The following is a 70,823-nucleotide window of genomic DNA, read 5'->3' on the forward strand; positions in this document are numbered from 1 at the left end:
TTTGGAGGACCACCCACATCAAACATGCACTCACTGCACTGTTTGGTGGCTTGGATAAAAGATAATATTTGCTTTATAAAACATTAAGTTGTGACTTCAGAGCAAATTTCTAAATTCATCTCTTTTCATTTTTCGAAATGTGCTCATCCATTTTCTTGCTGTGTGTTAGATAAGAAATAGATGCTAGTCTCATATCTGGACATCAAATACGAAGATACCACCAGCAGTGGTGGTTCGTTTTGGGCAGAGCCCGGCTAGGTGTTTCCTCTTGTTTTCAGTCTTTATGCTAAGCTAAGCTAACTGACTGCTGATTTGATATAGTGTCACAGGGATGAGGTATTTTTGTAGGGAAACCTGGAAGTTAGCATCATTCCGGTGCCCTCCACAAAAGCCCAATGAGATTCTTCCACTTGATTTTGGACTCAACAAGTTTTGTTCAACAAGATAATCTTCACAAATCGAACACCACTGTTATGATATTTGAAGTGCAACTGCAATCACCAAAAACAAAACGCTATAAACGAACTTCACCACAGTTAAGACACTTGAATGCTTCAAAATTCACAAGTGGGGTATTTAATGACATATTTTATGTTGTAGAACAAAATGTGTTCTATTAAGCTTGTGTCATCACATACCTTACCTTTCAGGCATCTAACCAAAACCCACTGAATTTGAGACGAGGGAATCAGAAGTGCTATTATGCCAACTCACTATCTGGTTTTTGGGTTGCAGCACTTTTATACAATGGGTCCTGATGCTGTGTGCAGTGACCCATGCAGTCTCCCCTGCAGGTGTGTGTGTGTACACTGTCTACAATGGCAGGGTGCCTCATTATGTCACTTGTCAAACTCATTTAGTTAAGAAAATGCTGTAAAAAGCAGCACTAAAAATGTCAGAACACAGGTTTTTACACCAGGTAATGCTAAAATACTGCTTTTTACAACATAAAATGGCAGTAAAAAGCATAGATTTAGGCACATAATCACATAATTTGTGTGACGTAATTTGGTTTCTTGGGCTCGCCAAAAATTATTATATACATACTCTCCACCTCTGTAGTGGGTGCTGTGGACCAGTCAATAGCAAGCACATGGGAAGGCTACTTTGGAAGAGGAAGGTAGGAAAAGATGATGTGACAGTTTTTAGTTACACAAAGACTTTAATACTAGCTGCATGTTGCCACTTTATGGTCCATGTGGTGGTGTGGTGTCTTCTACCTGATTTTATGTTCTGCTCTTTACAAATATGTTGCTTGTTAGCTTGTTTTAGAAGGAGACAGAATAGGAAGAGATTGGGTCAGAGTTCCCACAGACCAATGAATTTCGAGAGGCATGCACTGGTCAGTGCTCAGCATAGGGCTAAGTAACATCTCAATAAGTTCAGGCTATCCCATGATATACTATATATATCCCGATACATACATTTTCTTTCAAACAACATAAATTTGACACTATATGATTGTAGATGACTATTGGTGCTTTTTTGATAATAATCAGTCATGTAGAACTAATAACTAAGTGAACAAATGCAAATACTAGAAGAACTAGAACTGTCTGGTAAGTTCAGAATTTATGTCATATAACGATATTCAAAATCTACGCCAATATCTAGTTTCATATCACAGTGTCAATATAATATCAATATACTGCCCAACCCTAAGTCAGTAAGAAATTCAATTTTATTTGTATAGTGCCAGCTCATAACAAACTTATCTCAGGGCACCGTTCAAACAGATATTAAATAACCATATTCTCCAAAATGTTGACTGTGTCTTCAGTTTCCTTCTCTAAATTGACACTTCTAATTTATAATCCAACTACAGTTATTATAAAAAGATATAACAGGATTTCAGAGGTAAGACATTTCTGTAATACAGCCCCACATTTCCCAATAATACTGTATTTTAACCATAAGACTTCAATTCCAGTCTGCAGAATGGACCACAGCACATGCACTACAGTAACCTTTTCCCATCTCCCTCTGAATTCACGATACCAACACCCCAGCCTGCTACAGCAACCCCAGCCAGTTTCCCATTGGTTAGCCCCAAGGCACAGAGGAGCATATCTGTAGCCAACCTTGACGTGCTAAACTAGGACGCTGAAGGGGACAGAAATGGGAGGAGAGAAGAGGAGAGGCAAGGGAGCGAGCGAAAGGAAGGGGGGGGTAATGAAAGACTGCTGGAGGAGTGGCAGAAATACGGAAGTGAGGATGGAGAGCTGAGAGGGTGATGGAAAAGAGGGGTTAGAGAAAGGAGCGGCGGTGGAGAGGGAAGGGAGTGAAGGTGGAGAGTGTAAGTAAAAGGAGGGAGAGAATAGAGTGGGTTTTTGGTGATTTGTACTCCGACTGCATATGCGCCTGGTCTCCATCTCCTCCATTCTCTGCTTGAAAACTGGAAAAATCAATACACCCACAGTCTAGTGTATCCCCACATGAACTGGATCATTAAAAATATATAATCAAACACCCCACCGTCATTTTTCATCACTATTACCATCATCACATATATGAACAGGCACAGATATCAGTATATCACAAATGTGGCTGTAACAATGTAATAACCCAATCAATGGCCTTCTAATTATTTCATTGCCTCAGTTAATCGTCCAGTTAAAGCAGTCTTTCAGCCTTGACTCTCAGAATGGCACGCGGAGACAGGCTGCTTGTTAACAGATGCACACAGCAGAACCGAAGCGGGGCTGTTGTAATAAGAATATCTGACTTCTCAGCTTCACAACTCAATCCAACTCAGGGTCGCAGTGTTGCCTAGTAACGATGGCACACTACTGACCTTATCTATGTGGTCATAAAAATGTATGAAGAAGCCCCCCCTCCTCGCCTTCCAGCCTCCTCCCCGCCTTCGTTCCGTCCTTCCTGCAACCACACTACCACCCTCACAGCCCTTATCTCCCCCTCTGTGAGTAGCATCTTGCCAGGGGGCAAGCACCCTCCATGCTCTCCTACCCCTGCCAGGGCAGCTCTGCAGTGGGTGTTATCTGCCTGGGAGCTCCCCTCTCTTTTATAGCGGAGGGGGCCAGAAACATATACACACTTGAGCCTTTTGCAAAAAAAAACACAATGCGCTTGTGTGCACTGTATGTGCGCACAGAACACAACAGATACAGCACTGGTGGGCGGGTAGTGGGAGGCTGGAAGGATGCAGATTGCATGCTATGAAACTGATAGATAGCTGTAAGAACAGAGGGACACAGTCAAGCGCAAAGGAGACTCAATACCACACCGCAAGGTGAGTCGGTGCACCAGCCTTCATGAGAATATTACTTCAGAGTGGAATTTCTGCTCTGCCTGCTGTGGGAGAAAAGAAACATGGCAGAGTGTGAGAAGATGTGCTTGTTTGTGTGAGAAAACAACAGAAGGGGGCTTGCTTCTGCAATGAGCATCATCATAAATATGCTCTATTTGTGAAAGCAATTTGTTTGTGAGAAATGAGATGTATCTGATCTCTATCCACTCATGAGTACCAAGAGCCAGGTTCAGCTTTTCTAATTGGCTATCACCTTGGAGATGCCCATCCTAATGAGGAAACAAACTCCAGGTGTTGCACCTGATATAACCTCTGGGAGTCACAGGGGGACTGTGACACATACTGTATACACACACACACCTGCTCCATCTGTCTGCTGTAAAGTTAACACCATCAGGCCATAATATGTCAGGATTTTCATCACAAAGTCAAAGCAAGGATCTACAAACTGCCTCAGAGGTGTCAAACATACAGTCTGCCAACTAGAACCGGCCCACCAGAAGGTCCAATCTGGTCCATGACTTTGCAAAGAAAAGAAAATTGTAGAGCAGTCATTAATTCCAGACCAGAATATTAAGCATTGTGCAAAATATTGTCAATCAGCAGCTTCAAGTACAACATACTCTGCATCAGACTTTTAATAATATTAATGGAACACTATTGCAAAAAAAAAAATCCTGTTGCAAAAAACAAGTTTTGACAGTGCTTAACACTGCCAAACCTTTATGATCAACAGACCTGCAGCTTGTCTGCACTTAATCTCAAATACTACTGGAGTGATCAGCCTATTTTTTTTGTACACATGCATGACTTTATGCTTCTGTAATTTTACAATTTTTGAAATACAGCTGTGGCCAGACATATTACATTTTTGGGACACCCCATTCTTGTGAACACAATCTCTAAAAAATGTCTTGAGGGGGTTTCTTCAAACTTGGCACACATGACCACTTGGACTTGAGGATGAACTGAACAGATCAAAAAGTCAAAGTCAAAAGTCATAATGATCACACTAAAGACATTTTAGGCCAAAATTACACACAGGATAACAGGATAAAATGAGGAGATGATGATATTTTATACCCAGAAGGTATAGAATATTCACTGTGACATCAGAACATAAACATAAATACTTAAAGCTCTCTATCAGTCCTCTGTTCTCCTCCTCTGTAAACATAATCTCTAAGTGAAGAAGTATGTTTTTCTTACTGCAAATTATTCACAGGAATTGTACATGTATAGGGATTACATCCATTTTGCCAAAAAAATACACTTAATATTATTTTTTATGAATTCTTTCAAAGTTAGAGGTTAATATGATAAGTTCCATCTTGAATTCCTATAAGTCTATATGTTACATCAGTCTGGACAGAGAAGGATGTAAACTTTTCCTTGATTGGTGGAGACACACAACTGTGAGGCGGTAAATCTATTTGTTGACTGCTCTGTTTTATACGACCGCTGACAGCAGACTTCTCTCTCATCTTAACCAGCTGCTAACGGCCACAAGTGATTCACAACAGCTTCATTCTGAAATCTTGTTTCAGCTCGGGACAATGTATGTACGTGTCATGTTAATGCTAATGAAACTTTCCAAATCTCTGCTGGTTGCATCTGGCAGTTGTGGTGGCATTGCAGCAGGTGCTTCTAATTCACCTCCAGTTTGGAAACCAAGAACTAAAGCCAAAAAAAATAGTTTTCACTCATCACTTATTCTTTTGAATCTATGTTTTAAAAAAAGCCTATGCTTTAAAAAAAATCAGACAAATTTCTACACCAAAGTAAATAAACTAAACTTTACAGTGTAACTCTACATCTCATCTGCTTAAGATAATAGCTTTAGATGACCTCATGGACAGTCATGGGCAGTTTTCATGCGGGTCTGAATAATTATAGCACACACTGCAGTAACTGATCCCAGTACAGAGTACCCTAACTATTTTGGCAAACAGTATCTCAATAATGAGCAGGGCTACAGCCCTCAACCGCCCTCCTGCCCACTACTACAGCTACATCTGCTCTGTGGCACCCGATGCATCAGGTGGTATCGGTGGTATTTGAACAAACACAGGCGGCATATGTGTGCGTATGCAAGTGTTAGAGTAACTAGGGAGACTGGTGAGGGTATGAGAAGTGCCTTGAGGCGAGGAGCAGAGGGGTGGCAGGGTTCTTGACTCTCACTGCGGCCTGTTTAGACGCTAGCCTCTGTGACTCATCTACGTGTCACTAATGCTTTTCCTATGAATGAACAAATAGATACAGATACACTGCAGAGAGGCAACGCTACCACCACAGGGGGAACAGTAAGTGTGAATAGCCTGTGAGACTAGCATGAGCCATCCTTAGTCATACTCCCGCCTGTCTAAGCAGTGAGAGTTGCCATACAGTTACAAGTAATTGATCTAAAAAAAAACAAAATAAATCAAAACCAGCTGTCTTTTATATGGCTGGAAACATGCAGTGTGGTAGCTGTGAATGAGCAGTGATGTACCCACGCACCTGTTGTCTGGCTCGTCCCTCTCATCTTATCCAGGCTCTCCTCATTTGGGCTGCTCTCCTGCAGTAGCAGCTGTGAATATGTACACCTTGTTAGGGGGCTGACAGTTCTGGCAGAGGGAGAGACAGGGAAGTAGCTTGTTATGAAGAGCAGGCTAACTATATGTCAATCCCTGCTATGCAGAGAGAGGAGGCACAAAAGACAGACAAAGAATAAACAAGAGATCTTCTTTAAAAGACAAAAGCATGAAAATAATCTTTTCATCTCAGTCTAAATTAATTCATAAGAGCAAGCTACATCGGCTATCAATCTGAATATCTGAATGCACAGAGCTAAAAGCTAATTGACCCTAGCCACTCTACTAATAAAACAGTATGGTAGACTGGATATCAAAATGAGATTTGCCTCAGAAACATGTGGCCAGCCTGATCAGTATGACCTGCCCCCAATGTAATCCCCATTTGCTGCTCATCCAGCTCTGTCATGCCTGTGCTGTAATTACACTGCATCCGATATCACAGGGAAATGCTAACAGATTCAGCAAATCTCTGATCAGCATTATAGACTTACAGTGATTGTGGCTGTCTGTGGGACTGTTATAACAAGCAGAGAGCTGGGTTTACTGAAAAGGCAGTATTGCTAATTCAAGACTTTATAATACTTTTCAACATTGTGTGCAATATTACAGTCAACAGAATGTGCAATATTACTTCAGTTACTTTTCAATATCACTGCCAATATTAGTTTCAATGTCACTGCCAATACTGTGTTTCTATTTGAGTTTATTTCAGTTTACTTTTTCATTCATTTATCTTACTTTTGTTATTCTATTATGCACTCATTTTTGCATTAACTCCCCATACACTTAATTTTTAGCACTCTCTTTACTTATCGTATCATATCGTATCGTATCGTATCGTATCGTATCGTATCGTAATGTATCGTATCATATTGTATCGTATCACTCTAGAAGTCAACACTTTGGGACATTTGCTCATTCACTTTCTTGCTGAGAGTTAGAAGAGAAGACCAATAGGCTAGCACTCTCATATCCATACAGTAAATATAAGCAGCCAGCAGCAGATCAGCTTAACTTAGCATAAACAATGTAAATGGGGATACAGCTAACCTGGCTCTGTCAAAATTTAACAAACCACAACTTGTCACTTTTACACTTTGGTTTTTGTACAAATTCCAAAAACAAGACATAAAGTGTTTGTCGAGCTTTAGAGGTGCTGCTGGGTGGATTTTGTTAGCTGAACTATTCCAGTCTTTATGCTAAGCACGGTAAGCTAACAGACTGCTGGCTGTGTTATCTTACGCTTTGTAAACTACATAAGCTTATTTTCCCAACTATTGTTTTAACTGTTGCATGGCCCTAAAATCTTCGTGACATCACAGGCTTACATTATAACTATCAAGTTTGTTGCTCATGTTCAGACATATGTATCTGTGTGGCCTCGACTGAATAATGTAGGTTGCTGAGTACTGAAGTATCAATAAGCTCCTAGACAAACAATACTGGTACTGGGTTTTATGTTACATAACATTAATGCTATATAAACAGCTGACAGGGCAAAAAATGTGGACTTACTTTACTAAAAAACATGAAAATGCAGCTCAAGAAACAATTTAACTTGTTACTGATGCAAAAAAAAAGTAATAACAAAATAACTGTGTAATTTTTTCACACTGTTTCATGTAATGTCTTTAGTAGTTTATTTATTTATTTTGCAACAATAAGCAGTATCAGTATCAATATCTATGTCAATAAAATCCTAAGAAGATCCATCCTTATTGAAGAGAAAAATACATTTATGTTGCTATTTGATGTTAGTATTGTTTTAATAGTGTGGTAGCATATGTACGGATCTGTACATGTACAGGTGTAATCATCATGCTGATTGTAGATTGTATGATGTGCCATTTAAATCAGAAATCAAACATGATTTATGTCAAAACACATCAGCAGTAATGCTAAAGTGATAAGTCAATCAGCAGACAATCCTACAGTGTGATCTATTATTTGCTTCAGTAAGTTATCAAGAGAAAATACAAAACACTCCCCAGCTACTCAAATGTGAGTATTTTTTGCTTTTTTGTGACTTTTATTGTTATAAACTGAACATTGTTTGGGACTGTTAGTCAAACAAAATAAATATATTTCACCTTGGGCTTTGGGAAATTGTGATGGACATTTGTTAACATTTTATATAAGTTTATGGACCAGAAGATGAATCAATGAATAAAAAAAACTACATATTTATGGCCCTGGTCATCAGCATCAGCACTGATTGTGTTAACATAATTACTGCTGCAAATTTTCCTGTTGTGAATACGATACAACAACAATTATGACATGATGCTCTCATTTCTAATTAAAACAAAACAGATACTGCATCAGGTTGTATAAACTCATGTAGCAGCTTCAAATCAACAAACACTGCTGCTGTTAAGTGACACAAACCAGCTCTAATCCATAATTGTAATAATCAATGACCACAAAACCAAACCCTAAAGATCTACAGTTTATATTTGTGATTAGAGATGCGTGTCAGTCTATTGTTAAGGCAAAGGTGGGTGCAGATGAGATAATGTAGAGCGCTCTCCTTCTCTCTCATCAGCTGTAATGATCAGAGCTGTGAAGATTAAGTACCAATGTCCCAGTAAAGGAGCTTTGCACTGCCAAATGTAGGACCACTGGCTCTCCTAAGCTCCCTAATTTGCTCACACAGAGAAGATACTATGTTGGATTACAGGCACAGGGATGGTGTGGAGTGCCTTGTTGTGGCCAGCAGTGGAACTGCAGGAGGAAGCTTCTCAGACACATTGAATAATACTGAATCAACAGATACAACACAGACACGTTACAAACAAATGCTAAGTAAATGGCATTCATACAGGGCTGATTGTGATCTTTTTTCACATTTCTATGTCACATTTCTTATTTTGGATCAGCTTTAGTAACCCCTTCTACCATTTTGTCTTGGTATCATTATTTTTTCTCTCAGTGTTTACCTCATTCGACAGAGTGGTTTATTTATTTCATTTATCCTGTCATAAATGTGAGGGCTTATGTGCTGTATTTGTTGTTGTTATATGTGTTGAACATTTTGAATGATTCCAAATCATTAATATAAATAAAACACTATTTGACACCAGTCAAATTACACTGATGATAATCTTCCAGACATTTGTTTTAAGTGGATGCTTTAACAACAGGGGGATCAAATGTACGCCTCGTGGGCCAGAACCGGCCCACCAAAGGGTCCGATCCAGCCCCAGTGTAAAAACAACATTTGCCGATCAGATATTGAACCTGGTGTAAAATATTGTTAAGACTCTGCCAAAATGTTTGATTTGTGAATGGTTTGTAAGACAGGGGATACATCGACCTTCTTCCTGATTAGCTTCCACTTCGTGTGGTATTGTGTGGTGATGCCAGCATTACTACACAGGAGTGGAAACATCTGGAAAGAATTTTTAAATCTCAACAAGTTGTTTGAATCATAAAAAATACTATATTGCTGTTGAGTTCCAGAATAAATAAATGTTTTGTGCATTTGTAGATCCACTGTAATCTCTGCGATGCACAAGTAATGACAGTAGACTGAGTGCCTGTGGAAGGACATGAGACAATGTTGAAATTGCACTTGTTTTTCTTATAACATCTCAGACTGTTTAAGATCTGTTTTGTAAATGGATGTTTCATTAACTGTGAATGTTTTCAAGCTATACTTGTACTTCTTTACACACTTGGTATTCATAGGTTTATGCAATGGTTTTACTGGTCCGGCCCACTTGAAATCAAATTTGGCTGTATGTGGCCCATCAACCAAAATGAGTTTGACACCCCTGTTCCACAAGGAGTTAAGGCTATACATGGAACTGTAACAAGATAAGAACTTTTTGGAGTGAGGTGATTTGTATGATTGATAAATTCTGTCTGTAAAGGTGCCCTTGGAACTTACTGTTATTTCTGCGGGACTGTATCCTCCTGATCTTCCTTTGAGAAAGGAAGAATCACAGAGGGACCTTGTGTCACAGCTTGGATACAGAATATGGTTCAATACATGTCCACGTAAAAAATACTCAGAGTGAATTTGTGTGAAAAGATCTGGGGACCTTTCATACATTTTGTGGAACATTTTGACATGTGAATACAGACACATGGAGACCGAGTGAAGACAGAGTGTTAAGTTTGTCCAATTTTTGAAGTGTAGGCACTTCTTTTTGCCTTTTTTTTACTCTGTCATATATTCTTTCATTGTTAAAGTATAGAGTATAAATGTTTACTTTATAATTAACTTAATAAAATAAATTTAACATTCTAAGTTGGGAACCATTCATAAATTTTGTGGAACATTTTAACTTGGGAATACTGACACAGGGAGCCCACGTGGATATGACAGATTGTGAAGTTTGTGACTGACCTTTGGATTCATTGTAGGCACATCTTTCGTTTTCACTGTATAATATATTTTCATTGTTAAAGTAGACAGTATAACTGTTTTTCTATGCTTAGATATTTTCCTCTTTTTGTTTATGTACTTGTTACAACTGTAGAGGTCAGGGAGGTTGAGGGAGGGAAGGTTTAAGAAAAGGTTACATGTTAGTGTTGATGCAGTGCATTTCCTGTATACATCTTATGTGAAAACAATAAACTACTGTTTAGAAAAAAAACAACCCTTTCTTTGAAAATGATCATTTTCACAAACTGTCACATTAAATTTGTTTGATCCATCTTATTAATATGTTTAAATTATTTACATATCTATTGCCTTTGTAATCAGTTTGCAGCTCTGTATGTCCTAGAAGACAGCGAATGTGTTGACAGGCTGCCATTTAATGGATTTATGAGAATTATTTTGAGCCAGGAAAAGATGAAAAACCCTCTAACCCAAGGAGGTCTACTACACATGATCAACCACTGCATTCACTGGGTTTCATGGGTGGTAACAGACAAGTAAATGATGCATTCCTGCTTCCCCTTGTTTGTATACTCTCAGGTCAAGGAAGTAGCTCAAAGTCACAGGGAGGAAGAAACAGGAATTGTGCTTAAATGGGTCACAAGACCCAGTGCATGACAAGCAAGACACCGGAAAGAGAATTTTTTGTGGTCACGGTCTTTCCCCACATTATTCAGGTTATTGTAACTATAGTTCTCAACTTCCATGAGAGAGGGACACAGAGAGAGTCAGAGACAGAGGGAGCTGGGGTGAACATGTGACAGTGTAACTGTGGACTCATGAGGAATTCAGAGCGAGACAGTGGTTGTCTGTGTGAAACAGGCAGCCTGGAGAAGGCCTGTGACATTGATCTTGCCTTACCACTGGGATCTTCTTCCTCTGTCTCTGCACTGTCACTGCAGCAAATGAGACTGTCTCCGCTGAAATATGCAAAGAACAAAAACCTCTGAGTCTCTAACTTCGACAGTTTAATGCTGCGTCTATTTTAGTTTATACAAGAACTGATGTTATTTCTCCTAAAGTCATGAACAATTATTAACCAGCAGACGGGCACTAAATGAACAACAGAGTGTGATTGTTACGTGAAGCTGATTGACATTACTTTTGGATGGCTTAATCACACGCAAACTAACTGACCCTCATATATTCTACATGCAATAGGAGTAAATGGGTGTTTTAAAACACATCTGTATTAGACTTAATTAAATCACAGTTTATGAGTGCACGTCATCAAAATAAGCCTACAGTATGTGCGTGCAAAATAATAATGTGAAATACTGAGCAAAAAAACTGCTCAAAACAAGGTGTGTGGATTATCTAGAGTAACCAGGTCATTATTTCTGGACAGAGGCATTGCTTTTCAGTTTATATATACATATATATATATATATATATATATATATATATATATATATATATATATATATATATATATATTGTGCTTTGAGCACCACAAGCCAAGTGCCATCTTCTTCCATCAGACAGCAGACATCTCTACAGCCAATATCTCTAAAACTCTGCAACTCACTGCAATACCATCTAGAGCAGTCATTCCCAAACACTGGGTCGTGACCCACAGGTGAGTCACAGGAGATTTTATTTGTGTCACCAAATAAATAAAAGACTATGGAAGAAATTCTGCAAATTTGACATTTATATCTGCAGTATGCCTTTTGTAAACCATTTCAAATCTGCACATTGTTTTACTGCTAAGGAAAAAACAAAAGCCTCTTAATTCTGCATGAATGCACTTATTTTGTCTCATTTATGAATGAATGTATTGTTCTCCTAATAAGATGAAAGAAAAACAATAAGCTGGCCTTTTAACTTAATGAAATGCATGTTCTCAGTAACATGGTCAAGATAATAGAAAGCGATGTGGAAATAGCAGTAAAAATCATTAATTTGTGCTCAAAGTAACTCTTCCCAAGAATTATTGATGAGGTCTTTTGTGAATTGGGTCACGGTGGTTTGCCATTTTTAAAAAGTGAGTCCCCAGAAAAAAGACTTAAGAAAGACTGATCTAGATGGATACAGAGCATTACAGGAAAAGTAGAGGAAAAATATGCATTTTTGATTTGGGGTGAACTGTCCCTTTAAATCTATCACATGCATTGAATCAAATAATATCTTCATAGAGTTCTTTTCGAAATCCATGTTGGAAAGTGCTTCACACAGGCAACTAATTAAAACAGACCATGTAGTAAAACAGGTTTTTTGGAAACCTGTAAATCAGGTTTTAAAAGAAACAAAACAGTTAGGTATAGGTAAAATCCAATACAGAAAAAAAGCAACAAAATTTAAAACAAAAAGGAAAACAGCAGAATAGAATCTCACTATCAAGTATTGAGAATGTCTATACAAACGACACGGGACAAAGAAGCACTGCTGAGATACATGTGCAATGCAAGTGAGATAGTATTTACTTATTTATTTAAATATTTAAAGCCTTGTCGGTCTATTATCCTGATTAACACCCCACCACACGTTTCAACTGAGTTGCATTATAGATTTAATAAATTCTTTAGCTGATTGTAGTCTCTGAATTAAGCATGAGCGAATTTCCTTGTCTGTGACTGAACAAATTGAAAGTACTAACCTACCATAAAAAGACAACCAAAGGCTATGGCCAAAGTATAGAAAATTGAATTTGCACTGTAAATGCACACATTAAGCGAAGCAAACACTGTGGAACAATGCGGCATTTTGTCACACTATCAAAAGAATAGACACACACCCTCAAGTGTTGCTCGTCCAGCATATCCACATCAATCCAAGTGGTGGGAAGTCCTTTACGTCTACGGTTGGTTAACGTCTGTCACCAGAGGCATCCAGGAAGTTTCTAACTGCTGCATCAAGCTGGGAAAAATAAGACCAACGGTTAGGTCACTTTGCCTTCAAAATAAAAGAGTGCCGAAACGAGCTGAAGAAGGCGAACTTGTTAACTTACGCATCCTCATACATTTTGCCCTGGTATTGGCTGCGACTGCATTTTCTGATTTTCGTCCCTTTTATGAAATGAAGTGTGTAAAATGACTACTCTGTTTTCAACGTTACAAAAACAATAACGGCTAATGTTTCTTTTAGTTTGAAAGTCTACGTAACAGGAAGTACTGCTTTCTATTTTGGCTAGCTTGATACGCTTGGAGAAGTAGATGGAAGTGAAACAACTTGTTAAACTCCACAGACTGCGGACAAACAGTTGTTTTCTGTGTCAGGTTCGTCGTGTTACCATGTCAGTATGTTGAGCTTCTTTTTGATCGTAGACAGGCAGCGTTTCCATGATGGCGGTTAGCGCGGCACAGGCGTTTCCATGATGGCTAAACTGAAAACTTAGGCAGCAAACTTTGAGCAAGGAGCTGGAGTCTTCTCCCAGACTTTCTCCGATATCACTATAGAAACCAACACCACCAGGATGGCGTACACTACTTCTGTCTCGATATGGGCACTTGCTTTGGGTATGTTCTTCGGTGTGTCCAAGTGTTACTTTTCCATACCATTAAAAATATACCCAGGGAAGTACAATTTCTCCTCGGATGTGGATTTGACTCCTCTTCGGAAAGTCGTGTTAACGTCTGATGGAAATGGCCTCGCCTTGGCCTCTGATCCGACCGGTACAGTGAATTTTCTGGACATGGTCAACAACTTGCAAGGGGACTCTGGACGAGGCTACTACATAGAAATGTTAATTGGTACTCCTGGTCAAAAGGTAATGTAATGTAATGTTATCACAAACGCTGTTATTGTGTGCATATGTCTTGTTTTGGCTTCTAACGTTAATCATTTATACGTGTGGTTTTCAAAGGATTAGGCTTTGTTTTTACCTGTTGCTACATTTAACTATTTTCTGTCGTTTCTCTACTTTCCTGTTACTCTAAGTCACTGGATTTACACAGGGTCATGTGTTATTTTCAGTCACTCGTGGCAGTTACCCGGTAAGCCTGCTGTATGAACAGGGTCGTGGTCGACCGATGTGGGTTTTTCAATGGATGATGCCGATATTTAAAGAGCAGGGCAGCAGATGGATAATATATAATGTGGATATCAAAACAAAGAAAAGTTGTGTATAATTCCATTGTCCAATACACATGACAAGCTAATATAGGCCTACATGACTACATTATGCTTTGAATTCATTGGGCACGTTGCGTCTGCGATGCAGTTTTGATTCGTCCACCGCAGGGCTTTATGCTTCATCTGGAGCATTTCCAGCATTTTACCTGCCTGAATTTTTTTCTTGCTCACATTTTTTTTGACTTGGTCATTTTCATGATATGTATTTAAACAGTTTCTTCTTCGTAGGGCTGCATGATTTGGTAAAAAAAAAAAAAAGGTCATATTGTGATTATTGTGTCTGAAATTGTGATTTATGTTACAATTAGTGGAAATGATAAATTTTGCATTACAATTTTCATGTTCATTGAAAAAAAAACATAAATCCTGATGATTTTATATTTATTGAGGTCTGTTGCACACACACATCTGGAGAACAAAAGTTTTAGGCCAGTTGATTTATGCAGCACTACAGTACCTCATAAAAAATGCTGTCTTCTTATACATTTTTCCTTTTTCAAAAATTTGCGATTTGGTTCTGGTTGTGGAATTTGGACATTGTACTTGACCATTTTGTAATTTCATTGCAATTGCGATTAATTGTGCTGCCCTGCTGTTTTGTCTGTTTTTATGATTGGGATTTTTACTGATGTGAAAGCTGACTGGATCCTCTATGCTGTTCCACTATCTGATTTCCTGCCCCACTCTCTGTGCAACTTGACGCGTTATCCTTCAAAATTAGACTCAGCGCTTATTCTCTATGGAGCAGAGAGCTGCTTCTGGTGAAATTAAAAGCATGGTCTAAAAAGACCACAGTCAGCTTCAGCAGCCACAGCTCAGCCTGAACATGACACAGCCATGCCCACTGGAATCAAGCAGCTAGTAACAGTAACATGTTTTAGATGGAGTTTTTATTAATTTGTGAAATAGAAAAATACATTAGGTTATACTGTTGATTTCAGAACATCTCTGGGATTAAATGGAGAGCCGGGTACAATATGTCAGATGCGACATCATTCAACTGCATTATTCTATACATTATAACAGCAGATATAGAGAAGAAACATAATATTTAGAAAAAGACGCAGGTGACTGAGGAAAGATGTCTGAGAATTATAGTCCGGGTCTCGAAACCAACTTTTTCACAACCTTCCCTAAACTCACAAGGGTGGAGCAATAACATCGTTCCACAGCTGCCGCACTGACAAGACTGCCTGCAGATATGTTTGCAGACATTTTTTGTTTATTGGCCTTGTAAGCACAGGCATTGGCTGATGCCAATTATCTGAAAATCGGCCGAATGATTAATCGGTCTATCACTCAAACAATGGCCCAGACACCGGTCTGCCCACCATGTGATCCACTGAAGGGAACTGAGTGTGAAAGTAGACTGGATGTGTTTGTTTCACCGCAGGGCCTTGGCTACCTCTCTGTGCAAGATTTGATATTTGAATATACTTAACAACTATTTGATATGACACGAACGGCAGAAGAAAGAACTTGGGTCATGCGAAGATGAGCCGTGCGTATTTTACTGGGACTGTCCTTATAAAATAAAATCAGCTGCTTATTTCCAGGCCTGCCTGGGACCATCATGACAGGATAGTATCATGGCTTTGGGGTACAGCAGCTGGCTCAAGTCTTTACAGCCTTGGGGTCCGTAGGTAGACTTAAAACCCCCGCTCACATGCACTCACATGATGCTGCCTGTGAGGACCACTGTTTCTTACCAGGCAGCTGACGAGGATTATGAGGCTCCCAGGGAGCAAAGAGCTGCCCCAGAGTTGTACAAAAACAGTACTAGCCCTGCTTCAGGCATATTTGCTGCTTATTTTCTTTTGGTTGCACAGAAATGTCCCCATGTAATTTTTTCATCTTAGGCTGCATGTCATGTAAAGTGTCTAACAAGATCATATTAATGATTAAGGGAACTAAATGGTCCCGGAAGAGTAAGAGGAGGGATTTTCCTGTCACTATTAAAAATACATGACACCTTAGGGTGTTGTAAGTTTAAGGCTATGCTTTGCCATTGTGTTGTAGCTTAAACTAAAGGTGAATTATCTCATTAGTGATTTGACCTGTTGTTCCTGGGCCTCTCAAGTTAAACAGATCAGTGCCTTTAAGACTCTTGGGTGGCACAGCTCAGTTTCTCAGGCTCACAGAGGCTTATCAGTGCAGCCTGCCATGTCACTGCCCTGTGTCAACCTCTGAAAAGATAATGTCGCAGCGCTTGTCGTAGTACAGTTCCTACACAACTTCATGATCAGTCCGAAGTTGTAAATGTCTTTATTTGCCGTTTTAATGTAAATCCACAATTTGAGATGTTGCCTAAAGAAGATGAAATTCCCTAAACCTAATGTTTTTTCAGACTATAAATTATTCAGAACAACATTTTGTTCCTGTGGACCTTCCTCAGACTTCCTCAGAGAGCAGGTGATACACTAAGCTACACTACCCTATACTTTGTTCTATATGTAAGATATATTTTATTACCTTTATGGAAGGAGCAATAACAGTGTCAGGGGTGTATCACCTGTTGATTTCTAAGAGACCCACAGTCACAGCAGATATTTTGATTTCTCATAGCAAGAAAAGCAACTGATACCAACAATGTCTGTGGCCTGGTAGCACAGTTGGTAGAGTATTTGCCCCATGTACCTCCCCCGTGTCTCACAGCTGCGAGTCCTCTGCATCGGTTGTTGGTTCAACCCTCACCTGTGGCCCTTTGCTGCATCTCACCCCCCCATGACACTCACTAAGGCTCAGCTCCATGGTAGTGGTAATCCCTAAGATTTCAGTCCTGGTTGATTTGGTAACACTTGTATTACTGATGGTGGTAAAAATCAAATGTATTTTAATACTACAGATCACAGAACTCTGGGTGCAGTAAAACAAATTGTCATGTTAATAAAGAAATAAGGTAATAATTGGTCCTTTCCAGCCTTATGTGAGCGACTGTGATCTGATTTTATGCTGCACATTGAAAGGCACAATGAAAGGAGTTGTTTACCTTGCTTAGAAACTGAAGATGTGCAGCCTGTTGCTGGCAGATCTTAATCTAACAGCTCACTGTGGCTGCTCCTTCTTGTTCCATTACTTTGAAATATTTCAAGCTGATCCACTGTCAAAAGATGCAGAAAATAACAGTTTTTTTTGTTGACATATTTGTGATCAACAAAAGTTGTCAGTGCCAAACTCAAGTCTTATGTCATCAGCTGAATGTTTTTTTTAGTGGTCTGGCTCATAGGTGCATTTTTTAAACCAATCATAAATGTCTTAGGTGGTGCTAAGCTCAGGATGCTGCAATGGTGTTCTTGCAAAACAGTGTCAAGGGAGAACTTGTTTTGGTTGAAAATTTATACTTATGGAGGCGAACTCTGGCATTAAAATGACTACATCACTGGTACCAGCTGTTAGCTTCTTTACATTCCTACCTCTTCATTCTCAGTGTATACAATAAACACTTCCCACGGAAACAAAACAAAGACACACTATCTTAACAACAAAACAAAAGCAAAGTCAAAACAAACGAAGTCAAAGACAGAACACAAGACAATACCAAAAAGACTTACACCAACACCCATCTACTCCACATAAATGCACAAGCTCAATATCTGTTTATTTCTATCTGATCAAACCCACGCACTTCATCAACTCAAATCTTCCCCAACAAAATGATCCTAATGGTTGTGTCCTTGGTGGAATTATCGTCAACTCATCCTAGATTGCAACAACACCCGCAAAAAATGAAAAAATAAATGAAATAAAACAAAACCTCAAACCAGGTTTGAGTACATAGCAAACTCTTTTTTTCTTATTTTCTTTATGTACACAATGCTTGTAATAATTCTCCCCATATGATTCATGTATTTTAAAAGCATCAGTGGTCATCCCTACAATATTGTCACAATATTGACTATTGATATCAAAAATATTGTGATATTTGATTTTGTCCACATCACCTAGCCTCACTGTAAATATATTATAATACCCAAATCATTGGGCTATAGCTTCAATCACCACTGTGTAACTCATTTCATAAAAAAAAATAGTGACTTCTCAGACATTTATTTAATTGGAAGTCTTGTTGTTTTGTTACTTTAAGCATCCCATCAAGCTATACCAGTGGGCCCGCGTGCACAATACCAGGACTCAGTTCGTGCACAGCAGTTGTTATTAATGCCAGTGGGTACACGTGTGTTTCCTGGAATGACATGTCAAAATGACAGCTGTGAGAAGCATCCATTTCAAACTGGTGTCAGGTTTCTTGCTCTCCATACAGCCTTTTAACAAATATTATTTTAAATGTTATTGCACACACACATGATGCTCCCCGTTCCACCGTGTCGTATTCCTCCTCTGATGTTCCGGCCATTACACTCCTGTGCTCTGTGCAGTGTTACATTCATATCAGTTAGTCATGCCAGCAGAGCTCAATCCACTTTGGTTTAGATTGTGAATGCAGTGCCAAAATGTCCTGTAAGTCAATAGTATTGAGTTACACTCTCAATATTATTCCAACTAAATGATGATGTGATTACAGGGCCATGGTGTTAAATGAGGCACTATTCAAATGAGCCACTAATTGCCGCATCTGTTAGCATATGGCACAGCCAGGCTGAGGTGTCGGCTGGAGAGCCTCACATCTGCTAATTGGTACAAACAGGTAGCAGATGCACGTTGCTGCCATGGAGCCACTGCCAATTAGGCATTAAACGCTCAACTGCAGGCTGCCACAGCAGCAGGAGGATGAAATTTGCCCAAGGCTCACAGTTGAGCTAAGGGAGTATGGTGCGACTAGAAAAGATAGGCCGTGTTGGGATAAGGAAATGCCCCTGCTCCCCCTCCCTCACCACAAGGTTCCAGTGTTTTCCAATCTGGCCTGTTTGGCTGGTTCAGGCATTGTGTGTATGGACTGATGCCATCTGCAAGGCACCAGTGAGGTTTTAGATGGCACAATCACAGTGATGGGAAGCGGGCCTGCCCAGTGAGGAGGAACTGATAAGCCTAACTTGAATGTGCAGGCCAAGTGGGGCTTCCTGCGCCCAACTGAAATGGTTGATAACACATTGTTGATAATTACAGTTTTTTTCCCAATTGTTTCATAATGACTTCATGCACATGATGAACAGACATAGTTAGACATGGTTTCAGTGTGATTAGCTTGAGGAAGTGAATTTTTTCATGTGACTGTTGGAATTCCTTGTTTGCATCCTTCCTTGTTAACATTTAAATAAACTACTTCCTGCTGATCTGGTTTGGCTGTTACAATTGTGGCCTCAGAGGGGTGATGATGGATTGATTGTTGGAGTTACTGTTGGGCCTTAGCATGGTCAGTGAACACTTAGCATTTTCATAGACTGGGTCATGTGACATCATTAAAGAGCCTGTGTATAGACCTCTTTGTTCTTGAGTCATCAGGTTGCTGTGGGGCATTAGGTTTATGGCCCCGTCATGGTGAGGAATGCTTGCTAGCGAGTGTTAATGTGGCTTCTGCTCAGTAGTGGAGGTGACAGAAGTCTGTTGGCTAATTAGTTCCTGCTCGTTGACTTGATGCCTGGAAGACAACATTATCTCAACTGCTGTTAGCCAGTCCCCACTGTGCACATGACACATACCAGCATGGCTGGATGGGTCATATGGTCATGTCAGCAGTAGCTAGAGGCTGTCATGTTTGACTTCATAGATAGCACATTAGAGAGCAATTATGTTGGAGGTGCACAGTAACTTTTGCTCAGTGGCAAAGCTCTTTGTGAGGCTGGAATCCCTAGAAATAAAGGACCCCCACGTCATGGTTTCCAATTGGAAATTTCTGCTTTCTGCTTCCCAAACTGATGTTGAAGTAAGATATTATTCTTGTGTAGGGCTTTGAGTTTTGGACTGTTGGTTGGACAAAAGAGCAGTTTTCACCTTTTTTTTCAACATTTTATAGTGTAAACATAAGATGAATGTATTATAAATATAGCTGTTAGTTGCAGCTGGAGTAGAACGTTTGTGAAAATCAAAGGAATGGAATGAAGGAATAATTCCTGCCACAAAACGCTGAGCAAAAGTTTCCACAGCATCAAAACAAAACACAATTTCTCTTGCTTTAATTTTACGATGTAATAAATCCACAAAGCACACATTTTAGCTGCTTGTAAATTTTACAAGCCACACTGCTAAGTCAATAATTTATTTTTGTTTGACATCAGACATACCAGTTAATTGAACTACTGTATATCTTGATAAGTCTTTCAGATACAGAAATATAACAGTATTTTTTTTTTTAAATCTAGTAGTTTTGTCAGCTTTTGTGTCTGTATTATGTATCTTATATTCTCTCTATATCTATCTCTAATGTCTCATCATTTTATTTACTGTAAAAAGTTTTGTTGTTCTTCTGGTCTCCCTCAATGTTTTCCACTTTTCTTCTGTTTGTTGTTATTTGTACAAACAGAAACTTTAATGTCTTAGTTGCATTTGAATTTATTAAAGTCTTCTTATTAATGTCTCAAACTGTTGCCAACAGCTGTCATTTTGCCCTGTGACTCAGGAGCTCTGTAAGTAAGGGTGGGGCTGTAATGTAATGCCTGTTAAATAAAACTCCACCTTGTGTTTTTTTTTTCCAGCTGAACATCCTGGTGGATACAGGCAGCAGTAACTTTGCCGTGGCTGCGGCTGCACACCCATTCATTACACACTATTTCGACACTGCACTGTGAGTGGCTGGAACATGCTGTGTAATCTGAGTCTTGTAAATGTCATACCAATATTTACACAGATATACGAGTTTTAGTGTAGTTCTAGTGTTTCCTTGTCTGTTCTTCATCACAGTTACGTTACAGGCTAATATCTGTCTTGATATCCCTAGTTTTTCTATAATAATGCATGAAATACCCAAGTTTTCCTCTCTCTCATACTCTTTGTTTGAGATAGCCCTTGTATTACAGTCCAAGTCCTAATTAAGAAGGTCCAGTGTGTAGGATTTATGGGGATCTATTGGCAGAGAATGACAGAAATAATAATATTGTTTTCATTAGTGTATAACAAGAATGGTTGTGTTTTTGTTGGTTTAGAATGGGCTGTTTACAGAGGTAGCCATGTTTCTACAGTGGGGCAGAATGGACAAACCAAACACTCATTCTAGTTTTACAGCCACCATAGGTTCTCCTATAAAGTAGAAGGAATCTGTAAGCTCACCATAGACGCCACAAAATCCTACATGCTGGTTCGTCGACACAAATGATAAAATTATGTATCTAAATTATTTATCTGCCTGCCACAGGCCTTTGTAACTGTGTTTGTATAGGTGCTGCAAATCCTTGAAAACACTGGAATTTTAGTGTAGCGTTCTCAAAGTTTTGAAAGTGCTTGGATTTTGGAGAAAGTGCTTGAAGCTACTTAAAAAAAATCTTCTGTAGAATCTCATCACAAAACATAATTTTGGTTGTTTATAGCACAATAACACCTGATAAATGCGATGTTCATTTTCAGTATATGTATACAAATATGAAATTTAAAATGGACCTTGAAAGTTCTTGAAAAGGGCTTGAATTTGACTTTGGAAAAGGTGTTTGAAGACAGTTTTAACTATTCGCACATCGTGGCTTCCTCCCTCCTTTTTTTTTTTTTTAGCTCCAGTTCTTATGAGTCAACTGGTCGGACCGTGGCTGTCCGGTACACCCAGGGCAACTGGGAAGGTGAACTGGGCATCGACCAGGTCTCCATCCCCAAAGGCCCAAATGGGACCATCATCATCAACATAGCTGCCATCCTGTCATCTGATGGCTTCTTCCTTCCAAGGGTCAACTGGCAAGGCATACTGGGACTGGCCTACCCCATGCTGGCACGGGTGAGAGTGATGCTTGTAAAATTTAAATCTTACTTTCATTCTTAGATTGGGTAATTTGTAGAAAAATCTTTTCTTGGTGATTTTACTCATAGCTAAGTTAAGTATCAAAATAGTAGATTCACTCTAAAAACTGTAATTTTAAAAAGGAACAGAAATATTTCTGGGACCCAGGTATATTAACTTATGATCAAAACCAGTGACAAAGACAAATTTGGATTTATTTTGTACATTAGAGATATCTGATTACTGCTCACACAGGCTCTGGAATGTTGTTTTTTCTTTATGATTAGTAATAAGTAAAATTCAGCAATGGATAAATCTTTAATTCCACTGCCTCCTTTTGTTTACTTAGCAATTCAAAAAATGCAATCATCTCTCTTCAGCTCTGATGTTATAAGGGCTTTTAAACTTCACTCATGTAATGGCTGTTAAAAGTAAATGTCTGGAGAAAAGGTATTGTATTTTAAGACCCAAATAAATTAAATACAGTATTTTTCTACAAACATGTGGACTGTATCAGTAGAAATTTTGTTGAGTTTGAGTATTGATCATTTTGGAATATAATAAGGTATGGTTTAGTGAATGTATGGTATAATTTCTAGATGAAGTTTAGAAAATGTTTCGATATGTGAAGGTACAGAGAATGAGAGCATTGTGTGTAGAAAATGTTGGGAGCACAGAGGAGAAATATATTTTCTTGATAAAAATCAGGTTTTATTAAGTTAATCAATCAGTACTGCATAACTTCTTGCTGTCCCACATCTATTTTACAGGATGAGATCTTATCTGGGAATAGTCATGGATATTTCACATGACAAGAGAAATGTTTCATGTTCATGATTCATTTTTAGCAACCAAGAGTGTCTTACTTTTGCATAATGCAGTTCTTATGCCTTTGCGTCAGCGACAGGCATGGCCAGAGGTATTATGTTTTCCAGTCGTCTGTCCCATTCTCATGACCATGATATCTTTAGAACACTGACAGAATTTCTTGAAACTTGGTGAACATATCCACTTGAACTCTAGGATGAGCTGATCACATTTTAAAAGATGGTCAAAGGTCAAGGTCATTGTGACCTTGCAAAACATGTTTTTGGCATGTTGCACACTGGAAATTATTCACTGGAATCATACGTGTCAACATAGTGATTAAAAAATATTTAATACCTTTTCTTAAAGTCTACTAGATATATCATACAGACATGGATGTAAACTGGGGCTTGACTGGTTGGTGCAGGCATACAACTGCAAGTTGGTAATTCCACTTCTTAATATTCCCCAGTTGAATTTTATTTTATTTTATTTTTTACACTGAATTTTAGAAAAGCTTTTGAAAACTGTATTTCAAGTATTGCCTAACATATTGCTCCAGGTAATAAATAAGTAGTTGTAGATTAATTAATGTTTTTAGAACTATAATTTTATTGGATAAAAATTACATGATTATCTGGTGTCTTCATTAGAAAAATCTAAATTCCTTTATTGTAGAAGAAGCACATCTTCAAAGTGCATTTCTCAGTTATTTAAATTAAGTTACAAGAACATTATATGTAAGCGTAATAGAGGCACAGAACCAAGGTGCTTCGCCCAGTGTCAGCTCTCTTAAACATAATCATTTTGTGTTGATGGGACGACACTGACGTCATCGTAAACCAGCACAATGCATTCTTTTGTTCTGCGCTGACTACAGCAACCTTTGAGATCAAATGCCAGTGATTTAGGGGCAGATGTGCCCACACTGACCACTTTGTGCTGTCGGTTTCTCCTGAGTGTTCAGGTTTAACTTGCCTGAAGGCTGTTTGTCATGTGTGACATGGTAACACAGCACTGACATGAAAAACCTATCTGTGGAAAAACAGGAGAGAGAACATCCTTTTACCACTGTCTCATACCTACTTACACCTGTCCACACACACACACACACACACACACACGCACACACCCTCATACACAGTGGTCAGATTTTGTTTTCAGTCTCAGCCATTTTAAAGTATTTAATCTTTGTTTAAACATAATTTTAAAAAATATTTATGTTGCAAAACTGATAAAAAATGCAAATTTTAAATTGATATGAATATCAGCCTGACAGCAGTTAATTTTACATATCTCCTGTATTCTAAGTGTAACTGTGTGCTTTAACATGTATGGCTTTCTAATCATAAGAAAAGTTGTCAACAAAATCATTTCAAAATGAAAAAAAAATAGTTAGGGTTATATAATTTTACCTATACTATATCAGATATATTAGCAACCAGTGTTTTTTTCCTTTCCTTTTCACTCCCCAAGCCTTGTAGACTATCCCATATATGCTGTTATCCCATGTAATCGTGTTGAGTATGAAAATGATGTCATTGGTTTTCTATACTGTGGCAAAGAGAAAATAAATGTCTATGGAATCAGTCTGCATAATCACACAAACTAAGATGCAAATATAAAAGCTCAAGTGTTTAATGATTACACATCTGCTGTCTCTCAATTAGCCCGACTCGTCCGTGGAGCCCTTCTTCAACTCTCTGGTAGAACAGCTGAGAATTCCTGACATCTTTTCCCTCCAGATGTGCGGCGCTGGACTGGCAGCCAGCAGCACAACAGACCCACCGGGAGGCAGTCTTGTGAGTAGTCAGGAGGGGCCGCCTGGAGGAGGAGTTTGATCAAATGAACATATCAAATAATGTTTGGTTATAAAGACTTTTGACCTAAACAGAGTCCTGTTATTTATCTCTGTGTCTAATTCTGTATTTTTTGATACAGCATTAGTTGTTTAACATGGACTGGAATGTGGTTGAGCACTACTCTAAAAATAAAATAAAATCCGTCACCAGTGGATCAGACATAGCAGCTGAGTGCATTTTAGAAACGTAATAGCTTGTATCCTCCTTGTCAATGTGGTTTCTCCATTGGATGCCCGGTCTAGTTAGAGTGGAGCTAATTAAGCTAAGATAGTATCCTGCTGAGAGCAGGTCTGTCACGGTTATACGAAAGGCCTCGGCGCCTCACTCACTGCATCTCCAACATGTGACCCACTGATACAGACAGATGGATAAGATGGCAGGGTGCTTGTGTGTGTCTGTTTCTGTATTCTGACAAAATATGGAGGGATAAACCTTTCCTAGACTTGTTTGATAATCTCTGGCTTGTTGTGGTAGACCCACAGACGACTGAAGAAGTATCTTTGCTCTTTCCTCAGGTCATGGGAGGGGCTGAACCAGCTCTGTATCGGGGGTCAGTGTGGTACACCCCTATAATAGAGGAGTGGTACTACCAAGTGGAGGTTTTGAAGCTGGAGGTCGGCGACCAGAATCTCGACCTGGACTGCAGAGAGGTAATTTTTTAAATCCCTTGCTTTCCTGATAATGTCAAACTGGTAAGATATTAAAGGGATAGTTCAGAATATCTGAAGTGACGTTGTATGAGATACTTTTCAATTTTCTCTGTATTACCTACAGAAATACCTAAAAAATAAATATCAGTTTAAGTCAGGGGTTTCAAACTCAAACTTGGCTGGGGCCACTGATGCTATTGTCATCTCATAGGGTTCAACATTCAAGTGTACAAAGAAAGTGCAAATTTCTGAAAATTAGCTTTTTTGCTTGCATTACTAAAATATTTACTAAAGTATTGTCATCATGTGAGACCCCCGGGAATCCAAAGCCACCAGACTCCATCAGCAAAATCAGTAATTTTACCCCAATTTTGTGTGTTTGTGTTTGTGTGTAACTCAAACTATCCTTTTAAGAACAGAAGTCACACAATAACACAACAAACTAACAGATCGAGGCAGAGGTAGACCAACAACTCTCGTGTTCTGTGAGGTAAAATGACTGATTTACTGAATTACTGATCAATCTCCCATGGAGTCGGGTTCGTTTGGAAACAAATATTTGGTTTACATAACAGCAGTTTCCTGTCAGAAAAGGCTGTTTGACAGTAAAGTGGTAAAAATATTCTAAATACAGCGTACATTTAAATTGATGGGGGGTTTTTTAACGGGCCCTTTTTAAATGGCTAAAATACCTTTTGCTGCTGATCCTCTCCAGAGCAGTAGATTGCTTAGCTTCTGTGCTGATGCTACTGTCTGCTTCTCCAAACTGGAGGCATATCGACCGCCATGTAGGTAATACACTGACTATCGATAAGTACCTCCTACAACCCCACATCAAATAATCTGAACTACCCTTTTAAATGCCAGTAGTAAAACAATACTGGTCATATGACATTTATTCTCGATGACTTGATTGTATCAAGGTTACAACAATGCAGAAATGAAACACAATCTGAGTAGCACCATTGGAAGGGAATGTAATGTTATTTTTCTGCTTGTGAAAGATCTTCCTCATTTTCTATTCTTTTGTTTGCTCAAGGTCTTCCATAGGAGCCTGTTGAATTGAGAGAAACCCTACTGCACTTCACTCTTTCTCCCTCTCTTTCAGTATAACATGGATAAAGCTATAGTTGACAGTGGGACGACACTGCTGCGTCTTCCTGTCAACGTCTTCAATGCGGTGGTTGAAGCCATCACACGCAGCTCTCTGGTACGTTGCCGTCTCTCCACAGACAATGATGAAACATGTTGTCAGAGATAAGAGATGCAGGGGAAGATAGCACACACTTACTGTTCAAGGACAGAGTAGCTTTGAGAGGAAGGATCAGGAGTTTTTCTGTTATAAAAATATGTGTGTGTGCCCATGCTTTGTTTTTTTTTCCCCTCTGATTCTACTTTACGCATTTTTCACCTTTTGTAACTGCACACAAATAGTACTCAAGGTTAATTTGGACCTGGAAGCAACGTTTTCAATTAATATACCCTCATCCTTGTAGATTAATCCCAAGTGGGGAAATGAAAGAGAAAAGCAAAACCTGTTTTGGTGCTGACCTTCTGTTTCTGTCTGTTTGTCTTTCGCCCTGCGTGTCTCTCTTTGTCTGCTTTTCCTCTTTGGTTCAGATCCAGGATTTTTCTTCAGGGTTCTGGGATGGTACCAAGCTTGCATGCTGGATGAAAGGAGAGACCCCCTGGAGGTTTTTCCCCAAGCTGTCCATCTACCTAAGGGCCACAAACACCAGTCAGTCCTTCCGCATCACCATCCTGCCTCAGGTATCTAGATAAACAGAAACACAAATCTCCAACCCCTTTTAGGCACAAATGTATGTTGGTCATCATTCTTCTCTGTCGTCTTGCAGCTGTACATCCAGCCAATCACAGACGCTGACAGTACGTTAGACTGCTTCCGTTTTGGAGTGTCTTCGTCAGCTAATGGCCTGGTTATCGGCGCCACCGTTATGGAGGGCTTCTATGTGGTGTTCGACCGCACACAGCGGAGACTGGGCTTCGCACTCAGCAGCTGTGCAGGTAAGGGTACATACAAGATTATTACTGAGACAAAAAGTAGATAAAACTATCACATCATGTCTGCAAAGGCTGTTATTTTTCATGCTTAATTTAATAGGGACAAATAGAATATACACAGACAAACAGCTATCTGGTATAAGTATCATAGAGTTTATAGCAAATGCTAATTTACTAGAAAGGCTTTTATGGAAATAAGAAATTGAAACAATGAGGTAAAAGCTACAGATGAGTACAGAGAGAGGCACACTATGAAACAAGATTAATGAGCTAGCGAGTTATGGTGAATCTAAAACCAGTGTTCAACGTCACAAAGGTGGCTCTCTTCTAACCTGGCAAGATCGCCATGGTAACTTATGCTGAGTTCATAACAGAGCTTGAAAAAGAAAGCCTGAGTTAACAAAGAAATTTAATAACCACTGTCATCTCTAACTGTGGACTTAGGTTTTGTCAAGCCAGTTCATGCCAAGAAAGCCTGGCTATGTTGAGCTTGCTTCATAGTACAACCCCAAGATTTTGGGGCTGTTCCAGGACATTGCTCTTTTCACAGAAAAAGCTGTCTGAGCAAAAGATGTGTCGCAGAATGGAACTTGATTCACTGTGTATCTTAGATATTAATCAGCGAACAAGAGACAGTGTTTGTAATATTTTTTTATCAGCCTTATGATCATATTTTTATGTGGGGTATGAAATGTGCTGTGAATCCGTGTATACTATTTTTATTTTGTGTGTGTGTTTATGTGTACCTGAAATGAACTTGATAATTCACAGCAGAAAAGACTGAAGTTTGTACAAACAGTGCTCTCTTTGTACTCCACATATTCACTGAAATCAGCAGAACACATATCATATTGATAACATCTAACATACATGGTGAGAATGAAGCAATAAATACACTCAGACTGCAAAAACTGTATCATTTATCCTACTTTCTATTTGCTTATTTATATGGTACTTGTATAAAAAATGAGATGCAGAGAAAAATCACTGCCCAGAAGTTCATAAAGTGTCTTGACTTATTGATGACTTACCTACATGCTATTGCACACTTTCAGGTTTACTGACCAAGACCTGTATTATGACCTTTAACAACAAATGTTAAATGTCAAATGTTAAACCTTAAACAGTGGTACTTCCCTGTTGTTCTGTGTAAATCTGTGCTTGGGCAAGGCTTGCCACTCTCATCTTAAAGTACAAAGATCACTTTTGTTCCTTATTAAGCTAACAGACTTGCTGCAGAAGTAGGCCGAAGGTTAAAGATGCAGGCTCGTGACGGTAGAGTTTCCAGCTCTAACTCTTTAACTGGCTGGTAAAAATCTTCATACCTTCATACCTTCATTCAGCTATTTATGATTTTCCCATGAATAAAGCAATAACCTCAAATGACATAAGTCACACAGTTTATTTGTTGCCCGTCAGTGACTGTTGTGTTAAGCAGTTGCCACAAGTAAGATTGACTTTCAAAGTTACTACAAGGAATTTCAAGTTTTTGTTGACTTTGGAGCCCCCTGTGGACAAAAGCACTAGTGTTTCCACTGCCATAACCACAAAATATAATGTCAAAAATAAAATATCTAAATAAATTGAGACTTTTTCATAATCAGTTAAAAATTCCTTGTAGTAGCTTTAAGCATAATTGTAATATAGTTGATGTTTTATATATGTAAAGTATTTGATCATTTTGATCAAAGCTTTAATGTCTTTTCCCTTATGAAATAATCTACTTTACTCTTCAAAACTCTCTGTCAGACTTCTCTCAGCTATATTACAAAGGTTGAATCCTTTCCTAATGTACGATCTATGATTGAAGCACGTTGTTTCCACCCGCCCCCTCCTCCCCAGACTTGATGTTCAGGCTGCATGGACCCTGAACCTACACAATTCAAGATGGTGCAAGACGAGCACAACATGATATTTTGACACTGACAAGTAAAAAATCCTACACTGTAAGCTGATCGGCTGTTTCTAACTCAGTCAGTTGTCTGTCAATGTAAAGTTAAGCCCTTTACCCTGAAAACACAAGTCCACTGCTCTGAAAATACTCACTCTGGAGTTCAGTGGCTACCAGTTACTGCCTGTCAGACTCCATTAACATATTGACCAGTTTAACAGTTATAAACTTCTCCTCCTTCTAAAAGATTATTAACAATTTCTTATGACTCATAAACAGACACTTACTCTTTCAGCAAACACTCAGCATTAATTTGAACTCTAAGAAATGTGAAATGGGTAAACCAAAACAGATCTTCCATATCAGCAAAGAAATTTCAAAGCAGAATATACTGGCTGTAGTGTTGTTGTCAGAGAAGCTGGTTCCTCGGCTGCATGTGTCCTTAAGCTCTGATAACATATCACGGTCATTTTATGATTTAGTACAGTAAATATGTTACATATTTTGCCTTTAATGCCTGCTACCAGGTCAGATTCTCCTTGAAATCAGATGCAACGGGCCTGTGTTTACATTTTCCCAGGCAAAGTTAGAGTGAGTAGTATGTTAGCCAGTTCAAAAGAAGCAGGAGGAGATTTTTCTTTTATGTTTGACGTTATATTTTGTGGTCATGGGGGTGGAAACACTACTGCCTATATATATATGTGTATATATATATATATATATATACTATTTATTAACTAATTTTAAAGGTCATGTGGATCATTTGGGTTAAGGTTTTTTTTGCTGGTGCATTGATATTTAAATAATTAAATTTCTGGCACTTTACATTTTACTTTTTACAGTGAGCGGCGGGGCAGCTCTGTCAGAGATTGCGGGGCCCTTCTCGGCAGCTGATGTGGCGGCCAACTGCTCTGGCGGGATGTTGAAGGAGCCTCTTCTGTGGGTGATCTCCTACGCTTTGATGGCGGTCTGCGCCTTGGTCCTCATCATCCTGCTGCTCCTGCTGGTCCTGCCCTGCCGACGCAGAGACCGTTCCGGGGAGATAACGGACGAGTCCTCGCTGGTCCGCCACCGCATCAAGTGACTGAGAGGAAATGGACGGCCGGATAGGGTGAACCGGCAGGGGCACAGTGAGCGGAGACTATCCACAGCAGCGGGGAAAGGGGTGAGGCTTGGCCTGCACCAGACAGTGACACTGGGCTCTGAATGTCTGACTGACTCTGACATGCACTCAGTAGATTGCCCTGTGGAGGTAGAAACAGACAGATCAACTGCCTCTTGAAGGGAAACCCACCCTGAAAGCACTTCCTAAAAACAGCTGTTGGTGCTCCAGTGTCCTGTTTGGTGATGAATCTCTTTTATTCTCACTGATTATTTGTCATATCTTGTCCCATGTAAACACTGTGACACAGAGAAAAAACATCCAGCACAGAAGAAGAAGAAGAAGAACAGGTGTCTTTTCTCCACTGACTGTACCTTTAAGAGTTCAGAGTGTCATGTAGTAATGGATATGACTACCTTTTCTCAACTGGAAAGACTTGTACACTGTTAGTATTGCCCTCCCAGCCTACTCAAATCAAGTTCAGGCGTATTCTCTTGCTTCTTGTTCTCTGGACTGTCAAAAGGTATCCTGGGAAATGTAGGACATCACTAACACAAACAGAAAGTTGAACCAAAGTATCAAACACAAATAACTCCTGACACACACCAAACATTACTCCAGAAATGATGTACAACAGTACAAAAATAGCTAAGGGTGGAATGTCTTCCTTACAGACAATCAATAACAGCACATGCTGACAGCGGTCGCTGCTTTCTTGAACAATTTACAAGTTACTGATTGATGTAATTTCCAGGTAAACTGTATATTATTCATTTCTAAGGGCATACAACCTCCTAAAATATGCCTTTACAGTAGATAATCTGCTTCGAGTGTATGTTTTTAAAAATCTAATTTAAGTCTGCAATGGGTGAAGGAGTGTTTCTAAGTGCCTTCTTATATTTTGAAGTTAACCTGTGTGTTGAAGTTAAAAGGAAAATTCTGCACTTTTTGTGTGGATGTCCAGTCAGTGTTGATGGTAAATGTAGCCAATTTAAGCTTTAATTCTTCAGTTTGTGCTACACTGACTAAACAATGAGATCTCCTGCTGCAAAATCTCCTGATTTCATTGGTGTGTTTCCTCCTCTGCATAACAGGGACCGTGCTAGATGAGTAGTTTTGTCACCTAAAGTTATCTTTTGGCCACCAAAGAAATATCTATAGGCTAGGGTGGTGATAGACAGTAACATGGGTGTGGATCCTAGGCATCCTAGGCATTCCCAGCAAGGCTTCATGAGCAGGAGAATTCAGCTTTTTTAGTCATTATAGTACGCACTGAAGAATTTATCACTTCATCTACCATCCAACACTGACTGGACACCCACATGAAAAGTGCTGAACTTTCTCTTTTAAGGGGAAAAGCTGCTCAATCAATCATCTGTTGATAGGAAGAATATTGTTAGAGGTTACATACCTGTTTACAGTGCCTATAGTGCCTTTGAGTTTCAGTTCACTGTTGATACAAACTGATGTACAGAATCAGCAGTTTGAGACTTACTCTGCTGAATTGCACTTTGTTTCAGTCAATCAAAAGTGTATTGTAAATTTAAAGATCAATATTTCTCAATCTGTTATGCAATTTGTCATATTAATGTAGTTTTACTAATTCTGTATAACTTAATATTTGAATCTCTTTGAATATGATTGTAGTATTATGCCAGATCTTTGCTTTTAGACACTAAGGTTGAGTGGTACATATGTTTACTGCAAAAAACCCCACTAAATTAGAAACCAAAGAATTTTTGAAACTGACATATTGGAAACACGTGTTCTCTCTGGGTATTGAGTACATGGATATGGACTACAATCAGTTGACCTGTTAACAATAAAAAGTTAGTCTCTTTACACTACTGATAGCTTCATATGTAAAAGTACTGAGTAATATGACTTGTGCTGCACCAATATGTTGCCAACATTGTAAGTTGTAAAATTGTCAAATTGACGGTACACTTGAGTCTTTGAATGTCCACGTATTTAGTGTATTAAGTGTATTTCTTCTGTGCCAAAATTGTACTTGTGCTGTAAACAAAAGAGCTTCTGACCAAATCAAAGATGTAAATCATTTTAAATTAATAAATATTTCTTTTTGTGAAAGGTGTCTCAGGAACAAAGCATGGCTTTGGGACTCTGTGGGAACAAGCTTGAAGTGATGTGTGAGTGACATCTGGTGTTGATACGTGGTACTTTCATTTACTGGCACTATTCATTTACATGAACAATTTCAAACATACACAGACTAAAATAAAGACTATTTCACATAAATGTACAAAAATAAAACAAACTTATAATATAAAATATGATTATATATAACTGGTGTAAAAGAGATATTTTAAAATCATTGTTCATTGGAGGTTATTACATGGATTTGAACAAAACCAAAGTCAATGTCAGCAGTAAAATTACAGAACAATAATACAGAGGAAATAAGTTATGATAGTGATATAGATATTGGTCAGTCACTTTTATCAAAAATGTATATTTGCACACTTGTAAATCCAAACATGTCAGTTGATCTTTGGTCCTGTCTTCAGTCATCTTGATGCTTCTGTAAACAGAAAAACAAACAAATACAATTGTTTTTTTAATTTTCAGCCAAATCAATAATGATTTCAGCAACAAGACAATATTGTTTTTAGCTTAAAGTCACTAAAAGGATCTTTCATTTTTTGTTGATTTTAGAGGTTCATGTGGACAATTTTTTCACAGATTTTACACACTGGACCTTCAAGTGTAATTTTTCTTCAGTTTTTACCCTCATCTGATGGTAGATCCAGTCCAGAAGGTAGGCGACGTTGCCATAAACACCTGGTTTGTTCTGCTCGGTGCAGTGGTCACCCCAAATATTGTCCCCTATGAGCCACCACACTCCATCTTTCAGGGACACCAGAGGTCCGCCACTGTCAGTCTGAGAAAGAGTTCAGCACAAACCTGAGTAAATTATTATGAACTACACACCCTGCAACATACACATAACACTTACCAAGATCCTCACACTCAGTGTCAAGAGCTTTACAAAGACATTTAAATACTAAGACCAGTTGCACCAGCAAAGATTAATTCAATCTAATCAGAGTCTAGCAAAACTAAGTTCAAAATGAATAAATCCAAATTTAAAATTAAGCAGAACAAAACAAACCTCCACTGTTAGCTAGCTAAAAGGTTAACTGCATGTTGCATTGTTTACTAGCTAACTAAACATTTAACATAGCTTGACAGAATGATACATTGTTTGCTAGTTAGCTGAAAGGTTTAAAAAACACATTATTCTGGTTAAAGATGGTAAAAAATAAAACATCATATTGTTTGCTAGCTAGCTACAAAGTGAAAAAAACATTGTTTGTTTGCTCGCCAAAAAGTTGGTTTAAAACTACAGTGAAAGAAAGAAGAGATGTATAAAAGTTCAGCACAATATAACATTAAACCATGATTTAACCAGATTTAAAAAAACAAAAATCTTTGTTGGTGCATGCCAACCTAAATGTTATTCATTCAGTTTAAGAAGCAGTTTAAGGTCTTTCAAGGTCCATGAATTGAATGAATAGTTTAAATAAAGCATGATATCATGGTCAGCTGCCCCTCACTGCTCTAACTTTACATTCTCTGTTGACTGGAGTGTATAAATGGTTTGTTATTAGTCACAAAGTGGGATTGTTTATTTAAAGCTGTTATAATGTACGGAACACAGTGTAGGTCTTGTTCGACTTCGCCTCAGAGCACGTTACATAACAGCAAGAAAATGCTTTGAATTTTTTCAAGAACAGGACCTGTTTGTTTGCCACTGCTCCATTTGTGCAAGAAAAACTGAAATGGACAAGAAAATATCTCATTATAAAGAGTGTTTGTTGCTGGTTACGTGAACACAGATTTCTTTGAGTACATTGTTCTGAAGGTTCACTTGAGTCTGTTTCAAAGGAATATATTTGCAGTTCTATAACATATCAGCCCTAAAGGCAGTGGACCAGTGTGGACACTGCAACTGTGTGATGTTCACTGTACAATAAAACAAACTGCTCTGTGCTCCGTGTTAGTATAATAACCTCATTTTCACACACAGTGAAAAAAACAGACTGTGCGTGTCACTGGTTTGTCTTACATGGCACATGTCAGACACTCTCTTCGTCTCTCTGGCACATATCATGTCCTGTGATATCCTGCCATTGTAAGCGAAGGAGCTGTTGCAGCCTGCAGTATCTATGAGAGAGACCTGAGCCTCCATCAGGTACAGAGAGCCAGAGTCTGTAAAATGACATCAAGACATGCACTGTTAAAAAATCATCTATTTGTTTCAACTTAAACAAAATCTTAAAATTTTAAGTCGATTGAGGTCAGGTAATTTTGTAATGATTCTGAGCATAAACATTTCTAGTCAAATAAACTTGATATTAATTACGTTGTACTTGAGAAAACGTGGTCAATAAGTTCAAGATATTAAGTTGAGTCAGCAACTCTTCAGTCACGTTATAAACAAATGTGGTTTTCCTTTACGTTTTATGAGCTTGAAGAGTCAGTTCTTCATTTCACACAAAAAACTCTCACATGTGAATTTATTCATTTTAAAGCAGGTAGGGACCGAATCAGCTTTGTCGCTCAGCCCTGCTGCCAATTTTTCCCAGTGGCCACTCGTGGTATTGCAACAAAAAACTCCCCACCAGCTCAAAAAGCATTTCCACCCATAGGCCACCATTTTAAAAGAGACGTCTGTAAAGCTGCAGACAGGACACCTCGAACTGCAAACAAGGTCAGTTATGACTCTTCTATTGTGAATTTTTGATCCATGGAACTTTTATACTGGTAAAACTGGTAATGTAAAGTTATGGGCTGTGCAGGAACTTGTGGGTGGGGCAAGGGGGGAAACACTACTGTGCACTCAGTGACCCATATAACCAGGAAGTAAAACCTGCTATATTTAATTTCAAGTAATTTTAGTATTTGTTCACATGCACTATATATGGTAATAAATGGAAATCATTAGCAAATCAGTGATAGACACCATGGCAGACAGCAGTAAACACTGACACTTTAATCTTCAAACACATATCATTTTTATATTTATTTTCTGTTACCTTGCATTCACAAATGTCTTGTCACTCAGTCACGAACATGAACCACAACTTTCTCACCTCCATTTGCTGTACGACCAAATCGTGTTATCCATCCCGTCTGAGGAGCAGTGATGTTTAGACCGACATTTGGAAGGCACACAGGGCCAATGTTACTGGAGGCTACCAGAGAAAAGAACATGTCTGTTAAAAGTCTACAAAAGAAAAAAAAAAAGTGGATGCTGTATGACTGTTAAACTGTGTCACAGTGTTGAGTCTTATAGCCTCTGCTCTGCTGTATACAGTCGTCAGGTGGTTTCCACAGACTAACGGACAATATATGTTTACTTATCAGTTTATTCACTACTTGCTTTCAAGAACAATTTGTCAGATTCACTTGAAAGCTATAGAACACATTAGCCATAGATATTAGAGAAGCTAGCTCACTAAATATTTTTTAAAGAAAGCTAAAAGCGTATCTCTTCATTTTAGCCTTAAACTAGCTCTGACGTTCCTTACACAGACCTGAAACTCTTTTTGCACTTTGTTTTGCACTTATGCACTGCTGTACTTCTTTTAAAATATTGTCTTTTATTTGATGTAAACGAACTCTACTTTTAACTATTTTTATTATTGTCATTCAGTTAGTTTTATTTTCCTCTTTATTCTACTTTCACACAAATTTTAGCTGACTTTTAATGTGACTTTTATTAGGATTATGAAGTAGATTTGTGTTCACCATCCCATGTTATAGTAAGTATGTCATTCTCTCCAGGTGAAAATGTTTATTCTAATGTCTAATTTGACATTAAGATGCATTTTATATATTCTATTCTCTGCAATTATCTACAGTATGTCTTATTTGTCTTTTTATTACAGCATGGGTTTTATTTTTATTAATTTTGGCATTATTTCCCAGTCTTGATTTTCATTCTATATTTTTTATGTGCAGCACATGGTGCATGTAATTTCTTTGTTCTTAAGCACTTTTAGGGCTGCATTTTTTGTATAAAAGGTGCTATATTAGGTCCACTTAACTAAAACTAATGTAGTCCAGTCTAATACAACAGTTATGCAACAATTCCCCCCTTCATGAAAGTTATAATGTTCAGATTTTGTTGAAACTGTTCCAGAAAGGCTTAGATTCAATTTTACGGTCAATATTGAGTAGTTCTACTCAGAGGTGTTTATTTTATTTTATCCACCCAATTTCTATCAGTGAGGGAAATCTAAATAACATAAACACCTCTCTGTGTTGAGATGGGATTAAATTGCATTGTACTTTTTTTTTTATTATTGTTTTGCCCTTCTGCTTCTGTAAATGTGTCTGTCAGCACCTGTGAGGTTCACAGGTTTGGAGAGCCTCAGCAGAGCGATGTCATTCTTGCGAGTGAGATTGTCGTAGCCTTCATGGACTATGATGTGGCTCACGGTGTAAGCAGGATTAAACAGGCTGCCTAATGACGGATCCAGTATCCCAGCGTACACTTTCCAGTCTCCAGGGCTGGACATCCTGCAGGAAGACAGAGACAGCAGAGTAGATTCAAGCTGGGTCAGACCACAACCACTGCTTCATGAAGTGTGACGAGAAGGTCTCACCTGGACACACAGTGTGCTGCAGTCACTGTCCAGTGGGGGGAGATGATGGCTCCTCCGCAGCGGTGGGAACCTGCAGCCTGCAGGCTGACCTGCCATGGCCAGGCTCCCAGAGAGGCCAGCTGGCCGCCAGAGGCCCTGCTGGAGTTCACCCCACTCCCACAATCTGAGGACAAAACTCCTGTTAGAGAGGACGCAGTTCACGGCTATAGCAGCTTCAAAAGAGGTCACAGTTCTGTCTCGCCACAGTGTGTATAACTGCAGTGTAAGAGAGTGAACATACAGAACACTGATGAACTGATCTTATAATAGACCTTATTCATGGCAACCATTTTGACATTACCATTAATGTTACGTTCCATTCAGGTCAAACAGAGTCCAGGTGTTGCCTGGGTATTCTATCTATCTATCTATCTATCTATCTATCTATCTATCTATCTATCTATCTATCTATCTATCTATCTATCTATCTATCTATGGGCTGTCAAATTTAATTAAGCTATTAAAAATGTCAACTTTTATAAGACCGTTTCTTATTTTTATCAAAATTCTTAATCCTTTTATTTTGGTGCATGAGGAAAGCATTGTAGAAGTATATAATGGTGCAATTAGAAATTAATAAATTCTTTTATTTCCATCCTTTTTGATTGAATATAAAACCATCACTTAGCCTAAAATGTGCAGAACAGCTCATTAAATTATATGCATCACTTTACACTTTTTACCAAATTATTTTTCAAATCAATCTGAATTAAGTTAAAGAAGAATACTAATTGAGCAAAGATAAATTAAATGATTAAAATAACCAAAGAATTTTGAGTGTACACCAAGTTTTCAAGATAACTGAGAAAATGTTAACTTGATTGTTACAGCGTCACTGTGACAGTGACAGTGTTGATTTAGTACACTGGTTCCCAACCTGTGGGTCCTAACCCCCACCATGGATTCCCAAAACTTCACAGGGGGTCACAAGGTCTTCTTGATTTTAAAGGGAACATTTGCTACTTTTCAAGTGGATGGTGTCGATGGTAAATAAAGTCACTGAAACAATAAATATCTGTGAAGACAAATCAATCCACTATCTTTAAAATTTAAAGTACACTTTATGATATAAACTTAAAATATATCTCACAGGATAAAGACAGGGTGCAGACCTGAACATAAGAGCCCTCACACTCTGCTAAACAGCCTCATCCTGCATCAGAAAAGTACAGGTAAAACAACTAAAGAAGTAACTGCATAATGGCCAAGCGTCATCGAGAAGAAAACGCTAAACCTGTCAAAAAAGAGGCCTATTAAGTATGTATAATTGTAAACACAAATCAACAAACAAAACAATGCATCTGCATTATAAAATTGGAGAAAATGTTCCTATTATATAAGGAAAACCCATCTCTGATGCAATATTTAAAATTCACCAAAATCTCTCATGTTAAACTTCCTGCTGTTATTGCATTCTCTATTGCAATTAATTGTACAGTGTATCAGTTGTTCTGTCTGGTTATTGTTATGCATTGAATATAATATGAAACATATTTAAATATGTCACTTAATCAGGGGCTGACAGTTTACAGTTTTAAGACAGACGAAGGAAAAAGGTTGGGAAATACTGATTTAATATGGTAAGTTCACTTTAAAAAATCAATTAAAAAAAAAATAGTTTTTATATGAATTTGTGGCTGCCAGTGTTTAAAAGAAAATAGAACTGTTTTGTTCACTGTTGACATCACATCATGGTCAGTGACATCACAATAGAACCGTTCTGTATATATCATGAGCAGAGAACTTTGGGCCTCATTCCCAAACCAACCTTTAAACAGGTAAGACCTATCTTTTTGCTCATCTAATTAGGTTTTATTGAACTGTATTCTGTTCAGCAAGGGGTAAATGTAATTTATTTGTATTATTGTGTTTAGTTAACATTTTTCTTGAGTTACTTCTCAGATAACATTGTAACAAGATGTATCTTTTTTCCTTAATCAGAGAAATGCAGCTGCACTTTTTGTCTCAAACAACACAAACTCGTAAACTTGTTTTACTTGCCATCTAAAATGTTTTTGTTTATAACAGACTGCATTTATAGTTACAAGAGTAAAATTCTTGTTGAGTGAAAAGTTTAGTTTTTGCACTTGTGTCCCTCTGCTGTTAGTTTTACTGATGCCATGAGAATTGAAGATAATTTAATGTGTATTTTACTGAATATGACTGCGAAACTCTTGTTTTAAATTCCTGTTTGCAGTTTTTCAATACTTTTAACATTTGATCATTATTATTATTATTATTTTTAATATTATCACCAATAGTGCTTATATTAGCGACGGTTCTCAGGTCTGGCTCCACACATTTTAAAAATAATGAAGGATTGTATTTCTATTATTTTTAATGAGAAGAACACTTTAAAATCCACCTATTAATAATTTATTATGCTCTTTTTTATATGAATGTATATTTAAACATTTGCTGTGTTATTATCAGTATCATTAGTTACATTAATGGTAAAGACTTGTCAGTGTTTTTGAGTGATATTTTTGTTAGACCTGCTGTTATTCTTAATCTGAATTTTAACTTCTTGATGCACTGTGTACTGTTACTTTAGTTTAACTTCCAGTGTGTAAGATTTACTGGGCTTTATTTGCAGACCATGGCAGAAATTGAAAATTTACATTGTTTATTTGTTTATTTGGCATCAGTGAACGTTAATGAACATCAGCATAAAAATACAAATGTGAACATGCCAGATTATAGCAAAAATACTGATAAATTAGTTAATATTCTGTCATTTCCCCCCCCATCTCCCTTTCAATAATATCAGTGAAGAAATTTGCTTTGGTCTTTCATATATATATATATATATATATATATATATAAATATATATATATCTTTCAATATAAAGCAGATCAAAGGCATTATAGAGAATGCACAGTCCTGAGCACAGTTTCACCAAAAGCAGAGACAAAGTGGTCCAACATCTGTCTCTCTTATCAATTTACAATGAATTATGAAGGATGTGGGAATAAATGATGCACTACTTTTTATGCTCTAGAGCATTTACAGCCACATGGAAAAAACGGCCAACTCTGATTGTGTGTTTTGATTTTTTTTCTGGTGCATTTATCCTTTCATCAACACCTTTTAGCTGATAAGTTAATGAATTTTAAACTGCAAAAGTGGGTCTTAGATAATCTCTTGTCTGGACCTCAGTTTGTCGGGCTTGATATCAAACAGTCTGATATTATCTTAACTAAAACTGGAGCCCCACAGGGCATCGTCTTATCCCCCTTCTTATTGCTGTCTAATGTAATCTAATATGGCAATCAAAAACCTGCAGCTGCAACATTTTATCAACACAAATGCAGACCCAATGCCCAACCACCCACTAATGTCATACAGTACACCTATAACTCCAAGACTGCAGAAGAGAATGTATAAAAAGGGGAAAAAATAAACAAAACAAACAATTATTGAATTCTCCCGTATTTCAGAAATGCTAAAACTGGATTTTATGTGTATCTCCTGTATTGTTAGGGTGTGTGATAATAACATACCAGTACAATGCAATGACACCACACTGTTGTTGGGGCAGGTGTTGCTGCAGGTGGCGACAAAGACATTACAGGTGGAATTAGGTTGATATTGATTTTAGTATTAACAACTGTGTGCTGGCTCATCTCTGCACGTTGACTAACCTGAGCACAAGCTGCCGCAGTATGGAGGCCTCTGGGTTGAAGTCAGACTTCACTGTTAAGAATCCATCATCAGAGTCACTGCGCAGTTGGCCTGATTTAAAATACGTGTCCCTGTCAAAACACATGATGGACAATTCATTTAAACACATCAGCCCTTCAGAAAATAAAGAAAAAGTCTCAGTTTAATGTCCAGCGTCAATACAGGAACATCTCACCTGCTGTATCCGATCTGCTGGCAGCTTGCTCTCCCCTGCTGCTCGGTCCAGCCGTGAGAACAAACCGTCCTCCAGTTTTTACTCTGAGTGGAGTAGATCTGGAGCAGGAAACTGGAGCCGTGCAGCCTCACTAAACACAAGCACCACACTCAGTGTAACATTCACAGGTAACTGACAACAACAATGGTGTCTAAAATCAGATTTAATTTGGTAGATTTTCTGCTAACACTACCTAAGGTCTGCAAAAATGTGCTGCCTCATTTATTTGCTGATGATGCATGTCTTGTTGCTTTCCATTAATATTTTAGTGCACTGATTTGAGAAGCAAATGAAGAGCTGTCATCCATTTTGTAATGGTGTCAGATGAGGAAACTAAAAAACAAAAAGTATACAAAGAAAAAACAAAATACATAAAGAGTAAAAAACTTGAATCACTCCTTCTACATTTAGTCTTCTTTACATGAGTGTCTGTACTTCTACTTGAGTGAAGAATGTGTGTACTTCTGCCACCCCAAGACCATAAAGTCATGAGTACAGTTGATTGTTTTTTAAATTTTTATTTCAGCTTGATTTATTTGATTTATCTCAGTAAGATTTTGTTAATCCAAAAGAAAATTCCCAAGAATGATTAGCTTTGCTTAAAGATGCGACTCACTGGCTCCACATTTCAGAAAAACAAACTTCAATTTTTGATGTGAACGTTTACCTTCCTCAGACGTTCACTTGTATTGTACAAAATACTCCGTGGACTTAAGTCTTCCATATTGTCAGACTTCCCCTAACAAATATACACTGAAATTTAGGGGAACATTTTTTTTAATCACCACAATCATCGTCTACACTATCATTACTCAAAAAACATCTAAAAAGTTTTTTAATTAGCAAAGATTTATAACACTTTGTGGCTCTCTTTGTAGACAAACTATGTAAGTTGTTCATTTTTCATGCTGACACTTTGATGAAGTATGGTTTATATTGTGATTTATACATATGCAAATATACTAAACTAATTAACACAAATAATGGCCCCCAATTTATTCATGTGGAACTACAAGACAATCATGAGCAGCAGAGTGCTGAATGAATAAACTACTTAAAACTCATATGCAGCCACAGAACATCTTCAATATAAGGCTGCTTTAGTTAGAGTAAAAATTATATTAAAATGTTTCTTTTAGATGTAAAAGATGTGCAGACTACAGTTTAAATTTATCAAGACAAGTGAACAGATTTCAGTTGTGCTTAATCCTGCACTCTCTTCCTGGATGAGGCTGTTTGTTTTTTTTGTTTTTTGTTTTTTTTACCGCAGTTAGCTTCATCCTGGCCTGCAGGACAGTGCTTCACTCCGTCACACCACTGGGACTCCCACACACAGTCCGTATTATCACCACACTGCACCCCGTGCAGACAGGACGAGGAAACTAGGAGACAAGACAAGACTGAAAGTTCAATTCACATTCACAAGGTTGCAATATCAAGTGATGTACTCCAGAGGACAGTGGGGATAAATGTTGCGCTCACAGTAGTAGACGAGGAGGATTCCAGCCACCAGCAGGAGGAGCAGCAGGGAGCTCACAGCACCCACAGCGAATTTAACGCACCTTTGTTTCACATCTGCCAGGACTACACACACACACACACACACACACACACACACACACACACACACACACACACACACACACAACGTGACTGGAAATGTAGTCACTTTTTCAATCAGGTTTATCTCATATAAAAACACCTGTATTTTTTGTTCTTTATTTTAAAACATATTCTATATATAAAATATAAATGTACATTTATGGTTGTAGAGATGATTGTGTGAGACTGACATTAAAATAAGAAGAATCTGTTATTAAAATTTGCATTTTTAGTCATATGTAGGGCACTGGCTGTCCTCGATATGGAAATCAAAATTAGGTTTATCCCATTTATTCTGATTAATTATTCAATTTCGTCTGTATCTCTAACATCAAACATTTTACTGTATTTAGTTAGTCCAAACCTAAAATAAACCAAAACTTAAATCTGTGATAGATGCTATCCATCCTCTGCAGCTCACATTCATATGTTGATTGTTAACTTCAATTCAGTTTCAGTTTGTGTTATTTAAACCAGCAGCACTCACGCACACACCACTCTGCAGCCTCCAAAAGACGAGGCAGGCTTACTTTACCGATCAGATGTCAGTATCCCCCTCTCACTCTTCACATATCAAGGACATGCTTTCCCTTGTTAATGAGGAAAACATTTTGTGTACAATAAGGGTTGGTGTTTGCTGCTATCCCAGAGTAACAGCTCTGATTGAATATTTCTAACTAAACTTAAGGTGCTCATTTATGAACATGTGGTGGGTTTAGAATGTTTTCTGCCTATTTTCTTTTCCATTATGTGAATTTCACATTTGACTTTAATTAGTATTAGGCGACCGGTGGTTACATTTTGTGTTTATTTTTGTTTTCTTCTGATGTTTTGCCTTTTCTCACCACATTGTTCAAATATTTGAATTTGATGTTTTTGCACATTCTTCTTTTTTCTATTTATGCTGTTTGACACATCACTGATACTTGAATGTAACTTTTTGAGATTTGTGTGTCAATGAAAATTTAATGAACAAATTTGAAAAAAAAAATCCTATTGAAAACTGCCACAAAGAAAGAGGAGACTGGACTACCTTTGTGTTTGGGAACAGAGTGGCTGATCACAGGTGGAGGTTTTGGGGCCACATGATGAACGTACTGTGGCTTCACCTCTGATTCGCTCGGTGGAGGAAGTTTCCACTTGTCCTCTTGATGGGCGAAACGAGGACCTGAGTCCAGATACTGTCAGTGAAGCAGACATGATGAGAGGAAAGCTTTTATACTGTGTCTACCTGGAATGATCGACATTCAAGAATTTTTTTCCTCTTGTTTGGTGGTTAGTTTCAGAAAAATGACTAAAATGTAAATAGCAGTAGAATAGGGCTTATTCTATTTATGTGCACATTTCTCTTAAAACTGACATAAATAAAACAAATTAAAACTTACCGGATTGGTTTCCATTTTCTGTTTAACTAACAACAAATAACAAATAATTTCCTGATGGATCCAGTGAGAAAAATGTCTTCCTGAGATAATTCAAACATCAATCTTGCATGGAAATAATCTGGTCAGTGACAACGTCCACTTTGAGAGTATTTAAAGATACAAGAAAGATTTTTCACAACTCTGGAAATCTCTGGAAAGATAAACTTCAGACCTCTAACATCTCCCCTCACATCGACCCTGCTCTGCTCTCTGCATCCTCTCACCACAGTGATGAAGCAAAGAGTTTGTGTGATCGTTTGAGTGGCCACTCCTCACTGGTTTAAAGTTTCCCTCCTCGGCACACAAAAAGAATAAAAAGACCTGTTATCGCATCTAAACATGCCGTAAGTGTTATCTGCTGAGCTGTCAGCGTGACGAGTGGCTGAGTGAATACTGTTACACTGAGTACGCAGTGGAAAGGTACTTCACTACATGAACTGTATACAAACACATTCAGCTTCAATACTTGAATCAATGATTGACAGAAAAGACGGAGAACTCACTTATCTGATCTGTAAATAAACTTGTAATGAATTAGCAGTCAGTTAAATTACAGCTTTGATCTGGTCATCTATTTTTGACACCATTTCCAAGGCTTACAGCTGTAATATTATGTCCTCTCCCACCACTGGTATTTTTTTGTGTAATCTCAGTTCCAGGGGATATTAATTTCCCCACTCACTTACAAAAGGTCATTGTTTTTTTTTCTCCTTATTAGCTTTCAGTTCTGTTTAAATGGAAGAATGTAACCCCTCCATCACACAACCAGTGGATCAAAGATGTGATGCAGAAAATCAAGCTGGAAAAAATCCTGTCTCTACAGGGTTCATGTTAATGTTGGTGGAACTTTGCAAATCTCTGTTGGTTGCATCTGGCAATGTTGTGACATTGCAGTATGTGCTTCACTATCTGTTTCCTGGCGAGGCTCTGCACTCTACTGAGTGACCTCTTCTAGTTGGCTTTGTTTGCTACTTTCCATCATCCTATATCTGTTTGTACAATTGAGATGATAGCTTATGTTAATGTCTTGTATGATAAATGGAAAAAAAAAATCTCTACAAATAAAGGGTTTAAAAAAGACAACTTTGATGTAACTTGAGAGGCAATTTTAACAAAAACACTTGACTGAAAACAAATGTATTTTTACTTCTGTTTTGTGTATTTAATGATACAGCACTTATATTGAAATGCAGCATTTTTTACAGAACAGAGAAGTAATAAAAAGTAGAAAAAGAAGTAGGTGCTATTGAATAGCTGATATCTGTGCATACATCATACATTTCTAAAAGCCGTACAGATACTCTACGATAATGATGTAATACTACAAGAACTGAAGTGAAACAAAACTGTGCTGGATAAAGAGCTCAAGTGCAGTTTGTTTAAAGGCATTTCATATATTCATAAGACATGTATTTACTCATCCACTGTCAATAATGAATCATTTCATACAACAGTCAACAGTATGAAAACATTCACATCCCTTTGGATAACACACAGACAATTTCACCTTTAGATTAAACATCCCTTTAACTGTGCATTCATTGCAGCACCACAGTAAATTGGCCTTTCATTTCAAGATTTTGTAATTCACACATTACCGCAGCAAAAATGGGTGATATTATGGTCAGTTTTGCAAGAACTATTGCATGAAATTTGCTTTGATTATTTGAAACAGGGTTGCATGAGGTACTTAATGATAGTCAGTGTATAAGTTATAGCGGATGCCAGCAACCAGAGTACCTGCAAGTGTACGTTATATTTAGAATGTTTTCACAGCTTCACCTTGCTATCAGACAGGCTTTTGCGATGTGAAACCACCATTGCATGAGCAGAATACTGCTCCCTCCAAAGCAACCGAGCTCCATTGGCAAAATCAGTCATTTTACCTCTCAGAACACGAGAGTTGCTGGTCTACAACTGCCTTGATCTGTTAGTTGGTTTTGGATATTGTGTGATTTAGGTGTTTGGATTCACAAAAGTCACGCAATGACACAAATCAAGGAAGTATTAGACTTGTAACTGAGAAGTAAAATGACTAATTTTGCCAATGGAGTTTGGCTGCGTTGGAGAGAGAGCGATATTTGGCTTCTATAATGGCAGCTTCCTGTCAGACAAGGCTGTCTGATGGCAAGATGAAACTGAAAATATCCTAAATGAAGTGTATATTTAAGTTGATATTGAATGATTGCAGACTTGTTAAGGTGTCTAAAACGTGTTGTTGCTGACCCTGTCCAAAGCATTCATTGTTTAGCTTCTGTGCAGGTATTGATGCTGCCTCTCCAAACTGGGAGTCAGCACAATCTGCTGACTATGGATAAAATCTCATACAACCCCACTTCAAATATTCCTGGCTAATCATTAAAGTTCTGTTAAAGTGCAAATGAACTTCCATCACACTTGTTGCCTGAAGCAACAGTGTGTACCTTCTCTCAAGTCTACACCCAGGCCTGCCAGCCTGGGAAGAGCCTGCTGAGGTTTTTGGGGTCCATGGCTTGTTGGATGAGCAGGTTCACCTGCCCCCCCACGCTCAGCACCGTGCCCTCCTCCACCCCCTTCAGCTTCTCCTGCAGCCTCAGCAGAACCCGCTCTGCCACTTTGTTGAAGCTCTGGCTGTCACTGCAGGAGGAAGAGGGAAAAGGTTATGAGACGGAGCTTTAAGAGAGACACAAAACTGTTCTGCAACATCAGTCATTTTCATCATGTACTGCAGCACCTGGATTTACGGTGGTTGTCTATGTCATCTCCACCCATAGTGGAGCCGAGCGTTGCGTTGAGCTCCTGCTGTTCGTCGTGCTGCAGGTAGAAAGCCTTCAGCGGGTTCATGGTCCAGTCGAACAAAGGGTCATACAGCAGTACCTAAACAGCACATGAACACATAGAAGCACACACAAATCACCTCGTGTTAAACACAGATTTAAGTACAGCTCAGAGGCGTTTGTGTGCAAGTCGTTCCCACGGTCTTACCTCTACAATAGTCAGCAGAGCTTCTTGAGAGCTCCTCATCACCTCCATAGTCTTCTCACAACATCTGGCCAGAGGAAACATACATATAAAACACTGACCCTGCTTTTAAAGACAAATCTTAATCCATGGCTTGAGATATGTTATTCTTTTTTTTTTTTTATTCATCAGAGTGTCCTTGAAGGCACCACAAAGCAAAACCCTTTTCACACTGTAGAGACATGAATATGAAACAGTGGCTGACTGGAGTAAAGTAACGTCATGTTAAGTATGCTCTTTGTAATTAATTTATAACTGTTTATAGTTAAGTCAATTTGTTGTTGATGGGATTTAATTTTAACATATTAACTTCTACAGTTTCCTGTAGTTTCCTGACTCCTCCTCACCTCCTGAAAACTCCCTCCACTCCAGTAATGCCCATCCCGTCCACGATGTCTCTGGACAGTCTGAAAGGGACGGTCTCAGGGGTGGGGAGGATCTTCCCCTGCTCGAAGGCCACACCTGAAGTGAATGCAAAGGAAACACAGAGACTTGTTAAGAATTCACAATGTCTTTAAATGGCTGTAATTTATTGTCCATATCTGAATTAGTTTCAATCTTTTATTGTAAAAAATTAAAACATGCAGTCTGATCAAAGACTGCTTCAGCACGCTCCACTCACTCAGCAGTTGTTTACACAGCCTCACCTTTTCTGAAGAGAAGAGAGGACTAAACTCTCCATGTTTACACACGGTAAACAAAACTAATGAGTGACTAATCTTACCTAAATCGATGTGCACCAGTTCAGCAGTCTGCTCATCAATCAGAATATTCTGGATGTGTCTGTCACCCAGGCCTACGATGTAGCCAACTGTGGGCACAAAATACAAGAATTAGCAAGTCACTCATTGGCCGCATTAGAAACGGAAAGATATCAAATCCCAAAGATGAAAAAAAAACTATTTAAATAACTATAATAACTCATTAGTCCTCATTCTTTGACTGAGAGCAGTAACTAAATGTTCATCCAACATGTTTGACTCTCCTATATTCCCTCGGTCTAAACAGCCTGAGTTAAAACCTTTTAAGAAAGTTGGATAATTAGCCTTCTAATAAAATGATGATCTAATAAACAATGTAAACACAGATAAATCTAGATTTTAAGAGGTTATTTAAACAAAATCACGATGTTATACTTTTTCTTTCATATTTATAAATGATGAAAAGGCAGGATTGAGTTCATTAGACATTACGGTTTGCAAACACTGGACACTACGTCAGCATAAACATCCCACAATGCAGTGCAATAGTGACAGCAGCTATGTAATAGCTGTAATGTCAATAATGCTTCAAAATTTCACTTTGGTGGGCGTAATACATTTTTAAAGATAGTTCATTGTTGGCACAGGTTACCACGGTTACCTGTCTCCAATTGGCAAAGAGGCTTGTACACATATGTATGTAGTGCATAGTCTGTGATTCCGGATGCAGCGCTGCTGTAAACGACATTTTATTTACAGTATAAAACCTGGAGTGAACACACAGTACAGTGCTGTCTGTACCTATAGAGGACGTGGCCACGCTGCGAGTGTACGCCAGTCGTTTCTCCATCCACACCGCAGGGTCCAGGAATCGTTCCATGCAGAAATACCTGAACACTGGCCTGAAGTTCTTGCACACCTCGCTGTAGGCCTGCAGCTTCTCATCAAACGCCAGTCTCTGACTCTCCTGTGATGACAGCATGAAATTTAGGGTTAGGACAGTTTTTTACTTCCTTATTTCAGGGATGAGGAACATCCAAGCATCCTGAACTGACTGGATCTGCGGTTTGGGCAGAAAACTCAGCGACTGAGTGTTACTCTGCTGTATCTTTCCCATCCAACTATACACTCAGAACGTGTGCTGAATACGAGCAGCAGTACCATCATCCTCTTGCGGCAGCTGAGATTGGTCCAGTCCCGGGGTCTGAAGCGTTTGTGGGCTCCTTTGTTGGAATCCACCAGAAACTCCCCAATAGGCACCGTGCCAGAACACCACTCCAACACGCCGCTACGCTGTGAGAACGGCACCACCTGGGATGAAGTACGAGCACAAAGCAGGTCTAAGTGTTTCTTTCTTTGATCGCTTTGATGATAAAAATAAGGGAGCTACAAGTCGATGATACAAAGATCAAAGGAAATATGTAACAGAACAACACAGTCCTGATTTACAATTCTCTTTGAATTAAAGGATTAAACATGAGATCATGATGTAAGTAACCTTGTATCGTCTGATGTTGAGCTTCCTCTTGCGAGTGTCTGTGTTGCGCTGCAGGAGCATGGAGCACATACTGAACACCTGCTGCATCACTGCGTCCTGCCGCAGGTCGTCCTGACCCTGTTCACACCGAGAGGGCAGAGGTCATTTTAAGTCCTCTAATAAGCAGAATAACATGCATAGGGCATCTCCTAAAGTAGTGACAGGTGATGTGCATTACAGACATAAAGAAGAAGTTTTCAGCAACATTCTGCACAGTAAACAATTTTAAAACACTGTAGTAAAATAGAGCTGGCCTCAAGAAATGCAACATCCACGTCACAAATGGTTAAAACTATAACTTCATAAATATTTTTTTTTTTTCTAGATGTGGGTACCAAAAGGAATGAATTCAGGTATCATTTGAGTGAGCAAGTTTTCACTCTACTTGGTACTGGGTTATTTCAATCATTACCTTAAAGTACCAATACCCAGCCCTAGTGCAAACACCAACAAAAAGTAACATTTGCATTTTGGAACATAAAACAACAAACTTAACAATGACGCAGCAACAAATGGCATTTGGCAAGATCATAAGCACTGGCCATTGCTACAACATTTTAGTATGAAGTCTTGTTTTGATCTGCCCCTGTTTGCCCTGTTAAAGTTTAAGTTAAAGCTACAGCCACATTACACTGTTAATACAAACTCAACACTTCCTGTATCTGTTTCAAATTAAAAGTCTTCTAATGTTTCAATGTGTTATGAGGTGGTGAGAAACTTCACACTACTCTGCAGTAGTGCACTACTCAGCAAATTTGATTATTGCTGCTGTGATGTACTTTTATAATGAAATAAAAATTTCTTTACATTTTAAATGCTTGGTTTGTTGTGTTCTTTATGATATACTTTTGTAAGTTTACGTCCCAGGAAGACACAAATTTCTCTTTTGGGTTTCAAGCTGAAAAAGTCTGGTAACACTTGTTCTACATAACAAAGAAAATATATTGTTGTATTTATTATTCTTTTTTTTGTTGTTGTTGTTGTTTTACCATCCCTAAAGTCTAAAGGAAGGTGTTTTTCATTTTATGTGTGATTTTCATCTCTAACTTGGTTTTGATACAAAGCATTCCTTTCATTTTCCAGGACTGTAAAATATCACTGACAGAGAGTCCTAATACCAAATGTGAGATTAATTTTCCACATACACAGTACACATTTTCTCTACGTCACATTAATGACGGGGGAAATTATATAAATAGTGTTGACCTGAAAAAAGAAATGAGGTTAATGACCTCGAAAACTGTTATTTCACCATATTTCACCAAGTATCCAAGCGGTGAATTATTAGCCTTTAAGTGGCTGACAAGTGTTCCTGCAAACAAACACGCGCTCACACAAACAGTCTCTTGAAGAATTTCCTCATTACAAAGGTGTGAAAGCACGTTTGTAATCTAACAAACTTTGTATTTGTCCTGGTACAAAAACAAGATTAATTATTAGTAACAGTGAAATGGAAAAGAACTGAAGTTAAAAGAGTGCAGTCAGACTTTAATCACACATGACAGCAGCAGCTTTAGCTTCAAAGAGGGGATTTGTTTAGTTGAGAACACACTCGTATCTGACACAAAGGAATGTCTTTGCACATATTTGTAACATAGATTCAACCTCACTTACCTTGGGAATCAAAGGCAGACTTCTAACAACACACATGCTTTCAAAAGCTTTGTTCACACTGCAGGCAAATCAGATTTGTTTCTCAAATCAGATTTTTAAGACAGACCCATGGTTATTTGCAAGCGATCAGGTTGGACTTGTGTATCCAGGCACCACCAACCTATCTGTACAGGTTGCTGTGGTAACAACACAGGCTGGTGACACCATCCAAACAACTGATCCTTCATTTTGTTCCGCTAACAGCTGAGCAAACCTTGGTCAACTTTTCCTGTAAAAGCAGCACAGGGTCGTATCTTGTTGACCGAGCTCTGCTGGTAGCAGCATGGATGCTGTTCAGCTGCTCTGATGCTCGTTCAAATGTGTACTGAATCCAATTAGCAAAAAATGCATTTTATGAGAATATTTTTAGCTGTCCAGAGTCTTAAAATCAATCTGGATACAATCGAGATATACAAGTCTGAACAAGACCACAGTGTCACCCACCTTGACCAGCTGTCTCCTGCTCTTGCCGTCAGAGCCGACACAGTCGATGATTTTGGGCAGGTTGACTCCTCCGGCCAGGTGATAGTGGGGCTTGAAGGACTTGACAGTGACCAGGTTGTCATAGCGACCGGATGGATCCACCTATTGAGACAATGAAACATTTTATTTTAGGTAACATATTCCTTTATTAGTCCCACAACAGGAAAAATTTCAGTGACAAAACACTATAACAGTCAAAAAAAGAATCTACTGAGTCAATCAAATTAAATCAAATTGATCTAATCTTTCATTTATCACCACTCCTTCCATCATCTGTAAATACTTATATATTTTTTTCATGACATACATCACATCCTCCAAACAAAGCTGATTAGGGATGATGAAAGTTGAAAAGTGCCATGATTTTCACCTTGATCTCCATTGTGGGGATGATGACCTCCTCCAGGTCTCTGATTTGCATGATGGGCTGGTCGGCAGGGATGGGAATAGCCTCTGTAACGAAACAAAGACACAAAGGACGGCTTTCACAAGAATCCAACAGAAATGGCTCTAAACTGTAGTTGCCATTGTTGCCCAAAGTGTGTCCACTGTCCATGAAAACCACTAAAAAACTATAAATTACTTTTACCCCTACTCACTGCAGGTGGAATTTCAAGGATAGAAATTCTTGTATCCTTGAATTACCATCCAGCGTGTTTGTTTATGGACATCACTGCACCCCGAGTACTCACTCTTCTCATTCTTGTGCCTGCTGGCGTCCATATAAGCCAGAGTGATGTAGGCATCACACAGACGCTCGATCCCTCGGATCATGTTCTCTTTCTTTTTCTTGACCTTGTTAATGATTTTCTGGGCCACAGCTGAACGCTCCTGCACAAGAAAAACTTCACTTGAGTATCACACTGAGTAAACATGTATTTCTCTGATAATATTTGCAATAAATTCCAGAGGAAATGGAAACATGTACTGACTACAGAACTATATTGTCTTTTTTTCAGTATAAACAGTGATCCAGCCAATCAAAATCAAGTAGGTGAACATAGAAGGTCATAAAAGTGAGAAATTCTTTGGCTATAAGTAAGAAGCAGACCATCCTGACTTCACTTTGGATGAAAACATTGAGATTTTGTACAAATCACGTATTTTCCTTTGTATTCCTGCATGAAACTGTAAGTTATCTAATCATAGTCTCACCAGGTCAAACGGGGAGGACTGACGAGGAGCGCTCTTGGACAGCCGGCTCCGGCAGAAATTCTCGTCTTTGTTGGCGTTCACCAGGGCGAAGATGATGAAGAGCGTGTGATGAGGGTGCTCCAGAGATGCTCGGCAGATCAGCTGTGAGGAGAAGAAACAAGTGAAGCACCAGGGGGGAGGAGGGTTTTCCCCAAAAAGGTAGTGATATATAATCCATTATCTATATCAGGTGATAATCTTAAATTTGCTATGAAGTTGGATTTTCCCAGAATTGAGTGACACATAGAGGAAAGTCACCACTGAGGAAAACAATGTACTACTGTGGACAGGGTCAGAAACAAAACAGATTTTAGCCACTTAAAAAAGGTCCACCAAAAAATATGTTAGTTTGTTGTGTTATTTTCTGACTTCATTGTTTTAAAAGGACAGTTTGTTTTCACCCAAGTCACACGCTGACACAAACAAACTGACCGATCGAGGCAAAGGCATACCAGTAACTCCTGTGTTCTGTGAGGTAAAATTAGTGGTTTCGCCTTGGAGTTTGATTGGTTTGGACAGAGTGATATATGATATAGACCGTTTTTGTTAGGCGACTATGGTATGTTTTTCTGACCCTGTCCTCAGCAGTACATTGTTTAGCTCCCACTGCTTCCTCAACAAGTACCTCACACAACCCCACTTCAAATAATCGACACTATGCCTTTAATGTGTATAAAAAGTGTTGCATTACGTCGTTGAGGACATCATGGAAGCCTGTGTCCTCAGTCGTGCTTGAAGCCATCTTGGTCCCCATGCGAGCGGCCAGCTGATACATGAGGGGCAGAAACTTGTAGGAGGGGATCTTCTTCACTCCTTTCTGGAAGAAAAAAATTAAAAGCATTAAACTCAAAATTTTCCCACGTGGCTTATATCCTGAGCTCAAATGCAGAATAAGGAATTCTGGCTTTACAAACCTTCATCATGTCATTTACGGCCTTCACGTCGGCGTTCTCCAGCCAGAGTGAAGCCAGGCGGAACACCCAGGTGTCGTGCTCCTCTCCCTCTCCCAGACACTGGATGTAGTTCTCCACTGCCTTACACAGGAAGCGCTGTCTGTCTGTCTGCAGGTTGGACAGGGCCTTCTCATCCAGCTCCAGCTCTCTCTGCACCTTTATTGTGTACCTGTGAGGTCAGAGGAAGAGCAAGCACAATCAACACTAGCTATGATTTTTTTTGGCTGTATCTAATTAGCCATTTAAGTCTCTCATTTGTTTATTTATTTATTTACACACATGTCACATATATGAGGTAATGAATGGCATCTTCATACTTGAAGGACCCAGTTTTTCCCTGCAACTGTGTACGAAAAATCAGTGCAACAGACCTGTTGGTGGTCACTTTACGCTCCTTCATCAAGTCCACCTCCTCTTTGGCCTTCTCCAGCAGAGCCTGCTTGTTCTCAAACTCAGAGGAGTTCATGTATTTGTCGATGCTCTGGTACTGAGCGTCAGAGAACCGGGCCAGAGACAGGAACGCCTCTGTCCGCTGACTCTGCAGCCTGGAGTCCTGGTGAACTCCCGAGTCCTCCTCGATCACCTCCACTGCCTGAGGGAAAAGAACAACAGAGACTAAAAGCTAACTAACAGATTCTCTGATTAAACATTTTTGGAAGTGGACCAATAAAATCAATTGCTTCTTCACACCACTAGATGGTGCTAAGGTAATTTTTTGGTGAGGTCAGCGGTGTGGATACTCTAAGATTTAATGACAATGTCGGTCAGCTTATCTGGTTCCTATTTTGTGGCAGTAAAAATAATTGAAGTGAGATGAATAGACTTAAAAACTTACCTTATTTAGTAAAACAGATCTTTTCCTTCTGGGACATAAATAAATTAATAATGTGCAGTTGGAAAAAAGTAATAAATGGCAATATATGTTGTTGCAATACTCAGCATATTGCACAATTTTTAAAATTGCAGTAATATGGTATCATGACCTAAGTGTCGTGGGACCCCTAAAAGTTAGGTGGCAATATATAGAGGCACACAGGTACAAGCAAACACACATATGAATAATTTAATTTGCTCCATATGAAACTGTCTTAGCCCTTATTTATTTGGACATCAATAAATAATTAATGTGTAAGTATATGAGTGTCCGCACACTGCCTGGCTGATGGGTAATAACTAATCATTTCTTCGAGGGAAGCCTGCTGAATGTGAACAAATATGTGTTCTTATGAGAGATTCATCAAGTTACATACATCACATACATTTTAAGACTCTTTAGTTTCCTGTTTGCCTGTTAGAATGACACAGATTTTTTTTTGGTAATAAAATCTCCCACCAAAGAATAGATGTAGCTGATTTCCATTTTTCTGTTTTCCTAAACACTTATCCATTGAAATACTTTAATTCATACAACAAGGTTCAATCTTGGTTTAAAGTGGCCCTTTATTTATTAATAAAGTTAATCTAGCCAGGTTATCAGGATATGATAAGCTCCCTCTTACCCTCTCCAGGTACTTCTCCAGGATTACTCCAGGGCTTTCCAGGCAGGTCTCAGCCAGCCAGTTACCACACAGCCGGAGACACTCTGTGTAGACTGGAGCCACAGCAGGATTCAAATCCACCTGACGGCAAAAACAAAACAAAGAGAACAGTTCAGTGAAGCCTCTTGATATTTTGGATTGAAGTTCATTCGTTCCTAAAATTATTTGCATCTTTATTTAAAGCTTGAAAATCATTGAAGCTTCTCTCATTTGAAATGATGTTGAGATATGAATTAAAAGATACAGGTGTTTATCACGTCACCCAGCTTTATTATACAGAATGGTCAGAGTCATAGGGAGCTCCTGTAAATAATCTGAAGGCAGAAAGATAAACGGAGTCTAGGGGTTTGAGAGTGGAAGCAGTGCATCTCTGTAAATTATGTCACCATAATCTAGGACTGATGGAAAACTTCCTCAACTACTGAATACTCTTCCTACACTTCACAGGGAAGTTGGATCGGTTTCTGTACAATAATCTGAGTCTACAATAACTGCCGCAGTTTGGTGATGAGATTTTCAATATGATATTTAAATGTAAAAAATTAAGCCAAATACCTGGATTGAAGTATTAAGCTGTGTGTCTCACCTTGTCCTCTAGGTTGTTAATCATCTGTCTCAGCAGCCCCAGAGCCAGTCCCTGCTCTCCCTTTGCCCAGAACACCTGGGCTTCCTCCAGTTGCCATGACGACACAGGGGATGACATCCAGGACCCTACACCACCGCCATGTTGCTTCATCTGAAAGACTGCACGCTCTGCCAGCTGGACAAGAACCACAGCACTGTAAGGACTCTGTCTGTGTAGTTATTTCCCAGGTAATGTGGTAACAACAGCCATCTACAAACTCTCAGGTGCTACCTGCGTGTTCCCGGCCTTGCGAGCCAGCCGGCACAGCTCCATGAGGTGGTCAGTGAGCACAGAGCTAAGGTACTGGGTGCTGTCGGGGTCTGCCACCCTAGACATCAGGGTGTGCTGGGCTACAGAGCGGGCGGCCAGGATAGGCTCCACCAAAGCAAAGTCGCTGTCAGCGAGCAGCTGCGAGTGCTGCCGCCATTGGCTGCAAACTTCCCTCAGAATCACATCTGAAAAGGGCCTGATTGAAAACGTATATAAAGCAAATATTTATTAGAAATGATATTAATAAATCTACTCTCCATCAGTGTTTGAAATATGATATCACCTGGAAAAGAGCTGTTTAACACTCTCCAGCTCCCTGATGCTCTGCAGGTTCCTGAGAGCCGGATACAGAGAAGACACAGCCTCCAGGCTGCCTCTGCACAGCTCCTCCACCTCTGCACCCCTGAAGAAACACACAAGCACACAGATGGGTGAATTATTTTACTAATGGAGAAGTGAACTGGAATTTAAACTTTACATTTTATATATAATTGTCTACCCTACCTGGCCTGTTTCATAGTTTCGTCAAATATGGAGAACTCTTTGTCCCTCAGTGCTTGTAGGGAACAAAACACTGATTCATGGAAGCCAGGGTTGGATTTCTCACTCCTGATACCACACAAAATTTGGAAAGAAAGAAAGTGAGATAAAGTGAGAGATTACCTCCTATTATCTGTGAAGTTACAGTTGTGTTTTGGCTCACCTATCTGACAGCTCACAGTCCCACTGCGTGCTCCTCCAGGCCGCCTGGAAGCGGAGCTCTCTCAGCTCCGCCCCCCACTCCACCCCTTCACTCTCCAGACCCTTCATGTAGGTGGCGAGGATGCTGCTCAAACCAAAGTTCTGCAGGCCCTGTTGGTGCAACAGAGAGAGAGAACATCGCCACTGAAGAACACGAACACCTGGCTGTCATACTACCTGATGAGAAAGGTATTTCTAGCTTTTATTATTTTACCTCCACGATCCCCACTTGTCGAGTGACCTCAGGCAGGGTAGCGTGGAGGTCGTATGAAGTTAGAGCCTTCCCCCACATCGCCTCATGCTCATAGGTTCGGATCCTATAAATTAATATGACAAAACAGCCTTTGTAGTTCAGATAATTACTGAACAGTGTAGGGTTAAAGTGATGATGGGAAAGATGTGAGCAGGTCTCATTAAAGGGCTAATTTGTAGTTAGTATGAGGTCAGTGTATTAGGTACAGTAGATGGCGGTATGACTTCTGTTTCTAAAAAGGTTAGGTAGGTTGGTTCTGCCAACTGGGAATGCAACGACTGCCATCTGCTGTAGCTAATACACTGACTATGGATAAGAACCTCATACAACCCTACTTCAAATAATCCGACCTATCCCTTTAATCCAGTTACAGAGTACCTTGTCAGTGGACTGGTCATTGTCTCCCCACCACAACCATACAGACTGTCAGGCTCTCCGATGCTCCGATACACTTCAATCAGAAGCTCCTACGAACACAGAACAAATGAGAAGAAATAATTCACAGCCATTTTCATTCTTGTGTCCGACACCTGTACATTACAATATATGTTTAGCACCACACTCAACTCACAATAAATCTAAACACAAAACAATGCAATGTCTGTGCAAAAAAAATGTCTGACATGAAGAGCTGACCTGCAGACTGATGTTGGTGTCTTCCACACTCTTCTCGGTCAGGCTGGAGATGGTGAACGTCTGGCTGTTCTCTTCAAAATTGATCTTACGTGTTGCTTTAGACTTGGTTCTGCAGATTAATTAAAGAGAATCGGATGAAACTTAAAATGCAAAAAGAATTTAAAAAAGTGATCTGTAGATTTAGTTTTGGCAATGCTTATTTTTTGTGATCATTTCCTAGATAAAAAAACAAACAAACAAACAAATAGCCAATTAAAATTTGAAAAATAAGTACTTATGTAGACTAGACATGAATTAAAATCTCATGCAGAAAAATGTTAAGTGCATACCTGCGACTCTCCTCCATGTTAGCTTTGATCTTGTCGACGTAGATCTCAGTGTACAGCAGAGCGGTGAAATGTGCTGAGCAGGACTGAGCAGCTTTGGCCACCTCCAGGTAGTTCAGCTCCAACCAGAAGTTTGAGTCGCACACTGTGCCACAGGAGCTGCTGGAGGAAGGACACAGTCAGTGTTTATGTGTTAACATTCACCCACAGTAATGAAGACGCGTCACTCTGACATAGCATGAGCAAATCAGATAAAGAGCAGGTCCAAATAGTAAAAACAGAGATTCTGAACATTTGCTTTTATCTGAAACACATTTCATTAGAAAAACAGTGCAAACCTATCAGCCTCCAGGGGTCTCTGTTGGTGTCTCAGATAGTCAATAACAGCGAGCATGGTGCGCAGAGAGGTCTTGTCATACAAGCCATGGCTGCCAGTGTCCGACTCTGTAAAGTATGATGAATGCTTATCACAAACAATAAAACCAAAAATATGCAAACTCCTGAATGTGCTGACAAAATGTAGGTACATGATTGACAACATAAGCCTCAAAAAATGCCAGAGTAAGTAGATGAAGAGAGCGATAAAAGGTCAATATTATGAGTCAAACGTACCAGAGTCAGAGTTGAGAGGAGTGGCAGAGCGACTGGAGGCCTGTGCGCTTCTAGAACAAAAGCTGAAGAAGTCCTGAATGTGGGTGGCGAGCGTCTCCCTCCACGAACTTTTAGAGTCATCCAGCAGGATGGAGTGAATGATGAGGGGCAGCAGCCTCTGACAGCAGTCCACCCACACCTGCAGACAGACGGACAGAAGTGAGTGTGACTCGGAAACTAGTGGATGTGGACCACAGATGATTCGTTCATTTGTGAGTTGATCTACCTGCTCTGGTCTGTACTGCACTTTGGTCAATCTGGGTTGTTTTATTGTGCTTTTTTATATAAAAATGACTTGTCTACAGTTGATGGCAGTCAGCATGCCCCCAAAGAAAAGAGGAGTTCCAGCACAGAAGTTAAGTAATGTACTGCTGTGGACAGGATCAGCGGCTAAACGTATTTTAGGCACTTATTAACACATAATTCCATGAAAAACAAATCAACATGCATTTAAGTGTTTGCAATATTTAGAACATTGTCACCACCTAGTTTTTCCGTCAGAGAGCCTTACTATATATATAATATTGTTTTCATCAAAGCCACTGGAGTCCAGCAGCTCCTGTGCTCTGTGAGGTAAAATTAGACTTCGCCTTTGGAGTTTGCTCGGTTTGAAAAGAGTGATAATGGCAATTTCCTGTCAGAGAGGGTTCTCCAGAGAAAATATTCTATATAAATCATACATTTAAACTGATATGGATTTTTTTTGATTGGTGATGATGTCGGTGTGCTCACCAGACACAGTGGTCGTGACAGTAGCAGAGCCTCACTCCTGACTCCTCCGCTGTCGAGCAGGGCAGTGCACAAAGCCGTCAGCCAGGCCTTGTGGCCGCCTGCCTGGGGAATCCAGAACATTGGATTCTCCAGCTTCTCCCTGGCGTCCAAACTCTCCTGAGCACTCACAGCCATGACCTGATCAGACAGTAGAGACGGACACAGATGATACACAAAAACACAAGTGCATAACTTTTTTTGTAACATGCAAGTGAGGGAGAAAAGTTGTAGAACCTGTTTACTGAGCTTTTTTGTTATGTGGTACACCATATACTGCACACACAGACACGTCTTTCACCCACCTTCTTCTTGGCCTGTCTGAAGGGATTGAGATAGGCCAGCAGGGGGTCTCTGTTGTCTTTGTGTTCCTCCCAGAAGTCGACTCCAGACTGAGTGGCGAGGATGCTCTTCACACACTGAGCAGCTGCATTCCTCACCTCAATACTGCAAATGTGCGCATGAAATCATCAGCATCATGGACAAGATTTAATAATTTTATTGCCGCATGGCAGAAGAACAATGGACATATTTCAGCCCTTGGGGTTTTAATGATTACCGCTGAAGAAAGCAGAGGGCGGAATTACATATTATACTGATATCCATTTATCAATATAATATCGCTATATCATACAGCCCTACTCTTGCATAGTCATGCACAATAAACTTTTGATCAGGTTTCACTGTACCGCTGGTGAGTGAGAGCGTCGTTCATGCAGTTGAGGATGATGTAAAGACATTGTGACTCCGTGGAGGTGAAGAGAGAAACGGCCTTCTCATAGAGGAGGTCTCTGCCATGGAGCAGGGCAATGGTGGAGAAATCTATAGGACCCAGTTCTCCCAGACAGCTGCCTGCTGCCTCTGCAGGAAAAAGAATGGTGTTTGTAAAACTGAAAACCATGAAAATTGGTCAGACAAAGTAATTTGATTTTATACCCAGAATCTTGGCTCCTCCGGGGTGGTTGGCTGCGAGTTTACAGAGCTGCAGCAGATTGAGGACCAGCTTCACCAGCACACTGTCAGTGGGCTCAGCTACAAAAAAAGACAATGATAGAAAAGGTTCAGCTCATTATTTAACATGACACAGCTGTTTCATACATTTTTCCTCATGTGGCTTCACACCATGGCACTCTTTGAGCAGCTCTCTGATCTGTCCCTTGTTGTCATGAAGCTGTCTGGTCAGCTCCTTCAGCCCCTCCAGTCTGGTCAGAGGTAAGGAGTCACATGACGTCACTGACAGGAAGTGGGCTATCTCCTGTAAATGAGAAACATGGGGGACGTAGGTCAGCAATGAAATTTAATGAATGTTAATTTTCACTGACATTTCCAGTTTACAGTTTGGCCTTTACCTGTCTCAGCGTAAAGGTCTCGTTGTTGTATTTGAGCGCGTGCTGCACGGATCGCAGGGCTCTGAATTCAGCGAGGTCAGGAAAAGGCTCCAACCTGCTGATGGCTCCTTTTAGCTTCTGCTGATTTTCTATCACGAGAAAGTCCAACAGACTGAGCACCTAGACGCCGTCAGAAAGACGTAAAAATGAAATGTGAGGCTCAGAAATGCTGAAAGGAGGCAGATGTTTATCTCAAACTGCAATAATATCTTAAAGGACCAGGCAAAACTTACAAATAAAAACATGAAAGGCCTTATCCTGAGTGAGTGTTTGGTTTTTCTGTTCTGGGCTACTGGGGAAACACAGCAATGCAATATGGTGGCATCCATGGAAGAGGATCCACAACAAACATACATATAAATTACTCATTCAAAGATAACTAAAACACAATAATTCTCATTTTCAGGTGATTATACACTAATGAAAAGATATTTCTGAACACTACATTCCATTTTTGACATATTCTGCCAATACACCCCTGAGCTTAATAAGTGAAAAAAATCTGTACTGGATCTTATAATCCTAGAAGTAGAATTAAATGAAGCACATAATATATAAACTATGTTTTATAAGTTTTATCAAATAAAAAGCAACTAGTCCACCCTTGTATCTGGATGCAGATCCTACAGAATTTGGTGGTTTTAAAGTGAATGTTTTTCACTTGTATGCACATGTAAAAACTGTAAGAAATGGTAACATAGTTACAGTAGTATATGTTTATTTAAGTTCAGTTCTCATTTTATTTTCAGCCAAGGACCCCTTACAAGATAGAGAATATACCGGGGCACCTCTCATGTACTCAACTCAACTTGTAAATCAGAACATTGTTGACTTGAATCCCTCCTCTCTTACCTGCTGTGAGATGGCGGGCCGACTGGTCACCTGAGCCGTGAGGGTCCCAACAATGACCTGTAGGTGGCAGTCTAGAGCATCATCACAGAACTGTAGCGCCGCCCGACACACAGAGGTCAACAGGTCACAGCACAGAGAGAGGCTGCGGTTAAAGACCTCATCACACTGAGCTGGTCTGAGGGTCAGAGAAACACAGACTGGTTTGACTTTGACAGTTACCGGTTTGTTTCTACCTACGTGTGTGAGACACTGCATGTGCGCATGTGACCTGAGTGTGTGAGTATTTGTGTGCGCCCACCTGCTGTTGATGTGGTGAATGAGTGTGTAGATGACGTCCCTGAGGACGAAGGCCCAGGCTCCTCCCAGGCCGTCCTTCACCTCTCTGAGCAGCAGGTTGACAAACAGGTGGTACATTAGGAGGATGCGATGGCGTTCATAGCTGTTGGTCGTCTCTGCTGCTCGTTCACAAACCGCCAGCAGAATCTTCTGGATGGAAATCTACAGCACAAATACGGGACAACAATGAGAAAATAACATATAGAGCAGGGAAAACAGTGACCATCGTTTAAGCTTATATCTTGAAAAATAATTCAAACTTAAAAAACAAGTTTTCTTCACAGAAATTAGTGAAATGCTGCTACACAGACGTACTGTCTATATATTTTTCTTTCATAATTTTCATAATTTGCCTCCTGACCCCCAGTTAAAGTTTGGCAACCCAGGAATGAAGAGAGAGAAAGTGACATAGAAAGAGAAAGAGTGACATAAGGGACATTTCAAACATCTTACTGGAGTTTTGGACAGAATGGTGACCAGAGACTTGTGGTTTGCACTGTGGCATTTGCTGAGGTAGTCCAATGTGGCTTTAATGACATAAGAGCTGAAGTATGGCGGGTTTGGTGCAGGATCCAGTTCCCTGAGGGGCAGTAAACAATAATTTACAACATTTACAACGTAACAACAGTTTCTTTTATTTTACTTACTTGAAACTTGGATTGATTGAAAGAAAAAGTACTTTTATTAACGCTCTGGGTGAAACTGGAGTGCAATCACAATGATCAAAGAACTGAGTGCACAAGTAAATAAAATTTTAATGACCATTACCCTATAAAGCCTTTCAGGTCTCCTCTGTCCACTTCAGCTCCACTTCCTTCATACAGAGTCATCAGCAGTTCCACCACTATGTCTGCCAAGTTACTGTGGATCAAGTTGTCAATTTCCTGCAGACAGATGCACAAACACAGGGACAGACGTGTAGAGTCAAGGAAATTTGCTATTCAGTTATTGTATCTTTATTCGTATGTGGTGGACACTGGACCTGACACTGGACTGACTTTTTGTTCAGATCTAGAGGCTGACAGAACCCAAAGTTTAGCAAGTTGGGGGGCGACACATTTTCAGCATGTAAGAGACAAGAGATAATTGCACAAAAATCCTGTCATGTCACAGATCACGGAAGAAAACCTCACAACAGTCCCAAAAGTTTTTGTCTTTTTGCGCTGTAGATGCACTGTTATGTGTCCAGAGTGACTGACTGTATAGTTTTGCTTTGCTGTCTCTTCCACTGTTTTCATATTTCATTATTTTTGTTGCTTCATGTGTCATGAATATCAGAGTGAGAGTAAAGGATTACATGTAATCAGTTTTATGTAATCAGAAAAAAAAATATATATATATATATATATATATATATATATATATATATATATATACATATAAATATAATCAGTCCAGGTTACATTTGAAAAAATGCGCAATTAGATAAGAGTTTCAATGTCAAGGATTGTTTGATTATGTAGTTAAAATATGTCTTTTAAAATTCTGATTTTTTTTTCATGATACCATAAGTGCTCCACTTTGTGGACCTGCTGGGAGAAAAAACTGTATTCAGTAACTGATTACATGTTAAAGTAATCTGACCTGACTAGACATGCAACAATTAGCTGATTAATAAGCTTTTAACTACTAAAATAATTGCCAACTATTTTGATAATCACTCATTTGTTTTGAGTTCTTTTTCTTTTAAAAGTTCTCTGATTTCAGCTTCTCAAATGTGAATATTTTCTGGTTTCTTTACTCCTCTATGACAGTAAACTTAATATATTTAGGTTGTGGACAAAACAAGACATTTGAGGACGTAATCTTCAGTTACAGACCCAGCTCTGGTCATGTTGTGATCAAATTATACAGTCTGCATGAAATAAGAAGCCCAACCTGGATGTAGATGTAGGAAGATGTTGTAAAGCTGCGTCTACCTGTTTGCCCAGACAGTCGGCGTCTTTGAGCAGGTCGTACACTCTGTGGGCTTTCTCTCTCTGCTGCGCGACCTGTGCGTCCTGACCAGGCAGGGCAAAGTATGGCAGGATGTTGACCATGATCTTGGGGAAACAGTTGGCCAATAACTCTCTCCAGTCCTTCTCCAGATACCTGCCGATAGACTTCACCTGTTCAAAGTCATCCAAGAAGACCAGGTGGGGGATCAGTACCTGGTAGGAAGAGCTTGAAGGGGACACGAGACAACAGGTGGTCGATAAGTAAGGTCATTGTCAAATGGTGAAAGGAGTAGAGAGTACACGTTTTGAACACAACAAATGTAACATTGACTTCACTGTAAACTTATTGACCATGCATGGTAAATTTTACATACATAAATGAGGAATGGCAAATAACACCCCCAACTTCACGAGATTTGTTTGTGAAAAAAATGTACATCGCCCATTCCTGAGAGTTTGGACAAAACATGTCCTACCAAAAAACTTTAAAGTTATTATCACTAACACTCCCACATTTTTGGTGAAAATTGATATTTTAAGGATTTATACATATGAAGTATATGTAATTTTTAAAAGGCTTTGGCCTGCTTTATTTTTTAATTCCTTGCCCTGTACCAAAAAGCAGAATGTGTTAAAAGCCTTCAAATGACTTTCTGTGTCTCACAGGTCCAAGTCCTCAGCCGTAAAAATGCTATTTAATGAAAATTTTAAAATCAAAAAAGGTTGGCCTGTTACAAGGATTAATCGGCAAGAGTTTGATTGTTCAAAATACGATTTCCCAGCGTAATTTAAGAGTAAAATTCAGAGCCTCCTGAGAAAATGGTTTTGTCTCAGTTTTCAAGAATGAATGATAGATGAAGATTTTGTAATTAGTGTTGGACTAGTGAGTAAAGGTTGCAAAAAAAATAACATCAAATGAAATAAAACGAAAATAATAAAAGTTTATTTCCTCACTTATAGAAATCTTTAACAGTGTCATGGTCTAGGAGGGTGAAGGGGAAAGATCCCAGAGTGTAGCGATCGTCTGATTGTCTCTGTGCCAACCACTCAGCTACCAGGTAGTACAGATGAGAGCTGACGAATGTTTTCACGCTCCTGTAGCCCAGCGCTCTGGAAACACTGCACAACATCTGTGACAAAAAGACAGACAGAAGCAGAAGATGCTGTAAGGTGTTACAATAATCTTGCACAGGCAGTAATATTATGAATTGAGAGTCCTGTCTAAACTCTTTCTAAAGCTGCAGTCAGCATCTTAAACCCCCACAGGGCCGAGATCTGTACCTTTTTGATGAGCTGTTCCTCTATATTGTTCTCCTTGTAGGACTGGAAGAGGGCAAACAGAGCCTGTTTTTCACAGACTGGGCTACAACACAGTACAACAGACAAACTTTTCAGCAGGGCGGCCTTGCGGTTGAAGGACTCGTCCTGCTGGTCCTCTGCAGAGATGCTTTTCTGTGTAGAAACACACAGACACAAGCAGCATTAGAACATTCAAGCAGAAGCAACAGAACACACACACATATAATGAAATATTCAACAACTCATGAACCTACAGGGAGCCTCATTCCTTCCTGCGCCTTCAGGTAAACCGTCTCAAAAGCCGTCTGCTGGTGTTTAAGCGGCAGCATCTCCCTCTTTTCTGGACACTCTGGTCTCATCTCCAGAAACAACCTGCATACACAGGACAATAATGATGACGATCAGATACTGATCCACGTTTTATAAAAATGTATTCTGATACATTATCAGTAGTGACACATCGGCATACCTCTCCACTGATGTGGCTACCAGCATGCGGACTTGGTGGTGGGCATCTGCGAGGTGAGATGGAAGAATGACCGACACTGGACGATCCTCCTCTCTGTCAGGACCCCTGATACTTAAAACTGCCCACTTACAACACGGGTCAGCCTGTCAAAGTCAAAAATATAAAAAGAGATGCTACAGAATAAACGGTATATTGATTATTAAAAGCAAAAATGCCACTGTGGGTCTCTCACATTTAAACAATATCAAAAGACATCATTTGATGACATCATGAAGTAGCTTGGGATCATGGGAGTTTTCTTCATTGTCAACTACCACTGCCGATCTGTTCTGATGTGACTCAGGCAAAAATCACTCCAGCGGACAAGTTAATATTAATGTTTTATTCACATTAAGTTTAGTCACATATCCCACGATCACGTGTTTTCCTGGAAGTTACAACAACTAGCGGCTAGTAAGAAACACACAATTATCTGGTATAAATTATGGATTTTTCTGGGTTTGAAAATTGTTGGAAACATTTGGGATCATTGAGTCCACAACTCCACAAAATATGTAATTATATATATATATATATATTATATGTAATTATATATAATATTGCTATGGCTTTTTCAGACATTTTAATGTGGAAATGTTACATATTATAGCTTTAATTGAAAAATTAAGAGGATATACAAAAAAAGTTAAAAAGAGAAAATTAAACTTTGTGGCACATCTTTTATTCTCCACTCTCCAGTGTTTTGTGACAAATTGTTGCTCTAAAACATAAAAAAACTACCGATAGCTTTTCATTACCACTGGTTTAAAATTCAATTCAGTCATTAACAAATGTGCAGGCATATAAGTCTATTTTGTGTGCCTAGGACATTTCTTCCTGTTTATATTAGTGTTGTACTGAAGTTTTAACTTCTGCTATTGTGACAACTCAAATGCAGATACATATAATATAATAATATGATATTAATAATAATAATAACACAGAAGTATTCCACAACTGCAGGTCATAAAACCTCTGTGAGAGCTTACCTCCAGCAGGGCAACCAGACATCGCACTAACGCAGCTCGTACCGCTACCATGCATTTCCCTGTTTGACTCAGGAAACTGAAACACAGCACAGGGGTTGAGTATCAGAGACTGACTCACAAACTGCAGACAGATTAAGACTTGAAGTGGAAAGACATTTACAGAAAGCCAGGATTCAGGTTTTCAAAGTCTAACACCCCCACTATCTCTTAAAGCTGCTGCGAGGAACTTGACACGGTGTTGTGTTTGGACGCCCCTTCGGACAAAAGCGGTAGTGTTTCTAGATCAATGTTTGGCCCTTCATAGGAAAGAATTTGGGCATCTCTCTTCCAAGGGTTACTCAGATCAAGGTAGAAAAGACATACCTGTTACCTGTTAGTTTAATAAAACCCTCACTTTTAGAAACATGTCTGTCAGGGTCTGAAATATATCTACACAGTATATAATTTTATAATTTTAAGTATATCATTGACAGTTATATGTAAATGTATATAATTACATGCATCTGTGTAGTTTACTGGGTAATTTACCAGAATCCAGACACCACTTGCAGCAGAGATCCCTGAACGTGTCTCATTTCCTCTGGCACGTGGCGGGTTTTTCCCAGGCTCTTGATGGAGGGTAACAGACCCAGCAGAAGAGTAGCACAGATTTCTTGGTCCTGACGGTACTGATTACACAGGTCCCTGTGAACACACGCTTTATTATTCTCCACACAGATTCACTGAAATACATCCAAACATAACAGAAACAGTCAGAGGAAGATTTCCCTACGCTAGAGGACGAAGCAGCGAATCAAATTCCTCCGGAGAGAGTGAGTCCTCGGCCGGAAGCTTCTTCAGCAGGACAAGGTACTGGAAGAGAACCAGATGTTAGTGTTCATCAGCTGCACCATAATCACTACTGCTACAATGCCCTTGGTTCTCCACAGCAGCTGCTACCCACCATGTTGAGATGCAGGGCTTTGCTGCAGTCGATCTGCTCTAGCAGCAGCAGGAGCCTGCGCCGCACCTCCTGTGGCTTGAAGAGCAGACCGTGGACAGGCTGGACGGAGCCACTCTCACACAGGAACTCCAAGACTGCGAGCAGAGCAAGGTCCTGCTGGGCCAGATGATTGTCTGCTAGCAGACTCTTTGCACCTGACGGAGGATAGAACAGTGACTCTTCAACCTGTCGTTCACTTTTGTTTTGATGTAAGCAGACTCAAAATGAGTGTGTATTAGAAAGAATCAAACACACAGGATCTCAGGATCTTCTTATTTTACTGGAGCTACTGTCAATGGAGATATCAGTGATGGATTTCTTTCTTTTTGGCCGTAAAAATATAACTGCAGAAAAACTAAACCACCACTTGATGATTCTGATGGCCTGAGAGCAGCAAAACCTTATGTTTTCTAAAAAAATTTCCAGCAATTCAGAGATCAAACCAAACCAATCAAAAGGAAGCAGGTCAACTGCCCAAAATAACATCAGCTAAAAGTAACAAGCAAGTTTCAGGCTTCACAAAGGTGAGCAAAATCCCCTCAGCTAGTTCAATTATGTTTAAAGGAGTGAGACAAATTGTACACACACACGTCATCATTGCAAAGTCTGCAGCATTTCAGTGTTTGCACACTCAAAGTTTCACCATTTGCCCATTTTGATAGCACAGGATGTCTCCAGTGAGTTTAATCAATTAACACACCAACCAATAAATATGGCAAAGATTTCAGATTTTGGTAATGTGGCTCAAAATGCTTCTTTATACCTATTCCCAAACACGACCTGAGGGTATCTACTAAGTTTTATGATGATTGGACAAATGATGAATGAATAATGGCCATATTCCTGCTAAGCCCCTCTCTTTGTGAATATATTTGGGACAGTAGCTGTTTTTAACAAGTCTTTTAGGAGATGGGCCAATGTCTGTGGTTTTTCTGTGGCACTAATTTCAAGAACAAGTGATCCCTTCTTACCAGGGCCACAGGAAGTGTCACTGTTGTCTCCTTTCGGTCTGTTGTGCCCATTGGTGCCACTGTGGGACTCTTCGCCATCATCAAACAGGTCGATATCGTCTCCTTGTTGAGTTCTGGTCACGTCCCAGTCATCATCCATATGATCGTCTTCATCCACAGCAGCAGTGACTCTCTTAGAAACGCTGCTTAACTGAGGAGACAGGGGAGTAAGACTAATTTGAGCGAGCCAGTACTCTGTCGTTGAAGTTAACATTTTAACTTTTCTATCCTGAGGCCACAAACATCATGGATCTGCTGTGTACTAAGCAGTATATGTCACCTACCAGCAGTTTACAGATCTCAGCCAGTTCACTGAAGAGACTGGCCGGCAGGATCATAATGAACAGACTGGAGAAGACAGGAGAAACCCTGTCCTGCAGAAGAAAGGACAAAAGATTAATTCACAAAAAAGCTCTTTGACACCAGGCTACAACTTGTATGTGTGAGTGTGTGCAAGGACTGTAGAGGATTTGGCTGGGTTGTCCATTAATTGATAAAATTCATCTAAACGCTGTATTATTACATCATTATGCATACTGTCATAATGGAGGCATATTTCACCTTGTTTCTTCTGCTGGCCGACTGTGTGCAGAGCTTCATGACAGATCTTAGCGTGCTCATGGTTCCTTCTTCTGTCATCTTCACTTTCACACCAGAAACAAAGCCGGTGAAATCCTGCGCCAGCGCCTGGTAACGAGAACCACCTTAAATTCTTCTATGCTTTTATGTAATGTTTTTAATGGTTCATCATCCAGGATGTGGGAATAAACCTTACCTTGGCTTTAGTGAAGAGCTGTGAGCGGCAGGCCTCCTCTTCCGTCAGAAGTCCGGTTGAGACGTAACCTGCCAGGACACCAGTCAGCAGACTGAAACAGCGCACCAGACACTCTGGAGGGGTGGACTGGGACTGTGGACAGGGAAGCAAAATAAACATCAGTTTGTCACGTTGACAACTGCGCAGACACAGAAACACACACTTGTTAACTTCAGCTCACATCGGGAGAGTAGCAGTTGAGCAGGTTGTCAGCCACACAAAACAGCGACTGCTCCAACTTGTTTCTGAGGCCGGGGACGGCAGCGAATTGGCCGTCTGCTGAAGCGATTTTCACCGACCCATCTGTCCCTTGTGTCACTGAGGGCAGCGTGTTGAAGCTGAACTGCAGGTACAGCCTCTCAATCTCTTCAAGGCTGTCTTTGGCATTAGCTGTGGTTTCTTCTTGAAAAAAGGCACTGAGAAAGTAACTGAAAATGGAATTATTTTTATTCCAAAATGAATACAAATATAACTGGCTGTGTATTAATAATTATGTTAAAAAAGATACTTGGATTGTGTAAAAATTGGGTGCACAGGGGCAAAATTGTTATCATGTAGGTGATTATAATATAATTTCCCTCACCTCTCCACTCCTTCGATTCCCAGCAGAAAATTCAGGCCAGTTCTTGTGTCTTTCAAGGTCAGGGAGACCAGGATGTTTGCTATTAGAGCGTAAGGAAAGTCTCTGCACACAAAATCAGAATAAAATATATATTTACAGACATACAGCATATATTAAAAATAATATAATTTATATCCTTAAATAAGCAAGTATTGATCAATGATAAAATTATCTACAGTCAAAGGGATAATATACACTGAGCAGGTCATTATGGTGAAATGGGTTTATTTTGTCATAATGGCCCACTTATAGTACATTATACTGCTTATTACACAGCTACTTACTATAAACATCGATATTATTACACAAAATATTGATTTTAAATTATTTTATCCTCCTCTTGAACCTCTGATCAGAACTGCTTCATAGCAACGGCCTGTTATTCATAGCAATGGTTTGCTATTCACAAGTGACAGACCATAGAAAGCTATAATTGACCAATTAGAATCAAATATTAACAAAAGCTAAATCCACAGTTAACATGGGAAAACACAGCACAGCACCAACCTGCAAATGATGGGGTGCGGTCTGGAGCTTTCTTCCATTTCATCACTCTGATCAGTCATCAGCAGCCAGGCTATGAGGGTCTCTTTCAGGTTCAGCGATGCAGATCCGTCTGTGACCCCCACACAGTCCCAGCCTGAGCTCGAGATGAGACTTTTTGGGACTGGACACTTTAGCAGGGCCTGGGAGAGGCAGA

The 70,823-nt window shown here is 39.3% G+C and overlaps 3 protein-coding genes across 3 annotated transcripts in view; 1 reads left to right on the forward strand and 2 right to left on the reverse strand.

The window, feature by feature from the left end:
* Positions 1–13,372: 13,372 nt before the first annotated feature.
* On the forward strand, positions 13,373–30,678 carry bace2 (beta-secretase 2). The gene is made up of 9 exons (XM_084717300.1): positions 13,373–13,943; positions 20,899–20,987; positions 21,905–22,121; positions 24,602–24,733; positions 25,309–25,443; positions 26,552–26,653; positions 27,064–27,213; positions 27,300–27,468; positions 30,199–30,678. Exons 1-9 carry the CDS (start codon positions 13,650–13,652, stop codon positions 30,438–30,440), a joined length of 1,530 nt encoding a protein of 509 aa, XP_084573426.1. The 5' UTR covers positions 13,373–13,649; the 3' UTR covers positions 30,441–30,678.
* Positions 30,679–32,973: 2,295 nt separating this feature from the next.
* LOC146328322 (transmembrane protease serine 2-like) lies at positions 32,974–44,033 on the reverse strand. Its single transcript, XM_084716284.1, has 13 exons — positions 44,019–44,033; positions 43,667–43,814; positions 42,514–42,615; positions 42,297–42,413; positions 40,993–41,122; positions 40,778–40,888; positions 40,637–40,680; positions 37,094–37,256; positions 36,832–37,007; positions 35,576–35,677; positions 34,549–34,691; positions 33,208–33,360; positions 32,974–33,000 (listed from the first exon to the last, which is right to left on the reverse strand). Exons 1-13 carry the CDS (start codon positions 44,031–44,033, stop codon positions 32,983–32,985), a joined length of 1,422 nt encoding a protein of 473 aa, XP_084572410.1. The 3' UTR covers positions 32,974–32,982.
* A 2,325-nt stretch (positions 44,034–46,358) lies between these two features.
* The window catches only part of atm (ATM serine/threonine kinase), a 28,911-nt gene continuing 4,446 nt past the window's right edge, over positions 46,359–70,823 (reverse strand). Inside the window, exons 11-63 of the mRNA XM_084717301.1 lie at positions 70,631–70,823; positions 70,085–70,186; positions 69,683–69,917; positions 69,463–69,594; positions 69,249–69,374; positions 68,972–69,061; positions 68,649–68,838; positions 67,639–67,832; positions 67,468–67,547; positions 67,224–67,379; positions 66,696–66,771; positions 65,668–65,810; positions 65,453–65,570; positions 65,181–65,351; positions 64,854–65,029; positions 63,882–64,125; positions 62,731–62,846; positions 62,416–62,542; positions 61,925–62,124; positions 61,627–61,801; positions 60,736–60,894; positions 60,509–60,641; positions 60,323–60,418; positions 60,076–60,247; positions 59,692–59,833; positions 59,351–59,527; positions 58,580–58,757; positions 58,306–58,411; positions 57,971–58,129; positions 57,642–57,750; positions 57,384–57,472; positions 56,967–57,069; positions 56,715–56,863; positions 56,516–56,620; positions 56,295–56,414; positions 55,973–56,207; positions 55,703–55,876; positions 55,078–55,197; positions 53,950–54,170; positions 53,540–53,747; positions 53,317–53,442; positions 52,587–52,727; positions 52,124–52,262; positions 51,802–51,884; positions 51,393–51,533; positions 49,257–49,373; positions 48,920–49,069; positions 48,560–48,725; positions 47,782–47,868; positions 47,405–47,519; positions 47,022–47,085; positions 46,771–46,913; positions 46,359–46,673 (exon numbers count right to left, since the gene is read on the reverse strand). The exon at positions 70,631–70,823 is cut by the window's right edge and continues 11 nt beyond it. Of these exons, the coding sequence (XP_084573427.1) occupies positions 46,493–46,673; positions 46,771–46,913; positions 47,022–47,085; positions 47,405–47,519; positions 47,782–47,868; positions 48,560–48,725; positions 48,920–49,069; positions 49,257–49,373; positions 51,393–51,533; positions 51,802–51,884; positions 52,124–52,262; positions 52,587–52,727; positions 53,317–53,442; positions 53,540–53,747; positions 53,950–54,170; positions 55,078–55,197; positions 55,703–55,876; positions 55,973–56,207; positions 56,295–56,414; positions 56,516–56,620; positions 56,715–56,863; positions 56,967–57,069; positions 57,384–57,472; positions 57,642–57,750; positions 57,971–58,129; positions 58,306–58,411; positions 58,580–58,757; positions 59,351–59,527; positions 59,692–59,833; positions 60,076–60,247; positions 60,323–60,418; positions 60,509–60,641; positions 60,736–60,894; positions 61,627–61,801; positions 61,925–62,124; positions 62,416–62,542; positions 62,731–62,846; positions 63,882–64,125; positions 64,854–65,029; positions 65,181–65,351; positions 65,453–65,570; positions 65,668–65,810; positions 66,696–66,771; positions 67,224–67,379; positions 67,468–67,547; positions 67,639–67,832; positions 68,649–68,838; positions 68,972–69,061; positions 69,249–69,374; positions 69,463–69,594; positions 69,683–69,917; positions 70,085–70,186; positions 70,631–70,823 (7,652 nt within the window). The 3' untranslated portion in view covers positions 46,359–46,492. The remainder of the gene's footprint in view (positions 46,674–46,770; positions 46,914–47,021; positions 47,086–47,404; positions 47,520–47,781; positions 47,869–48,559; positions 48,726–48,919; positions 49,070–49,256; positions 49,374–51,392; positions 51,534–51,801; positions 51,885–52,123; positions 52,263–52,586; positions 52,728–53,316; positions 53,443–53,539; positions 53,748–53,949; positions 54,171–55,077; positions 55,198–55,702; positions 55,877–55,972; positions 56,208–56,294; positions 56,415–56,515; positions 56,621–56,714; positions 56,864–56,966; positions 57,070–57,383; positions 57,473–57,641; positions 57,751–57,970; positions 58,130–58,305; positions 58,412–58,579; positions 58,758–59,350; positions 59,528–59,691; positions 59,834–60,075; positions 60,248–60,322; positions 60,419–60,508; positions 60,642–60,735; positions 60,895–61,626; positions 61,802–61,924; positions 62,125–62,415; positions 62,543–62,730; positions 62,847–63,881; positions 64,126–64,853; positions 65,030–65,180; positions 65,352–65,452; positions 65,571–65,667; positions 65,811–66,695; positions 66,772–67,223; positions 67,380–67,467; positions 67,548–67,638; positions 67,833–68,648; positions 68,839–68,971; positions 69,062–69,248; positions 69,375–69,462; positions 69,595–69,682; positions 69,918–70,084; positions 70,187–70,630) is intronic.

The sequence above is a fragment of the Lutjanus erythropterus genome, chromosome 4 (assembly GCF_056507025.1).
Source record: "Lutjanus erythropterus isolate fLutEry1 chromosome 4, fLutEry1.hap2, whole genome shotgun sequence".
NCBI classification, from domain to species: Eukaryota; Metazoa; Chordata; class Actinopteri; order Lutjaniformes; family Lutjanidae; genus Lutjanus; species Lutjanus erythropterus.

Coding starts and splice junctions, on each gene's coding strand:
- LOC146328322 (XM_084716284.1), bottom strand. Junction 40,889..40,992: donor CAGCAGATCGGATACAGCAG/GTGAGATGTTCC, acceptor GTGTTTTGACAG/GGACACGTATTTTAAATCAG. Junction 33,361..34,548: donor GAGTGTCTGACATGTGCCAT/GTAAGACAAACC, acceptor ACTCTTTCTCAG/ACTGACAGTGGCGGACCTCT.
- bace2 (XM_084717300.1), top strand. CDS start 13,650: ATGGCGTACACTACTTCTGTCTCGATATGGGCACTTGCTTTGGGTATG. Junction 13,944..20,898: donor TTGGTACTCCTGGTCAAAAG/GTAATGTAATGT, acceptor TTTTTTTTCCAG/CTGAACATCCTGGTGGATAC. Junction 22,122..24,601: donor CCTACCCCATGCTGGCACGG/GTGAGAGTGATG, acceptor TCTCTCAATTAG/CCCGACTCGTCCGTGGAGCC.